General features: G+C 41.7%; 1 protein-coding gene across 1 annotated transcript; it reads right to left on the reverse strand.

Annotated features, from left to right (window-relative positions):
• Positions 1 to 10,012: 10,012 nt before the first annotated feature.
• Positions 10,013 to 21,461, reverse strand: LOC109753520 (uncharacterized). Its single transcript, XM_020312419.4, has 6 exons — positions 21,122 to 21,461; positions 16,675 to 17,016; positions 14,578 to 14,733; positions 11,697 to 12,001; positions 11,059 to 11,605; positions 10,013 to 10,732 (listed from the first exon to the last, which is right to left on the reverse strand). The coding sequence occupies exons 2-6, from the start codon at positions 16,931 to 16,933 to the stop codon at positions 10,221 to 10,223; spliced, it is 1,779 nt and encodes a 592-aa protein (XP_020168008.1). The 5' UTR covers positions 16,934 to 17,016; positions 21,122 to 21,461; the 3' UTR covers positions 10,013 to 10,220.
• Positions 21,462 to 72,089: the final 50,628 nt, after the last annotated feature.

Consider the following 72,089-nt stretch of genomic DNA (forward strand, 5'->3'; position numbering starts at 1 on the left):
CGTAAGCAAGCAATAGTAACCACACATAAGCAATCACTCAAAAGATCGAGAAGAACGAAGAAGACGATTCGGGAAACATCAAAACCAAGCAAATAACTCTTGCAACATAAAACAATTTCTAACAGTACCAAAATTATATGAATTTGGCCTTATCAGAAAGTTTAGGTCAAGAGCTTCGATTTGCAAAAAGAATCAACTAAATCGGAGCTACGAAACTTAAGTTATGAACAAAAGAAGTTTGAATATGAATTTGAACAAATTTCGAAATTTGAAAATTTTAAAAAGTTGACGTGACAGGTTAACTGGATAGGTGACAACAAGACGAAACTATAGGCACTGGTTTCATCTAATTTGGATGAACGAGTAAAAAGTTATGGCTATTTGAAAAATCAGGGCCAAGCTATTTTGCAGAAGAAAAATAGCTACGGCTAAAAAAATAGGTCTAACGCATAATTACAGAGAACGAATAAATATACCTAAAAAACGACTTCAGAGTGAGGAGACAACTTCCAAAGTCCCGCCGGAGAGGAGAAATATATTTTTAGCTAGTCAAACCAAAATATTGATTTAACCCGCAATGGATAATTTCTGGAGGCTCTATGAGTCTATATTTATAGGTGGAAAAGAGGTTTAGGGTTAAAGGCTAGGCAATGTGGGACTAAACATAGACGAAAAGACAAAAAGGGAGCGCCTCGCATGGGCCTAAAGGCCTTAGCGGTTCGGCCGGCCGCGCGGCAGTTTTTTTTTTAGCAATTGAAAAGAAAGAAAAAAACTATAGAAAAGAAATATGGGGAGGAATATGACCGGCTGGGCCTGGCCTATTTAACAGAAAAAAACAATAGGGCGCCAAAAGCTACTATACTGCGCATGAGGACGACATATAGTCACAGAGTACGCGCATGTAGTTTTTTTTATAAATAGAGACAGGAAAGGAAAAACTGAATAAATAAAATAAAGATAAAACTTTATATAGGAATATTATATATCAAAATTTTCAGAAAAAGATTTCCTACAGCGTGAACATTTTTGTGAAGTCAAATAAAATCCACACAAATTTTAATAAATCAAACAGTGCTACTGCCTTAATAAAATCCAATAAAAATCATTTTAAAAATACCAAAATGATTTCAAATTCATTTTTCTCCAATTTTCTGATGTAGGGAATCATGTTACCCTATTTTCTGTATATTTTTATTTTGGAGGAAAATAATTTGAATAAAACTCAAATAAGTCCAATATTGGAAAATAATTTCAATGGGACTTTGAATTTAATCCTTTGAAACTCACAACTCCTATTTCATATGTTTTGAAGAAGTCATTTTATCTTCGCTCGTGAAAATCATTGAGTTGCATAAAGTTTCAAAATTGGAAATATTCTCAAATGAAATTCAAATATTTTCAACACCCCTTTTCATTTAAATAAATGGAAGAAGTCATGTCATCTTCTCTCCAGGGTTTTGTGTTGAAAAGAATTTGAATTCATGGAGATCATAAAAGTAAAATGAAAGTTTGGGAAAGTCCTTTTATTCCCTCTCATTTAACTTTCAAAAGATTTCGAAATCCACTCACTTTCAGTCAATCAATCAAACAATCAATCAAATCTATCTGTTTATTATAACATTTCAAAATTTAGAATTTCGGGATGTTACAAACCTACCACCCTTAAAATGAATCTCGTCCTCGAGATTCGGAGAGGCTAGAAAGAAATAGGTTAGGGTTTGGGGGTCTCCTCAAAATCCATCGATCATCTCAGGGGTCTGGGGTGCTACCACTCTTAGAAACATTGTTACGGTTCCACCAAAACTCGTATACTCCATCCTTGTTGTTGACAGTGTCAGTCTTCTCAGATTCTCGGAAAAATTCCTTCTCTGGCTCTTTGGGTAGCGGCATAAGCTTTTCCTCAATTCTTCTGTCTTTCATCTTGGTAAGGTTATTCCGAGACTAGGTCTTCTTAGCTGACGGGTCAGGCGCCAATACTAAACAACTATCGATATCTCATGGTGGTCAACGATTTATGGTTTCTCCTGCAGGAAATGGGTCTGGGTTGATCCTCACCGTATAACCTACGATTGGCAACAACTGCCGTGTACAAGGGAAACATTCTTATACCATTCTAAGGTTCAAACAAGGTTTTGATCGTCGTCTCTCTACTATAGGTAAGTCACTCAGATTTACCATCCCATATAGCAAAGCGAACAATAAGAGTAAGTCGGTATGGTGATCAATCCATCCCGCACCCACAACTTGTATATGGTTTAGCGAATCTCGCATTCTAACACTCGGTCAACCTCGCAAGCATTGCAGAATTTCTCTTGTCAACGAACTAGGTTCGGATAAATCCATGGATTCTGCAAGCCAAACAAACATCTATCGTTCCTTCACAACTCTCAGGTTTTTGCGTTACTCCTATAAAATCGTCTGTCGATAAAATCGTAACTTCTTCCAGGGTTTTCATTCAACAAGAGTGTACTTGTTTCTTGGCAGGTCCTGGGGCCTGTGGGTTATGGCCCATCTCATCACTTGTAGTTCTTGAACTTATCATCGGGCAACTGATCCTTAATCCAACATCCAACTTCCTGGTATTCTTAAATCCATCCAATTGTATTGTCTTTCTTCCTTCTATTGGCACCAAACTAGGACATGATTACTTAGACTCATCATGGAATTTCCATTGACCCATATTTCCAACATCATACCTCCTTTATATCCAATAGTAATTTATCTCTTCATCCTCGGGGGATATCCCACATACCGAGATAAAAAAAACTTATACTATGAAGTCCATACTCCACTTCGTGGAACATCATTATCCCTTCCAGGGTCAAGCGTCCTTACAGGGGAATATTGGCCATCTCTGCATGGCACTTCTTCAACTGGGAAACATGAAACACATCATGAACTCCTGACAGTCCTTCGGGTGACTCCAGCTTGTTGGCCACTTCTCCCATAAGCTCCAAAACTCGGTATGGCCCTACAAATCTCGGGGCTAACTTTCCCTTAACACCAAATAGTTTAACTCCTCGCAGAGGGAACACACGAGGACATGCTCTGTCTCCAATTTCATAGACTACCTCCTTTACATCCAATAATGCTCCATACCCTCATATTCTTGGGGTATACGACATATCGAGATAAAACTCATACTTATCTTGTTCGAAATCCACTTCGTGGAATATCATTACCTTTTTCCAAGGGTCAAGTTTTCCTCACAAGGTACTACCACCTTTAAAATGCACAATCTTACATAGACCGTATTTCTCATATCCTCGAAAATGGTCAAAATCTTTCTTCATAGAGTAACAACTCATAGAATCCAAATCAATACCAATGATGCTAACTTTATTGATTCTCAAATTATTACAATCTCCTGCATTCCATTACATGCCTCAATCCGACACCTCACTAATAAAATAAATGTCCACACTACTACTACTATTTTTCTCGTTGCACTCAACTATTTATCACAAGTCTCCGTCTCCTTGGGGCATTCTCTGGCAAAGTGCCCTGCTTCATCACAACGGAAACATATTACTTCTGACATATCTCGGGGTTTCCTTGTGATTATATAGCCTCCTGGGGTCCTCACCTTCCCTTTTGGGCAATCATTGAAGTAGTGTCCTGAATTTTTGCACCTGAAACATGTGATATGACTCAGGTCTCTCTTTGTAGAAATTGGGTTGTTCCTGGGATCCAATCTACTTTTCTTCCTGGACTTTTCCGTTCCAATCAGGGCTTCTATTTCCTGTGGGTCATACTCTACTTCCTCTGTCGGAAATTCTACTAAATCCCCATTCAGACAATTTTGGGAGATGTGTCCTTCTTCTCCACATGAATAGCATGACTTGGTGCAGGGTTTATTTGGTTCTTCTTTGGGTGTGTCCTCCACCTCTTCCTTCATCACAGATTCCTCTAAACTTTCCATGAGGGCTCTTTTCGTTGCTTCTTTCTTCTGCTGGACGGTCCTTTGTACCATGGGGTAGATGTGACACTGAGCAGGGTAGTGGGTAGTCCCTTCACACAAGAAACAAGTGATCTGCCTAGTTGGGAATTCTTTAACTGGGTGACTTCCTTCACAATTTGGGCATTCATCCTTGTGTTCCTTATGGTTGTGTCCTATTTCTCCACAAGGCTTGTATGCACAAGGTTTCTTCATATCCTTTCCATAAGGCTTCAATTTCTGGGACACAAGACGAGATCTTTGTAGAGTCCACTTAAATTATTTCCAAGTGGTTACTCCTTGCCATCCATTGGTGGTTTGGTACATCCTCCACCAAGTGGCAGCACCTCTTTCAAAACATTGAAGAGCATGCCGGGTCATATCCTTTCCGACTATAGGGTTATTCTTCATGTGATCCTCCATGTTCTGAATCCATCGGTCCGTCTCCAATTGACTCATCGGTCCAGAAAATACAAGCTCATCTCCATTCATCCTCTATTGGTCCATGGGTTTGGGGTGAGATAAGAGAGGTCGAGAGGGATGCACACAATACAAACAATAGTTTTGAAGAGACAGGTTTTTATTGTGGCTGTCGAAAAAACAATAAACAAATGACAGCTCACAAACGTCGCATCTAACGTAGGTATAACAGGGGTTTGGTCTTCTAAAGGTCAATAAGTCTTCAACGTCGCCAAACTCTTCAAGTCTTGTTAATGTCTCCGATGGCTTCTTCCAATCATGCTTGTCCTTCTCAAGTTCTTTTGCCAGATCATCTCGGTTGACGCGAAGTCTCTCATGACATCCTTTAATATTTCTGGAGTTGCGCTCCAACTTCTGGGTCTCAACATCCTTGACATGAACCATGATCCTACTGTCCTTCAGTTCCTAACGAGTCTCTGTTATCTCGAGGTTTTGCTTTCCCAGCTTGGCTACTTTCAGTTTCTGGGTTCTGAGTCCTTCACGAAATGCTTCTTTGTCAAAAACTGCTTCCTGAAGGTTCATCTTTAAACTTCCTGATGTAATGTTCCAGATCCTGGTGATACATCGGTCTAAAGTTAAAACTTCATCTTGCTGATAGGCGCTCCATCAGCCTTCTACCATCCAATCCTTCCATGCATATGCATGCTTAACTCGGCACGGTGACAATAGCATAAGCGGACGATAACATCATGGATAGCCGTGTTTATGCCCATGTTACTGCCATGAGCTTTCATTCCATAACTGATATCTCCTGCCTTAGGGTTTTCTTTGACAAAAATTTTGAGTTTCTAACTCTCCATGTTTCGGTCTTTCTCCGATACACCTTGCTCTCGAGTATTGACAGCTTCCATAGTCTGCCAAGTTCCATAAGGGTAACCTTCCTAGGTCATACACATCTGGCAATTCTTCAGAGCCTTCAAATTCTCCCAGTCTTCGGAATCTTCAACCGTTGTAGTTTCCATTATCATAATGCACGGTAAAATCCTCTTCATTCCGAATGGTCTTAGTTGTCCGATATCCTGTACTTCTTGGAGTGGTCTCATCAGTCGAATCTTCGAGTGGTCAAAAGGGGAAAGGGGTATGGTCTCACTAAAAGGGAATATTTGAATAAGACTCAGAAAAAGAGAGAGGTAAAAGATCTTTTTGAAAAGGAAAGTTGTAGAGAAAAAAAATTCCTATGGGCTTGCCAGTTTCTAGGGTCACGTCCTACAGTCAACATCTGCTCTGATACCATCTTGTAGTGACCCGACCCGAATGGATCAAGTCTCTGTGCTTAAGTGTCATCCCTGGATCGGTATGCTGACACACACAGTACTCGAGGATTTATAACAGAGGTAAATCACATATATAAAGTAACGTAAATACTATTACCTCAATCCAAATAGCGGAAGTAACAAGGTTGTGGATTCCCATCAACACCAACGGCAAAGTTGAGTGTAGAAATCGTAACCCTAACGTAACACTTACTCGTCGTAAGAATCCTGCAACATGAAACGTTGCAGCCCGAAAACGGGTCAGCACATGGAATATGCTGGCAATGTAACACATAGAAAATAATGAACAATAATAATGCTATACTACATGCATATATGGCTGGTGGAAAGCTCTACGGTTAAGTTTTTGCGAAAAGCCAATTTTTCCTTACTTCAAAGGAATAAATTTTATTTAACTATCATGGTGGTTGTGAAACATCGAGATGGTTGACAGCATCTCAATCCCAATTAAGAACGTGATTAAACCCAAATCAAATTTAAATTAAGTAACATGATGAGATCAACGGGATAATCCAAGAACTAGATACTCAAGATGTCCATAACCGGGGACACGGCTAATCATGATTAGTTTGTACACTCTGCAGAGGTTTGCGCACTTTTCCCCACAAGACTCGATCGCCTCCGCTTGATTCTCGCACTGCATGATGTTTGAGAAACGGATGACCGAGACACAGTCTTTCAGGAACAATCACTCTTTACTCCGGGTGGACCGGTACACCTACTTTCCCCTACATCTGCTAGCCCACCTCTTCAAGAGATCATGTAACCTACTCAACTATGCTAGAGCCCATAATAGCTTGTGGCTGCACACGAAAGTTTCTAGCATGAATGATCTTATGATCCCTTTGAGCCTGGGTGGCGGTCCTTATACAAACAGACAACACTGGATTCTCCAGGTGCCTCAATCCACCCAGATGTGAGTTTTAGTTGCCACCTTAGATAAACCATTATTAACAATCTCACATCTGTCATGAATATCTCTCAAACCCAATCCACGTCTACGAGCATAGCATGGCAATATAATAGCAACGTAGAAGTAACTCCCAAGGGTTTGATTGTAAACAGGGCAATAGGTACTACCTCATCAACTACTTCCCAATACCCACATGTTAATCAGATCCTAATCATGCAATTGTTCGAGGGTTGAATCTAATGCATAAAAAAAACTGGGTATGAAAGGGGTATGATCAAAGTGTGAACTTGCCTGCAATGTTGATGAAGATGATTCACACTCAAAACTCTTGATAGATCTACTCGTCACACTCCGGTCAATCTATCGTAAGCAAGCAATAGTAACCACACATAAGCAAACACTCAAAAGATCGAGAAGAACGAAGAAGACGATTCGGGAAACATCAAAACCAAGCAAATAACTCTTGCAACATAAAACAATTTCTAACAGTACCAAAATTATATGAATTTGGCCTTATCAGAAAGTTTAGGTCAAGAGCTTCGATTTGCAAAAAGAATCAACTAAATCGGAGCTACGAAACTTAAGTTATGAACAAAAGAAGTTTGAATATGAATTTGAACAAATTTCGAAATTTGAAAATTTTAAAAAGTTGACGTGACAGGTTAACTGGATAGGTGACAACAAGACGAAACTATAGGCACTGGTTTCATCTAATTTGGATGAACGAGTAAAAAGTTATGGCTATTTGAAAAATCAGGGCCAAGCTATTTTGCAGAAGAAAAATAGTTACGGCTAAAAAAATAGGTCTAACGCATAATTACAGAGAACGAATAAATATACCTAAAAAACGACTTCGGAGTGAGGAGACAATTTCCAAAGTCCCGCCGGAGAGGAGAAATATATTTTTAGCTAGTCAAACTAAAATATTGATTTAACCCGCAATGGATAATTTCTGGAGGCTCTATGAGTCTATATTTATAGGTGGAAAAGAGGTTTAGGGTTAAAGGCTAGGCAATGTGGGACTAAACGTAGACGAAAAGACAAAAAGGGAGCGCCTCGCATGGGCCTAAAGGCCTTAGCGGTTCGGCCGGCCGCGCGGCAGTTTTTTTTTTCTGTTAGCAATTGAAAAGAAAGAAAAGAAAGAAAAAAAACTATAGAAAAGAAATATTGGGAGGAATATGGCCGGCTGGGCCTGGCCTATTTAACAGAATAAAACAATGGGGCGCCAAAAGCTACTATACTGCGCATGAGGGCGACATATAGTCACAGAGTACGCGCATGTAGTTTTTTTTTATAAATAGAGACAGGAAAGGAAAAACTGAATAAAGAAAATAAAAATAAAACTTTATATAGGCATATTATATATCAAAACTTTCAGAAAAAGATTTCCTACAGCGTGAACATTTTTGTGAAGTCAAATAAAATCCGCACAAATTTTAATAAATCAAACAGTGCTACTGCCTTAATAAAATCCAATAAAAATCATTTTAAAAATACCAAAATGATTTCAAATTCATTTTCTCCAATTTTCTGATGTAGGGAATCATGTTACCCTATTTTCTGTATATTTTTATTTTGGAGAAAAATAATTTGAATAAAACTCAAATAAGTCCAATATTGGAAAATAATTTCAATGGGACTTTGAATTTAATCCTTTGAAACTCCCAACTCCTATTTCATATGTTTTGAAGAAGTCATTTTATCTTCGCTCGTGAAAATCATTGAGTTGCATAAAGTTTCAAAATTGGAAATATTCTCAAATGAAATTCAAATATTTTCAACACCCCTTTTCATTTAAATAAATGGAAGAAGTCATGTCATCTTCTCTCCAGGGTTTTGTGGTGAAAAGAATTTGAATTCATGGAGATCATAAAAGTAAAATGAAAGTTTGGGAAAGTCCTTTTATTCCCTCTCATTTAACTTTCAAAAGATTTCGAAATCCACTCACTTTCAGTCAATCAATCAAACAATCAATCCAATCTATCTGTTTATTATAACATTCCAAAATTTAGAATTTTGGGATGTTACAGATGAGTACTTGGTGCATGACGCATTCCGGGGATCTTCATGATGGGAAGGTACCGACTCATCATCAGTATGTGTCCGCTTCGAAGATGGGGGGTCTCTCTCGCCATCTTATAACTAAAAGATAATTGATTGTATAAGTAATTGACCATGTAATTGATTAAACAAACAATAAAGTTCATAAAACAATTTGGAAGACCTTTCTAAAAATGGGATATATTGAGCGCTAGAAATTCAACGAAACGGAAATAAATAAACATTTTGTTAAAATGTTGACACTCATTTGTATCCATGAAAAAGAAGGCGATAAAGCGCGAGCAACCAAATATTGCATCGGCTCGATGGCCGGCACCATCGCGAGCAATCAATTTGTATCAATGCTAATAATTTGTATCAATGCTGCTACTTTTTCCTATAAAGTTGGTCAAAGTTTTAAAACTTTGACTTAAGACAAAAATTAGATGTAAACTTATTCGCGGACGGAGGGAGTATGCAGGAGGAGTTCACCGAGATGGTTTGTAGGCAAGGACCCGTCCTCGGGAAGGGGAGCCAACGGCCAAGGATGCTCAAGGTCAGTGGAGCTCGGGGCGTCTGTGCCCGGTGAGGTCGGGCTCGATGGAGGCAGGGGTCGAGCATGCTCGGGGTCAGTGGAGCTCGGGATGGCCGCGGCCAATGAAGGGTTGGACTCCAACCACTGACCTCGAGCATCCTCGGCCAATGAGGTGGAGCTCGATGAAGGCCAGGGGGCGAGCATGCTCGGGGTGGCCGCGGCCGATGATGGGTTGGACTGCAACCACCAGAGCTCAAGCGTGCGGCCGCCGCCAACGAAGGGAAACGACGCCATGGGTAGGGGAGTGGAACGTGGCCAAAGCAGCCAAAGGCGGGGAGGTCATCGGAGCAGAGCAAGGCTAGTTCAGCTTGAAGTGCCGACAGGTAGGAGCAAAGCAAGGCTAGTCCAGCTTCACAAGTGCAAAATGACCGGTGGGTTGAGCGACTTCGCCGGCATCTGTTTCCAGCGAGGGGTCACGAAACCAGTTCTGGTGAGCCAGCCCGTATAAATGCATAGGGGTGGGAAGAATCTTGCGCACAGATCACATAGTACTCCCTCCGATTTTTTTACTCTGCATATAAGATTTGTCTGAAGTCACACTTCATAAAGTTTTACCATATTTATATGAAAAACTTGATATCATATTGTGAATGTTAATTCGTTTTCTATGTAGTTGTTTAAATTTTACGAAGTTTGACTTCAGACAAATCTTATATGCGGAATAAAAAGGATTGGAGGGAGAGAAGCGGGAGCACATGCGCAGGCCACCGCTCCCGCTGTAACTAAATCTAAATTACCAGCAAACAACAGAAGATACCAAGACAGTGAGAGAGATGCGATAAGATGGCAAATAGTAAAAAGAAGACAGGCTACACTTGTTACACCAATTCCACCAACAAATGCCCAATAAATACATCCGCCACCTGAATGAACGCATCTCCCAATGTTCTGTTGTTACCTCTTATGAAACAGTTGCCTGGTTTACGCCAATCCCCAGACAAATATATCGCCTCTATGATGTCAACATGAATAATGTACAATTCACAATCTCCTGTTCCTCTCCTTATTCCAGTCTCCCGATCCTAGAGACGAGGCCAATGTTGCTTTCCTCAGCTTCTGCTGGTTTTCGTATTCCTTCTCAAGCCGTGCCTGGGACGATACATGAATCGGATGCCTTGCGGCATTGCTGTGGTTTTGTCTCATATCAAGCATAAGGCCCTTCTCGGGTTTGACAGGAGATACAGCATCTTCAATAGGAACAGGCCACCTAATAAGCCCTTTCCCTGGGTTGCTCATGCACGCAGCAGAATCGTTCTTCCTATCGACCACTTTCTTGGTAGAATGGTTTCCGCTGCGAGCTGGATCACTATTCCGAGAGCCCGAGGAGCTCTCAGCTGTACCAAACGGTGATGACGGCTTACGGGCTTTCAGCTTATCAGGAGGTGACTTTGGCAAATTTATTGTCCCATTGCTATATACTTGGGGACTCCACCCTTCCGTGCTTCTTCTCATATCACATAGGGTCTCAGCTGCGCACAATATCTTCCGTGATGCTGATCATGGAGCTCATATCAGCAAATCAGCAAATTTTAAGAATTGAAAATGGATAATACAAAATATGCAACCCAAATGAAACAGTAATCACGGTTCACTAAAAACCCGCAGATAGCTAGATCTAATGACACAGAATGCAAAGGGGCTTTATACTACATATCATTCATTGCATTGTCTTAGGTTATAGCATGGAGGCGGACCAAGAAGTGATATAGCATGAAAAATAGTTTTGTAATCACTATAATATTTTTTTGGTCAACAAAGCTTTTTTACGTCCATAATACAATTAAAGCAACTTTGAGTTCCCTAATAAACTGTGTCATACCTTGACGTGCTTTCAGAAGAGAACGTTCACTGTCATTCCTCTGGAAGCTATCTGAGGAGCCCACATGGTCTAGTGGATGCAGTTGCTGCGGACCATGCTCGCTTTCAGTTTTTCTTGAGTAAATAGTTTGTCCGAGGGATCCGGAAGTTGATTCCGTGCAGCATAAATTAGATTGTCTGCTACATGAATCAATGATAGACGACTTTGCCATATCCATTTCCTGAAGAAGATCATCAATTTGATGGACAGGTAAATCTTCATAATCCTGAGCGGTTGGATATGATCCAACTCTCAACCACTGCCAATGGGAGTTACTCCTACTTGACCCATGTTTACCAGAGTCAACGCTCGGTCGGTAAACCCCAGCTTGTGAGTGTGACCAAGTAAATGGTGGCAAACTAGGTCCATGAGTTGTCATGGAAGGCCCTGTAGCTGAGCTCTCGCTTCCAGCTGATAAAAGAGAATCGAGATCATGTCCTTGGGGAAGTGTTAAACGGCTTAGGATGTCCTTTGGGCAAACACTGCAGACCTCAGTTTGTAAAGGATCCTGGGTAGCGGTAGTATTACAGTAAGCATAAATGGTATTGTGAGGTGCTTCAAGACATGTTAATGATTTAAACACAATTGATTCCACTTACCTTAATCAAAGAGGACGGTTTGTCACTACACTGATCTTTGATATCAGAGCTTGAGGTGGTTGCTGAATGCAGCCTAGGACTAGGAGTCAAATTACCATCTTTTCCAGGACTACTGTCCATGTCAGATAGCATAAAAAAAGCTTTTCTGACAGAGACTAGGAGTTCATCTTTTGTGTGCAATACCTTCTTTCCTTTTTCTCTTCCTAAGCTGGAATATTTGTAAGTGCCATCGAGAAGTTCACTCAATGTCAGGTTCTCAATGTGATTCGTGATGTCACGGATATCAGATTTAAGGCCATGTGCCCCTGAATGAACAGATAAACACTGTAAGGTGACATGCAAGAATACGTGATCAATGATAAGAGGCCTAAAAATTAATCAATAGCATGTTTTCTCCATTACAATACCATATTAGTCATCCTAGGGTATTCATAAATATATGTTGAAATTGAACAACGAGATCTCTTGTGGATGCATATGGCATACTTTCTAAGTAAAAAGATGTACACTGAAGAACCACCCACATAGTAAAATACCATACTAGTCATGCTGTAGGTTATGCATATCAGATGAATTGAAAAGGCCTAATGATGCAAAAGTCACTGGCGGCCATGAATTATAATAAACGATGATGCAGATTGCAGAATCCTACATACTTTAGTAAGAAAATCATGTACCACTGAAGAACGAACAAAAAAAGGTCAGCTGTGCCATTAGTATTGTTTTTCATATTAGTATTACAATTAGAGAGATGCAAAGCAACAAAAATGGAACAACTGGCACTAAAATGAAACTGGAAACAGAAAGGCAAGTTGGAACATGTTTAATAAATAACGGTCACCAAATAGACAAATACGGTATAAAAACCAAGAAATTCAAGAAAGGAAAAAAAGAAATTAAAACACCAATATGTAAAAGATTCTAGCATTCATCCCATTAGTGTTTATATTTGTGTGAGCAAACACTAATTTGCATCGTGAATGAGTTGTGTACAGCCATAACGAAACTCGGCACTACATCTGTTCTAAAATAGATGATGCATTCTACAAAGCATACAGTCAAACTTCTATATCTTTGTAAATTCCGCCTATGTTGTCTCAACATAGCCGGTCACAAGCCCGGGTAAAGGAGGAGGGTTGTGATAGGCTTGGCGAGCCAACGTAAAAACTCAGCCACTCTTATGGAGATGAAACCCAAAAGATGGATGAGGTCACAAGGGATATACAAGGAGATATCCCATGATGTATGCTCTTTGCGGATGATGTGGTGCTAGTTGACGATAGTCGGACGGGGGTAAATAGTAAGTTAGAGTTATGGAGACAAACCTTGGAATCGAAAGGGTTTAGGCTTAGTAGAACTAAAACCGAGTACATGATGTGCGGTTTCAGTACTACTAGGTGCGAGGAGGAGGTTAACCTTGATGGCCAGGTGGTACCTCAGAAGGACACCTTTCGGTATTTGGGGTCAATGCTGCAGGAGGATGGGGGTATTGATGAAGATGTGAACCATCGAACCAAAGCCGGATGGATGAAGTGGCGCCAAGCTTCTGGCATTCTCTGTGACAAGAGAGTGCCACAAAAGCTAAAAGGCAAGTTCTACAGGACGGCGGTTCGACCCGCAATGTTGTATGGCGCTGAGTGTTGGCCGACTAAAAGGCGACATGTTCAACAGTTAGGTGTGGCGGAGATGCGTATGTTGAGATGGATGTGTGGCCACACGAGGAAGGATCGAGTCCGGAATGATGATATACGAGATAGAGTTGGGGTAGCACCAATTGAAGAGAAGCTTGTCCAACATCGTCTAAGATGGTTTGTGCATATTCAGCGCAGGCCTCCAGAAGCTCCAGTGCATAGCGGACGGCTAAAGCGTGCGGAGAATGTTAAGAGAGGGCGGGGTAGACCGAATTTGACATGGGAGGAGTCCGTTAAGAGAGATCTGAAGGATTGGAGTATCACCAAAGAGCTAGCTATGGACAGGGGTGTGTGGAAGCTTGCTATCCATGTGCCAGAGCCATGAGTTGATTGCGAGATCTTATGGGTTTCACCTCTAGCCTACCCCAACTAGTTTGGGACTAAAGGCTTTGTTATTGTTGTTGTTGTTGTTGTTTTGGTTAAGTGGAAATAAAAATAACGCCATAGGTTTGTCATAAAAAAACATTCCACGATATAATTTTGTATAATCTCATACTTAGATATTCATAATACCGTGATGGCCAAAGATGCATTTAGACACCATTGCAAAGTCGAATATCATCTCTATTAGAACTGAGGGGGTATCATTTTAACAAGTAATAGAGGGAAGATGAAACCAAAACAAAAGTGGGTGCTTAAAAGGAAAAGCAATTCCATGTCAAATGAGATTTTATTTTATTGAGATCATATGATTAAAATGTGAGAAGACCAAGAATTGCCCTTTGCAGGTTAAAAATGAAGTTAATAAAACAATCAACAATGAAACAAAACAGAAATCTTAGAACTAAACAAGTAACAAAATTAAAAGGATCTATACAACTAGATTTCATTGCCCACATCATCTAGGACCAATTTACTGAGAAAATCAGTTATGGATGTGAACGCCATAGAATAATAACTATCTTATAAATCTACATCCATGATCTGGCATATCATGTTCTTTATCCAGGGACAGCTCATGAAAGGTCAAATGAACTAACAGATCTACATTTCTCAAGCATACCAAACATAGCGAGTGCATCATGTACAGGCCATATGCTGACAAATCAAGAGCTAACATGCATACCTAGTATGTCTAAATGTGGAACTTTGTGAGAAAGTTTGCACTATGATAAGAAGACATGAGAAGGATAATAACTAGTATAACACATCGATAAACAAAATCATAGTTGCAACCAGTTAATACATACCAAGCATGCCATTTCCCATGAAACTGGAATCATGATTTCCTAAACCAGACTTTAATGTGAAACAATCATATTTAGATCTGACACCAGACCTAGCATTCTTCTTGTCAATTCTCTTCGCATCAGAAATGCGCCTCTGCTTTAGCAACCCAGATTTTTCTGCATAACATTAAGGTAAGGGCAAAAGCAATTGCTGTTAGAATATCAAACTAGATAGAAGCATTGACGCTAACTAGAGCAAACAAACGACTGCGCGCACAAGGTAGAGCTATATCAGATGTTGTATGAAAGCAGAGAATGGCACATTGTACAGCAACTTGTTATCCATAATGAATCATCAGACAGAGAAAAACCATTAATCGCATGTATATGTATACGGCAGCGCTAAAGCGAGCATGAGCGTAAAATGCTAATCCTGCACTCCAGCCAGGTCGCAAGTGCTGCTCAGCTAAAAAATCAACTTTCCTCCCCCCTACTAGTACTAGTAAAACATACTCCAGAAATGGTAACAGAATTAAAAGCATTACACACTGCACGCACTGATCCCCGCGCTACCTAGTAAAACAGTGGCAAAAAACTAACATAAATAAAATGGTTACGCTGGACGCACCGGTCCCTGCCCCACCAAATCAGGCCACCCTTTGGAGGACACCGACATGGTAATCAACCATTGTAAGAGAACAAAAGGGTTATCAATCCATGGACTAGTTTTTTTACAGTGGGCCTGTGGACTAGTCAGGCTAATTAAACATAGGCGTAACTAGATAACCAACAGGGGTCGCGCGCTCGTGGTACCGCATCTCCACAATCACTGTCCTACGGCTGCCCCTCCTCCCAGTCTCCAGCATCATAACTTTTAAATTTCAAAATACGGTCATGGCTCCGCACTTCAAATCTTGCATTGGTGCACACATGCCCAGTTACGGAGGTGCAGTATTGCCTGTTTACTTAAGTTTTCTCTCTGCAGTGCTGCGAGTGCAGTTGTTGTTGTATACTATATGCTAATCCAATACAACTGCAATCATTTTTTTGGTTCCATGGCAGATTAAAAGGTATTATTACCTGAATCAGGAACTGTAAAAGGCTGAGAAATAACCACCGCTGAGTCGCTGACAATATTTATCATGGGGAAAGACTAAACCAAGAAAATAAACAACTCCCAAAAATTAGCAGAAGAATGAAAACATCCATTACAGCACAAGTATCATTCCAGAAGTAATTTGTGCAACACGTTCCTTTTTATTCTTTATTTTTTTGCTCAGTCAAAAACTGAAATTTAAGGGTCGGCCTTCAGGTTTATATATACCTGCTAATATAACGTGAATAGGAAGACCACTAAAATTACTACTTTGCGGTCAGTTGGTCGTTATGGGGCTATCCCTGACTTTGCAGTCAGCTGGTCGTTAGGGCGAGGGTCCTTATTCCCGCTACTCTGTACCTTTCCTTCAACAATAACAACAGCAACAAAGCCTTTCAGTCCCAAAGAGGTTGGGGTAGGCTAGAGTTGAAACCCAAAAGATCTCGAAACCAAGTTCCACACACCTCTGCGGCTAGTTATTTGTGATATTCCAGTCCTTCAGGTCTCTCTTTACGGACTCCTTCCAGTGTCAAGTTTGGTCTACTCCGACCTCTCGACATTATCACGCTTTAACCGTCCGCTATGCACTGCCGCTTCTGGAGGCCTGTGTTGTATATGCCCGAACAATCCCAGGCGATGTTGGACAAGCTTCTCTTCAATCAGCACTACCCCAACTCTTATCACGTATATCATCTTAACGAAATGATACACAGCTCTCCTCTGTACCTTTCCTTCATCTTAGTGAAATGATATGCAGCTCTCCTGCGTGTTCTACGAAAACTACTTTGCGGTCATGTACAGAGGTCCGAAGAACATAAAAACTGTAATAGAGAAATAAGTGCAATGGAAGCATGGTATTGATTCAAATGATGGTAACAAACATTTAGCCAAAAGATAAGATATGAAGCTCTGACAGGAAGGTCCATAATGAATCCATTAACATATGCAGAGTCATTTGGTGAGTAGTTCTGTTATGTAAAATTAGACACCCATAGATGAAGAAATGAGACTTCATAACTTACCAGATGTTGTGCATCGTACCATTTCAGGAACAATCTTATGTGGCAGCGATTCATGGCCCTTAGCTTCAGCACCTCTAGTGGTTTGAGTTGGCTCTAGCTTTGGCCTTTTTGGACAAGGTGGTGCATCCAACAACTTTATGGTCTTTTTGGTCAGTATCTTGCTATCTTGCTTATGCAAGGATGGAACAGTACCAGTTCCAGTGTAATCCCGCTTGCCATTGTTCTCAGACTTAATGCCAACAGCGAGAGATCTCTGCATAGAAACCTCCAAAGAAGTCCTTTTACGTTTTATAAGATGAACTGCTTTCTGTGTTCTGGTGGTGCTGCTTCACATCTGCTGATCTGCCCATACACAAGTTCGATGGATTAGTAAATTAGTCATCAAAAGTGAAACACATTAAAGACAAAACCTTTTGGCAGATGAAACGCATGGCAAAAATAATTTGCATATAATAGCGGAACAACTGGGAAAAAACAAATTCCATGACACTAGAAAGGAAGGATATCAATAAATACTAAGGTTACAAGGCACCATTTATTTCGCCGTGAAAGAGGGAAACTTCAATGCAACATTCAGGCCCCAAAGAGACAAGGAGAGTCACACATCTATGGAAACTAACAAGTATGTATATGTTTTGCAAGCTTTGGTTTCATGGACGCATGGGCACATGCTGATGGTGCTTTTGCATCTACTCCCTCCGTCCCATAATATAAGAGCGTTTTTAACACTACACTAGTGTCAAAAACGCTCTTATATTATGGGACAGAGGGAGTAGTATCTTAAAGCCCTTCCAACGAGATTCAGCGTATTTGTCTCACGGGTATAAGCACTGAACAAGTGAGAGCATCTTATCATCACTAATACAAAGCTTCACATAAATAAAAATATGCACAATAAAACCCATGGTAGATCGGCAGGATTGTTACATCTGCCATTGGGCAGAAGCGAGAAAGTTCAAATCAGAAAAGGGGAAACAAAATCAAAAAGTTAAAACAAAAGTAAACACCAGATTTTTAAGTTCATGTGTCACTTTCTTCAACCAACTGATCAACACTCACAAGAAATAAAACAGCCCAATTTGAGTAATTTCCACATCCCATAAGGAAAATAGTAGTATCAAGTTTCACAGTCATGAAACCTGAAACGGTCTACAGGGTAAAAAGGAATAAAAATTAATTGCCAGAGACAAGGCAAAAACTGGTGTGATTGCTGCATTCCAGTACACGGCCAAGTAAAATATGCTCTACTCAATCAAATGAAACTTTTACATGTTTAGATTATACGGATCACAAACCTGTAAGTACTTAACAACTCCCTAAAATCAGCAGAAGAACGAAAACATCCATTGCAGCACAAGTAAATAAGCACAGTTGCATTTAAAAGAACTCGATTTTCAAGAAGAGGTTACCCGGACAAGGGCGCCTCCCTCTATCAATAAGCATCTACAGGCACTTAGTTGCAGCACCTCCTGCTCTAAGGACGGGGTTGCACCCTGTCAGGCTGCTGTACCTAGTGTATTTTGAAGGGTTGGCCCGGGGCATTGCCTAGCCCTGGCTACGCAACTGTCAGAAACCCCTGTGTGCAGCTCCTCAATCAAAATCAAACAAGGTGGACCGCCTCCGCGTGCAATCAAGTCCTCACAGTTCCAAAGGTCAGTTTCTACTCGCTTTGGGGACATCGAGCACCCAAAAGTGGTGTTGATGGTCTTCTTGCTCCACAGGCACCCATGCCACATGAACATCAACACATTGTCATCCTTGGATGATATCCTCCGATGCCTCTGTTTTTGCTGTTTGTGAGCAACAAGTTGCCATCACGAAGAGGGAAAAGGCAGTTTCTTACACGAGTGATTCTGCCACAACTTGGGCAGAGCATTACAGCACCCTTCAGAGTCTCAAACTCCCATGTTTCTCCACACTACCTCTTGCGCATGGTGTCCTAGGCAACCTGTCCGTGCTCATGGAACAGAGGGGCCTAGAGTGGGGTTAGCACGTGGCATGCAACCTTGACCAAGCATAAGACAATGCCCGAATTACTGATGGTGCAAAAAGCATCGTCATTGTCATGTGATGAAATGTCTCTTTAAAAACATAGTGATATAGACATCTCATATCTATTCTCTTTATGCAACAATAATGTACAAATAAAACCAAGTAGAGAGTAACATAACAACTAGTTCTGTATATGTATTCTTTGTCAGGGGCCTTCACATATATACAACACTTCCCAAATGGCAAGGGAAAGCTTATCTTTGACAAAGTGGCACCCTCAAATTAACAGATCATATCCTCGTTGTGATGCCACAGTCAATCATGAGGTGTGACTTCAATCCCCTCATCATCGAAATCCAAATATCATTTCCATAAAACAATAGAAGTTGCTGGCATCAAGTGTCTGTACTAAGTTCTGAAGGCATCTACAAAGCCAACAGACCTCACAGCACAAGGTGTCGCCATTTTTCAAGTCAACCGTCTGATATCCAATTTTGAAGGATTAAAAAACAGTACTATTATAAAACAAAAACCAAAAAAGGCTTCCTTTAAAGCTAGATTGTTGCCGACAGCCCAACACGAGAATACCAAAGAACACAATCATCAAGAAATAGCAGTAAGCTGATCGGCTATCATAACATAAAGCAGTTGATGCTATCACCAAATAAAGCAGTTGATTCTACCTCCCCTTTCCCTTCCCTTCCTCACCCAGACCTACCTTCCCAAGCCCTAGACGTCCCCCTCCCCTACCGCCCGTGCGGCCGCCTCTTCACCCTGCGAGCACCGCTCCAGCGAATGTGTGCCCCAGGCGCCTACCGCGCTCCAATTGGGCACTGGTGTGGCCAGAATCGGCGTCAATTTGGGGTAGTTTTTGTGGTAAGTTGTTTGTTTCTAGAGGTGTTTAAAGGGCGCATTTCGGGGTGGTGGATGGATGATGTGGAGATTCTACTGCCAGCAAAGGTGGATTTTGGAAAGATTCTGATTTCGTCGGCGACTAAGGTAGTGGGCAGAGGAGGTGCTGGTGGTGGTGGAGGTGGGGAGGTTTTAAGGCGCTGTGCAAATGCGTATCGCCGGAACGGCGGTAATAATCTCTTCATTGTGCCCTTTTTTGTCTAGGTCGTGCAGTGTGCTGGTTGGATTTTGTTAATATGATGGGAAATTTGGTATTTTTTAAGTTACTAGAACTGGAGTTTTGGGAATCATTTTGAGTTCTCCTTGATCTGTTTTTGGCACATTTTTGTGTGAATATTCATTGCTGTTGTGATGTTGGAGTGGCGTTGTTGTAGTGGTTTGTTGGGTTAGTAGGTAATAATTTTCATCTTTCTTAGCCTTCCAGAGCAGATAATGATTAGCACTCATGATTTTGCCGCTAGAATGGTTGACTTGTTATGGAATACTTTTCCTATACCTTTCTTTTGGTTCAGATGATCTTAATTGGCTTGAGTGTGAGCTTTCTCCTCAAAGAAACCTTATGCTTGAGATTTTTTGTTGCTAGATCTTAATTGGCTTGTGTGTGCTAGTATTAAAAATTCATATGCCTCAAAGATCAGAGCAAATCACCAACTTCTGCGTATATAATTTTTTGATATTAAAAAATGTAAGCAATTTTTATTCTTTAGATTGTGAATTGTGGCAGCAGTTATATTGTATGCTTCGTAAAGTAATGGTTTTTTTTACCTCTGCTATCATACTTCGCATTATAGGTTGATTGATTTAGTTTCGTGGACTTCCTTGTTGGGCAGTGAACTGAATCAACTGTTTTGGTGATAGCATCAACTGCTTTATGTTATGATCTACAAAAATTTGTTGCAACAACCCTATTCCAATGGTTATGCCCAATAGTATGCAAAAAAAAAAAACGTCAACTGTTACTCCCCTCTGAGATGTGGACTGTTTTCTAGCAACTTGTGATCCCGCAATATGTCACACAACCGAAATAACACATTTCTTTCGAACCTTAACATGTTTTACCACATCACATCGCATTGCCATATTTTTTGGTTTAGATAATCAAATCTGATCCGCGATCTCTTTCATTCATTGGTCCATAGGTAATACATGGTCCCCTCTTCCTTATTGTAGCCCGGACAATGACTGCCATTGCAGCAAGTGCAACAAAAACAGCTGCTCCCCTAATCATCATTTTTCTTTTGTTCATCTTCTTGACCATCTACGATTCATGTATGCTATCAAAAATATTTCTACCAATGACTTGGGACAGCAGAATATATTGCAAAGATATATTGGAAAACAGCACTTTGAGTATAAAATAGGAAAATCGCCCACTAGTTTGAACAGCATAGAGCAAGGAACTCGAATCAAACAAACGCCATGAGTGTCGTCTCAATATCCTCTCCATCTCCCTCTCGGCTGGGTAAGGCAGATGAGACAAGTTCCAAGATCTAGAGAGGCGCAAGCCCGCAAGATACAAGGGGGGAGGAGGGGACGTTCTTACCTTCAGGGCCGCCGCCGGAGTAGCCCCTCGCTCGCCGCCCAGCTTCAAGACCGCCGCCGCGCAGCCGATTGAGGAGGAGAGGAGGGAGAGGAGCATCCGGCGGCGTGGATGGGAGGAGAGGAGCAGCCGGCGGCGAGGATGAAGGGGAGGAGCAGCCGGCGGCGATGATGAAGGAGAGGAGCAGCCGGGGGCGCGGATCCAGGGAGAGGAGCAGCCGCCACCGATAGGGTTTGTGCGAGGGAGGGAGACGCGAGAGGGTTCGTGCGAGAGGGAGGGGGTGAGCGCCAGGCAGCGTTCCCCGTCGTTCACCGATTTGGAGGAAGAGAGAATAGCACTAGTCAAAACCGGGGAGTGCCAAAATACCGCTAGTAGAAACCGAAAAGCCAAAATGGCACTACAATCTCGATTTTGTTGTCAGAACAATACCACTCCCGTCGAATGTCAGATGTAGTTCAAAATTATGTGACTCCGATATTTTTGATTTGGCAGCGTTGGGGAACGTGTTTAGAGAAATCAAGTCCAAGCTTCATACTCAGTTTATACATGTAGAAGTTCTTTATGTCTTCCGGATGTGTAAAACAAGTCGGCACATGAGTTGGCGGCTTTGGGTACAGGGTTAGATCATGATGGTCATTGTGTTTGGTATGCTGACTACCCTGTTGATGTAACACGTGCTGTAACCGGTGATATTGTTGTGTCTTAAATGGAATATATGTGTTCCATATAAAAAAAATTATGTGATGTTTTCCAGATTCTTGTGAACTCATAAATTACCTTTTTTTCAGTTTTAAATCTTATCCCTATTACTTCTACTGTACTAGCTTTATCCCCTTCACCTAAAAGCGCTACCATAGCGACGCATCAAACCAGCCCCCGCCGGTGCCTGATCCTCTCAGTCGCTCCCTCTGTATCTAAATGTTTCTTCGTCGCTTGCCGGTTGCTCTGCGCTCACCCACCTCTCATAGCCCCCCGTCATGGCCGCCCTCCCCTACATCTCCCGTCACGGTAGCCTCCAGTGTTCGGGCCGGCGACGCCCTAGCTCTGCCGCTCGCCGCACTTCCCTAGTCCCCTCGCGATGGTAACCTGCCCTAGCTCCCCGCCACTGGCTCCGTTGCTCGCCATCCTCCCCTGTCTCCACTGCTCGTGTGCGTTCCTGACTAGGATGCCCTTTGTGTTTGGATTTGGACCTCGGCCTTTAATCCCGTGCAACCCTAGCTAGCACTGCCTCTGCATGTGTGTTGATTGTGTTGCCTACTTGTGTTGAAAATGATTTCTTTTTTGTTGGTAAAATGATGTTAATTTGCTGTTGAATGAGCAACGTGACGTGTGGAGGTAAGGGCACATATGTCTTTTTTCAACTATGCTATTCTCAGTTTAGCCACTAGTGGTATTTTCACATGAACATATTGAAATGAGCTATTGCAGCTCTTTGGTTTTTACTAGTGTATTTTGGCATTTTGGTTTTGACTAGTGGTATTTTGGCTATTGCCTCTTGACGGAACGACTACATTACGGATCTCGGTGGAATACTCCCAAAGGTGTAACGAGTGGGTTCGGGTTTTAGTTGTACCAAACACGAGAAGGGCGAATTACGGGTCGGACACATGCCATTCCACTTGGTGACTCATACCAAACACACCCTTAATGCGACTGAGATAGTCAATTTTTAGGATGGTTGCCACTTGTTTATTTCCAGAATAAGTGGATGAATAAATCAACCATTTTTTGGAATATTCCTTGAAACAGGCGAGCTGACAAGATCTGTGGAATAAACCAAGAAATGTTTTCCCCTAATATTTGTACACAAGCATGTTATTGCGTGTGTAACACCTCAGCCACAGCCACTGATTCCCGTGTGTTACGCTTGGCAGGATCTAGACTGGCCCTACAAACCAACAATAGTCTTTCCTGCGTACTTTGTGACGGAGCTAAATCTGGCTCGGGTTAAGGGGTCCCAAGCTAAGATTCTAAGTAAGATGGTAACAAGGACATGAGTTTTTACCCAGGTTCGGGCTCTTCAAGGAGATAACACCCTATATCATGCTTTTGCATATTGCGTTAGATTGAGTACAAAGTACATATATTCTATCATGAGATTGTAAATGTGTATAATGCAAGATGTCTCTATCACCTAGCCAGCCTTGATTTATATAAGATACTGGAGGCCAAGAGTCCTAGTCGGCTACGTCAGTGGAGAGGAGTCCTCCTAGGATACAGAGTCCTTGTCTTGAACGGTAGGATTTCTTGATTTTCCTTGTAGATCGCCATGGGCCGCCCAAAAGTGGTCCAAGACGGACTGTCAAGGGCAGTGGCGGAGGGCAGTGGCGGAGCTTGATCAAAATTATATGAGAGGTTAACCCATGTAGGGGGGCCATTCAGTCAAACATTGGGCAAAAACTCCACCAGTTTTGTCTAATTAAGTGCTAATGATATAACAAAACAACACTAGTTGGGGTCCATGGTCCAGGTTGGCCCTAAGAAAGCACTACAAAAAACACACATCTCTGTCATTATGGTCCGAATGAAAACTTTTTCGGTGATAGAAGTGACACTTACATAACGATAATTGTGACAAAAGCACGTATCATCATAGATATGTTGGACTCCTACTTCTATGATAAAAAATTATGACATAAAATAAGTTTTTCGTCCTGGGCGGATTGGAGGCGCACCTGCATGACATTCTTTGGGTCATCCATGACGTGAAAATCGTGGTAGAAGTGAGGGCGAGACTTTTTTGGGAATTTCCCGGTATACGGTGGGTGGTCGGGCCCAAGCGATGTAGTGTGGTTTGCGCGTTTCTCTCGTACACTCGCGTGTGCGAGCCCTTCGCTAACTGACCCCGAGTGAGCCCTTCGGTTAGTGAACCCGGTCAATCAATCCCTCGCCTTACTGAACACGAGCGATCGATCCCTCGCACTACTGAACCCGAGCCATCGATCCCTCGCACTACGTACTGAACCCGAGCGATCACTTCGTTGCTTACTGAACTCAAGTGATGGATGCAAGACTCGTGTTGGCCTGATCGGTAAATTTGATGCATCGAGCCCCGGGCAAGACGTGAGTTGACCTAGCTAGCAGCCGTTGGTTGCCTCTCAATGACAGTCCCCGTTGCCGCCGCGCGCGATACGTGTGGGATCAACAAAAGCTGCATAAATTGGCTTGTATATATCTTCCTTGTATGTTGACCTATTTAAACAATAACAAGAACATAGACATTTAGCTACAACAGATACACATATTTCATGGAGAGATCCACGAGGTTTTGATATTTGTATCAATTTGAGTGCATATAACAGATATAGTACTAGATGCACATGAATTCTACATCACAAATTGCCAAATATATGTAATTATGTATGTAAAATTGTCCTATTCACTGCTTGGACCTCTATTTTTTCTCTCGGTTAATGTTTATTTATTACCCGCTCTAACAACAATATTATGTTGAAAATTTTGCTAGCTGCAAAACCGCAAATAACTATATATGGAAGGGTAATATGGCGGAAGGACTAATAATTCAACAAAGATACAAACCTCACGGGATTAACACACATAAGGACGACATGCTTGGTAGCATTGTGGGTTTTGAACATAGCAAAGAATACGGATGCCGTCTCCCTCAGATCACCAGAGGCCAACGCCCATAACCCAAATGGGCCGACCCCCCCCCCCTCAACATCAGTGTCGTGTTTTGCCACTGTTGGTCTAAATGTCCTGCTTTTCCCAGGTCCTTGATAGCAGTGGCAGAGCTTGATGAGACTTCCTGGGGGTGAAATACAAAATTTGCATGTTTGAGGGAGCAAAACACTAGATTTTTTCAATCTAAGGCCCCTATCATTTTTTCCTTCACAATTTTGGCTAAAGCGGAGGGGGCAACGCCCCCCCCCCCCCCAACTCAACTCAGCTCTGCATGGATTCATGTGTTTTCATGATTAATTATTACATAAGTCCTCATACATTTTAACTATGAACCAACCTGCACTTGCTTCTATTGTAGTGTCTCCAACTCATTTATCGTCTACAACAACAATTACTTTCCGCTCTGGGATAGCCGTATTTTTCGGGGACAACATGTGAAGATTATAATACAAGCAGCATTCAAAGGTGCATTTGTGGATGGCACATACTCTATATATTGTACGATTTAAATTCAACAGACCTAAATGCCAGCCCATCCCTTCTTAACGTCATCGATGCTAGTGTCGACGTCATTGGCCCAGGCTCAGAGGACATTGTGGCCCTTTGCTGGGTCAAAGAAAGACTTAGATGCATAGAAACTACGAGAGAAATCAGTTAGGGGGGAATACAACATTTGGATGTTTGAGGGAGCAAAACACTATATTTTTCAATCTAAGGCCCCTATTATTTTTCCTTCACAATTTTGCCTAAGGCGAAGGGGGGCAGTGCCCCCCTAACTCAACTCAGTTCTGCATGGATTCATGTGTTTTCAAGATTAATAACTCGTACATTTTAACTTTGGACCAACCTATACCTGCTTCTGTCGTAGTGTCTCCAACTCCTTTACTGGCCACAACAACAATTGCTTTCCACTCCAGGAGGGCCGGGATTTTCTTGGGACAGTCTGTGAAGATTACAATACAAGCAGCATTCAACGGTGCATTCGTGGATGACATATACTCTATATAGTGTATGATTTAAATTTTATATACTATTTAAAGTTAACAGACCTGAATACCAGCCTATACCTACTTTTGTCGTGGTGTCTCCACTCCTTTACTGGCCACAGCCACAATTGCTTTCACCACGATTCGTCGACTTACATTCATTGCCTTGATAAGTTGTTATGTGGATAGACCAAAGCTAAGATGGTGTTCTTACTTGAACAAACAACCTACTTATGATTACACCCTTCATGCAAGCATCCACGAATACAAGAGAAGTAATTAAGATAATCTAACCATGGCATGAAACATACGGATCCAAAACACCCCTTACGGGACAATTCATAAACTAGGGTTTAGGCTTTAGTCACCCCCGCAATGCATCATCTACAAACTAAATCCACAATGCCTTCCCGCTAGGCCCAAAAATGGTGAAGTGTCATGTAGTCGACGTTCACACGACACCACCAGAGGAAGAACAACATAACATATCATCGAAACATTGAACGGTAATCAAGTTCACATGATTACTCACAAATCATAATTGTGTTCATGATCACAGGATATAAATATGTGTTTAACAATCTGAACATATAATCTTCCACCAAGTAAACCAATTAGTATCAACTATAGTATGTAATCAACACTGTTATCACCCCCAGGTACCAATCTGAGGTGGATACAAAGATTGAGCACAAGAGATGAACTAAGGTTTGGAGATTAGATGGTGCTGGTGAGGATGTTAATGGAGATGAGGCCTCCCACGATAGAGGAGTTTTGGTGATGACGATGGCTTCAATTTCCCCCTCCCGGAGGGAAGTATCCCTGGCGGAAAAGCCCCGCCGGAGAGCAAAAGTGCTCATGCCCTGGTTCCGCCTCAAGACGGCGGTGACTCGTCATGAAAGTATTCTCTTGATTTTTTTCTAGGCAAAAGGCTTTATATAGGAGAAGATCATCGTCAATGAACCTCCATGGGCCCCACAAGCCCCGGTGGCGTGCCCTAGGGGCGCCCTGGGCTTGTGGGCCCACTATGGCTCTTCTCTGGTACTTTTCTTTTCAGTATTTTTTATATATCCCAAAATAAATCTCCAAAAAATTTCACATCATTTTGAGCTCCGAAGAATTGATATCTCTGCAGTAGCTCCAGCTGTCGTTAATCTCTCTTCTTTTGATATCGCATTTTAAGAGATAAAAGGCTTCAAAATTGCATCATAATATGGAACAGAACTTTAAAACAGCATAAATAACATTAGGAAAACATGATGCAAAATGGATGTATCAACTCCTTCAAGCTTAGACTCCGCTTACCCTCAAGCAAATGCCGAACTCAATAAACATGAGCACAAGTTTAGATAGAGAGGTGTCGATAAAGGAAAAGACGAAAATGGCGGCATCATGCTTATAAGCATCATTATAATAGCAATTAAAATTCATAAAACTTCTCATGACCAAGTAATGATCTATCCACATGTAAAAATATAAACAATAAACTCTCTTGAAAAATAACAAACTATGTTCCTAGTCATTCAAGCAATTACAATTCATTATACTTTCCGGAGGAGTCTATGTAAGAGCTTTAATTTAGCAAACTCACATGCTCAACTATCATATAATCATCTTCTAATGACTGTTGGTACTCAAAACATATTTTAAGAGCAAGTTGTTTCCATTGAACACAAACGAAGATGGGGGTTTAATATGTCACCACCCAACTTACTACAAGGATATTTCATAATTGTAAACAATAATAACTCATGATTATATATATTCAACTGGATATATGTGGTTGGATCTTTCCCCGCCGCATGTTGCCTACCAAGTGGAGAATAATCAAGGTTGGAATAGAACAAGATATTTTGACTCTTTCATAAAAGTAAAACTTAATGAATATAAGGTAGGCCCTTCGTAGAGGGAAGCAAAGGTTGTCATGCACCTTTTTTCTATTGTTAGATGTGCAAACTCTTAATGCAAAGGAACATCACTTTATATTGCCCCTTATGATAGTGACCTTTATTGAGCAGTTTCTCGCTTTTATTACTTCACCATCATAAGATCGTACAAAGCTTATTTCCCTTCCAGTAAAATATCATACATATTTAAGAGCAATTTTTATTGCTTGCATCGATGACAACTTACTTGAAGGATATTATTCAATATGTAAGCAGATATAGTGGACTCTCATGGCAAGAAACTAGGTTTAAGGGTGCTTGGATGCACAAGTAGTATCTCTACTTAGTACAGAAATTTTGGCTAGCAAAAGATTATAAACAAGCACATGTTGGAGGATCCATGACAATATAACTTCTATGCAACTATGCATAAACATAACTCATTATCTTGTCTTCCTTGTCCAATATAAATTGTTTGGTCAAGTTTGGAAATAATTAATCAGGGTTCACAATCATAAAAGGTCTCCAAGATAGTGTATTTGCATGTGAAATCTCTCTTCCTTATTTATTGTTTCATGAGTTGTTTGAATGGCCAATGCTATGTTTGTTAACTTTCAATAAATTTTATTCTCTATACCCCTCATCTGAAGTCATTACTTCCCATGGGATAAGCATATGAAATTTATTTTTCAAAGATGAGATGCAAAGCAATGAAAAGCAAAATGTACTCATACTCATACTAATCTTTATTATAGGAACTCTCATGCACGGCTGCATTAATAGCTTGGGGACGAAACGAACACTCAAAAACTACTTCATACTAATACTTTTCCTAGATCAAGGAATACTAAAGATCAAACTACGATAGATAATAATGGTAAAAGGTGACGGTGATACGATGCCGGGGCACCTCCCCCAAGCTTGGAACCAGACAAGGGTGGTACCCATATCTGAGTACTCAAGTTTCCTTCTTCGGTGATGGTGGTGGTGAAGTGGTGGGCTTGTCCTCCTTCTTCCAGGGCATAGGTTCTCCATCAAAGAAACAAGAAACAGTCTTTGTTATCCTGAAATCCGTAGCTAAACTCATCCTTTTAAACATGGTTTCATACTCACAGTTTTGGTTTTGCATGCCATAAACTTGTGCTTGGAGATCTTCAATCCTGACGTGAAGACTATCAATAGCCTACCAGATCTTGTTGTTGTCCCACTTCTTCTCACGAATGAAATCCTTGATCATAGAGAGGTTGGCATCAAGTCCACGCTCATCCTCTGTCACTTGAAGAGTTCCTGCTTCACATCTTCAAGCCTGGCCTTCCCATCTCCTTCCTTCATGGGTCCTTGAAGATCCCCGATACGAAGCACCCCATCCCAGAAACTCCATGGTTTGGGGATGCTTCATTACTCCAGGGAGGTAGGGGTTGATGACCTTCTCAAATAACTGATACTTGTAGGAGCTTGACAATGACATAGCGATCTAGAACCTGGCGGAAAACAACTCGAAACAAAAAATAGGAGGAAAACTTGTGATACGGAGTTCAAAACATCGAGGAGTATATATAATGAATTTTTATCTTGTAGGACAAGTATTCGGGAAGAAAACGGAGTCGGGAAAGTGCACATGGGCCCACAAGCCTGGGTGGCGCGCTCTAGGGGGTGAACAAGTATGAAACTATTTTGTAGGTGTAAGGATAAGTTTGCAAGAATAAAACTAGATGTACTTAGGAAGAATAAAACTACGAGTAATTTGCAAGATAATATAAGTTAGTTGTTTAGTAGAAAGCTTTTTGTAACACAAGAGAAGGGTTTGTCCATAGGCAATCGATAACTAGACCGGTAATCATTATTGCAATTTTATATGAGGGAGAGGCATGAGCTGACATACTTTCCGTACTTGGATCATATGCACTTATGATTGGAACTCTAGCAAACATCCGCAACTACCAAAGATCACTAAGGTAAAACCCAACCATAGCATTAAGTATCAAGTCCTCTATACTCCAATACGCAACAACCCCCTTACTCGGGTATAAGCTTCTGTCACTCTCGCCACCCACTATAAGCGAATTATGGACGTATTGCAACACCCTACAACAGGAATCCCACACGCTTACGCGACACGGAGGGCACCATAGGACAACACCAAAATAAAACATACAACTTAAACTGATCACGGTCACCAATCAACCCATATGACAAAATGAATCTACTCGACATCATAGGATGGCCATCATTGGATAATAATATATAGCATTAAGCGTCACGTTTAAGTAGATATTACAGCGGAGAGAAGAGGTGTTACACCGCTGCATAGAGGGGGACAGAGTTGGTGTTGACAGCGGTGAAGTTGTTGGTGTAGATCGCCGTCATGATGATTGCCCCGGCAGCGTTTCGATGTGACCGGGAGAGGGGTAGAGAGCCCCCCTCCTTCTTCTTCTTCCTTGGCCTCCCCCCTAGATGGGAGGAGGGTTTCCCCTCTGTTCCATGGTCTCCATGTCTTCCGGAGGGCAGGAGCCCCTCCGAGATTGGATCTCTCTCTGTATTCTCTTCTGTTTCGTGTTCCTGTTTTCTGACCGAAAACCCGTTTCTTAAATTCCCAGAGATCGTAACTCCGGATGGGCTGAAATTTTAAATGATTTTTTCCGGATATTATCTTTCTTGCGGCTAAAGAAGGGGGTTAACCGACTTACGAGGTGCTCACCAGCCACCAGGGCGCGGCCACCCCCTGGGCGCGCCCTGGTGCCTCGTGGCCACCTCGGGCACCATCTTGTGTTGATTCTTCTTCCCAAAAATTACATATATTCCAAAATAAATCTCCGTAAATTTTTATCTCGTTTGGACTTTGTCTGATTTGGATATTCTATGAAACAAAAACATGCAACAAATAGGAACTGACACTAGGCACTGGATCAATATGTTAGTCCCAAAAATAATATAAAATGTTGCCAAAAGTATATGCAAGTTGTAGAATATTGGCATGAAACAATAAAAAAATTATAGATACGATGGAGACATATCAGCATCCCCAAGCTTAATTCCTGCTCGTGCTCCAGTAGGTAATTGATAAAAAATATAATATTTGATGTGGAATACTAACTAACACAATCTTGATCATATAATCTAATCATGGCATGAATATTAAGACACGGGTGATTCAAAGCAATAGTCTATAATTTGATATAAAGACATCAATACTCAGGCATCCCAACAAATAATCACACCTGTCGGAATAAAAATGCTAAAGAACGCTATACCTACAATATCATATAGTCTTATCATGCTCCATCTTCTTAACACAAAGTATTTATCATGCACAACCCCGATGACAAGCTGAGCAATTGGTTCATACTTTTTAACGTGCTTCAGCTTTTCCAACCCCCATGCAATACATGAGCGCAAGCCATGGACATATCACTATGGGTGGAATAGAATACAGTGGTATAGATTAATATGGAGAAGACAAAAAGGAAGAAAGTCTCACATCGATGCAGCTAATCAACGGGCTATGGATATGCCCATCAATTGATGTCAATGCGAGGAGTATGGATTGCCATGGAACGGATGCACCAAGAGCTATAAGTGTATGAAAGCTCAAACTGAAAACTAAGTGGGTGTGCATCCAACTTGCTTGCTCATGAAGACCTCAAACATTTGAGGAAGCCCATCATCGGAATATACAAGCCAAGTTCTATAATGAAAAATTCCCACTAGTATATGAAAGTGACAACATAGGAGACTCTCTATATGAAAAACATGGTGCTACTCTAAAGCACAAGTGTGGAAGAGGATAGTAACATTGCCCCTTCTCTCTTTTTCTCTCATTTAATTTTTTATATTATTTTTTTCCTTTTTTCGTTTCTTTTCTTTTATTTTAGGGCTCTTTTTGGCCTCTCTTTTTTTAAATTTCGTTCGTAGTTTCATCTCGACTTGTGGGGGAATCATAGTCTTCATCATCCTTTCCTCACAGGGACAATGCTCTAATAATGAATAGTGATGATCATCACACTTCTATTTACTTACAACTCAAAAAATTAAAACTCGATACTAGAACAAAGTATGACTCTATATGAATGCCTCTCGCGGTGTACCAGGATGTACAATGATCTAGCGTAGTAAAGATATCAAAAAACGGACAAGCCATGGAAATATCATGCTAGCTATCCTAGATCATGCAAAGCAATATGACAATGAGTGCTCAAGTCGTGTATATGATGAAGATGGGAGTTGCATGGTAATATATCTCGGAATGGCTATGGGAATGCCATAATAGGTAGGTATGGTGGTTGTTTTGAGGAAGATATAAGTGAAAGCACAAGTGCTCCCTGGGTGATTTTGGTAATTAATGTCAACATATCTCTTCTTGAACTAATACCTTTACCTAGTGTATTTTAGACCAGTTCAACAATGGCATGGCAAGGACAAGAGGATGTGGAACCCCTTGAAAATGCTAAGGACAAAGATTGGCAAAATCTCAAGACTCTTCATTATATATTTTAGTGATCCAAGATCACATTGAGTCCATAGGAAAGCCAATACTATTAAATGGGGAGGAGGTGTTGCTTAATGGTCTACTTGCTCAAAGTGCTTAGTGATATTGCTCCAAAACCCTCAACCACATTCCCACTCCAAATATGTCCAAAATCCAAAGTCAAACTCGGCCCACAGATCTACTCTATCTAGCGCCACCGAGTTCAGTTGACATAGCCACTACCAGAAACCCTAACAATTTGGTCACACCGATATGGATCTCGGTCTAACCGAGATGTCCTTGCAAACTCTTTGTTTCCCTTCGTAACATTTCGGTCTCACCGAAATGAGCGACCGGTCCCACTGAGTTTGCTTGACCAACTCTTTGTTTGCTCTTTGCTGAAATCGGTCTCACCTAGTTCAAGCAATCGGTCTCACCGAGATGAGGTTTTGCCCTAGCCCTAGCACATCGGTCACACCGAGTTGATCATGTCGGTCCCACCGAGATTTCTACCGTTCACATTTTGAACTAAATCGGTCTCATTGAGTTCTTCTATTCGGTTTGACCGAGTTGGGTCAAATGTGTGTAACGGTTGGATTTTGTGTGGAGGCTATATATACCCCTCCACCCCCATCTCCATTTGTGAGAGGGCCATCAGAACGTGCCTACACTTCCACTACTCATTTTATGAGAGAGAACCACCTACTCATGTGTTGAGACCAAGACATTCCAATCCAACCACAAGAATCTTGATCTCTAGCCTTCCCCAAGTTGCTTTCCACTCAAATCATCTTTCCACCATAGCCAAATCTGTGACAGAGAGTTGAGTGTCGGGGAGACTATCATTTGAAGCACAAGAGCAATGAGTTCATCATCAACACACCATCTATTACCTTTTGGAGAGCGGTGTCTCCTAGATTGGTTAGGTGTCACTTGGGAGCCTCCGACAAGATTGTGGAGTTGAACCAAGGAGTTTGTAAGGGCAAGGAGATCACCTACTTCATGAAGATCTACCCGAGTGAGGCAAGTCCTTCATGGGCGATGGCCATGGTGGGATAGACAAGGTTGCTTCTTTGTGGACCCTTCGTGGGTGGAGCCCTCCGTGGACTCGCGCAACCGTTACCCTTCGTGGGTTGAAGTCTCCATCAACGCGGATGTACGATAGCACCACCTATCGGAACCACGCCAAAAATCTCTGGGTCTACATTGCGTTTGCACACTCCAATCCCATCCCTTTACTTTCTTGCAACTAGCATGCTTTACCCTTTCCGCTGCTTATATATTTGCCATGCTTGCTTGAAATGTATTGTGAATGCTTAAACTTGTGCTAAAACTCCACCTCAACTTGAAGAACTTAAAAACTGCCACTTTTGCTTGTTGAGGGTCTAATCACCCCCTCTAGAACCCTCTTCTTGATCCTTTCAATTGGTATCAGAGCATTGGTCTCCATTGCTTTGGTTTAATCACCATTGGAGGAAGATGGATGAGTCTACGATTGGGAGTATTAGACATAGAGTGCCTATGCTTGACGGAGAGTTCTATAGTGATTGGAAAAATGAGATGCTTGAGATTTTCAATGAATATAATTTGAACAAGTACACTACTAGCCCTTGTGTACCTCCTATTGATCCCTTGCACCCTACCCCCGATGAGTATCTTGACATGACCCGCAATCTTAGAACTATTGATCTTATCATGAGAGGATTGCCTAGAAATTTGCTTGCATGCATGCCTACATTTGAATGTGCTTATACTATATGGAGATATCTCGAGGAGGGCTTTCCAAACTATTCCTTAAAAATCTAGATGATATTCTTCAAAAGTCCATTGCTTTTCATAAGATGAAACCTAGTGATCCTAAATTTGATGATTGTCTATTTGAGCTTCATGACCTTATGCGTGCCAAAGGAGACGTTGGAGTCATTAGTAGCATCGTATCACAAGTCATTAGAATTCATAAAGATGCACATTGTCATGATCATAAATCTAATGAATCACTCTCTATAGGTGATGATCATTCGCAAGATGATGTTGAACATGGATACTATGATGAGGATGGTGATAGTGATTTTGATCTTGATGAGTCGATGAGACACTTTGGTCTTATGGCTAACCTTCGTGGATACATGCCAGGAGGAAAGGAATGGCTTCTTGATAGTGGATGTACTGATCATATGACCGGAGATAAAGATATGTTCCGTGAGCTTGCTGAAAACGACGGTCCCCGAAAGTATGTCACTTTTGGTGACAACTCAAAGGGTAAAGTAGTTAGCCTTGGTTAGGTGGCCATCTCTCATGACAGCTCTATCCAAAATGTTATGCTCGTTGAATCTCTTGGCTACAATTTACTTTCTGTATCTAGACTAGCCGATTTCGGTTTCAATGTTCTATTCACTGAAGTAGATTGCCAAGTGTTTCGAAGAGATAATCATAATATGGTCTTTACCGGTATACGAAGAGGTGATCTATACATTGTTGATTTCACTAAGAGAGCTCAACCTCGAACTTGCTTAATTGCTAAATCTTCTAAAGGTTGGTTGTGGCATAGAAGGTTAGGTCATGTGGGCATGCGAAATCTTGATAAGCTTATTAAAGGTGATCACATCCTTGGTGTTAAAGATGTTATATTTGACAAGGATAGACTTTGTAGTGCTTGTTAAGCAGGAAAACAAGTTGTAGGAAGTCATCCTGTGAAAAACATCATGACCACAAGAAGACCACTTGACCTACTCCATATGGATCTTTTTGGTCCAACGCCAACAAGAGCCTCGGTGGTAACTCGTTCGGATTGGTCATTGTTGATGATTTTTAAAGATTTACGTGGGTGTTCTTTCTTGATGATAAATCGCAGGTCCAAAAGATCTTCAAGAACTTCGCTAGGAAGGCCCACAACCAATTTGAAGTGAAGATCAAGAAGGTTTGGAGCGACAATGGAACGCAGTTCAAGAACGCCAATGTGGACACCTTTCTTGACAAAGAAGGGATTTCACATGAGTTCTCGGCTACGTACACACCTCGACAAAATGGAGTTGCTGAGAGGAAGAACCAAACACTTATCAATATGGCGAGAACGATGCTTGATGAATACAAGACGCCAAGACACTTTTGGGCGGAAGCGGTTGAGACAGCTTGTCATGCAACAAATCGACTATATCTTCACAAGCTTCTCGACAAGACGGCATATGAGCTTCTCACCGGTAACAAACCCCAAGTTAGATACTTTCGAGTATTTGGCTCAAAGTGTTACATTCTTGATAAGCATCGTCGTTTGAAATTTGCCCCTAAATCTCATGAAGGTTTCCTACTTGGTTATGGCTCAAACTCTCACACTTACCGTGTCTACAACAATTTCACCCGAAAGGTTGAAGAGATAGTAGATGTGAAGTTTGATGAATCTAACAGATCACAAGTAGAGCAATTGCCAATTGATGTAGGAGACAAAGATCCTTCGGAAGCAATTCAAGATTTGTCTATTGGCAAGATTCGCCCAACGGAGGTGAAGGAGAGTACCTCGTCCATTCAGGTGGAAGCCTGAACTTCACGACAAGGTGAACCACGAGTTGACTTGGAGGCATCCACAAGTGGAACACGTCAAGATGAAGGAAACGAGGAAGTACAACAAGATGAACCTCATCGATCTCCTTCTCCACCTTCACAAGAGAACAACAACACCAACAACAATGAAGAAGGACAAGAGGAAGAAGAAGACATTCAAGAGGATGTTCCTGAATGAAATATGCCCTAGAGGCAATAATAAAGTTGTTATTTATATTTCCTTATATCATGATAAATGTTTATTATTCATGCTAGAATTGTAGTAACCGGAAACTTAGTACATGTGTGAATACATAGACAAACAGAGTGTCACTAGTTTGCCTCTACTTTACTAGCTCGTTGAATCAAAGATGGTTATGTTTCCTAGCCATAGACATGAGTTGTCATTTGATTAACGGGATCACATCATTAGAGAATGATGTGATTGACTTGACCCATTCCGTTAGCTTAGCACTTGCTCATTTAGTATGTTGCTATTGCTTTCTTCATGACTTATACATGTTCCTATGACTACGAGGTTATGCAACTCCCGAATACCGGAGGAACACTTTGTGTGCTACCAAACGTCACAACGTAAATGGTTGATTATAAAGGTGCTCTACAGGTGTCTCCAGTGGTACTTGTTGAGTTGGCATAGATCGAGATTAGGATTTGTCACTCCGATTGTCGAAGAGGTATCTCTAGGCCCTCTCGGTAATGCACATCACTATAAGCCTTGCAAGCAATGTGACTAATGAGTTAGTTGCGGGATGATGCATTACGGAACGAGTAAAGATACTTGCCGGTAACGAGATTGAACTAGGTATTGAGATACCAACGATCGAATCTCGGGCAAGTAACATACCGATGACAAAGGGAACAACGTATATTGTTATGCGGTTTAACCGATAAAGATCTTCGTAGAATATGTAGGAACCAATAGGAGCATCCAGGTTCTGCTATTGGTTATTGACCGGATATGAGTCTCGGTCATGTCTACATAGTTCTCGAACCCGTAGGGTCCGCACGCTTAACGTTAGGTGACGATCGGTACTATGAGTTTATGTGTTTTGATGTACCAAAGGTAGTTCGGAGTCCCGGATATGATCACGGACATGACGAGGAGTCTCAAAATGGTCGAGACATAAAGATCGATATATTGGACGACTATATTTAGACATCGGAATGGTTCCGGGTGAGATCGGGCATATACCGGAGTATCGGGAGGTAACCCCCCGGGAGGTATATGGGCCTTATTGGGCCATAGTGGGAGAGAGGAGAAGGGAGCAAAGGAGGGGGCGCCCCCCCCAAGCCCAATCCGAATTGGGAAGGGGGCCAGCCCCCCTTTCCTTCCTCCTTCCTCCTCCTTCCTTCTCTCCTAATCCAACTAGGCAAGGGGGGATCCTACTCCCGGTGGGAGTAGGACTCCCCTTGGGGCGCTCCTAGGAGGCCGGCCTCCTCCCCCTCCTCCACTCCTTTATATACGGGGGAGGGGGGCACCCCATAGACACACAAGTTGATCATTAATCTCTTAGCCGTGTGTGGTGCCCCCCTCCACCATAATCCACCTCGGTCATATCGTCGTAGTGCTTAGGCAAAGCCCTGCGCCGGTGGCTTCATCATCACTGTCATCACGCCGTCGTGCTGACGAAGCTCTTCCCCGACACTCTACTGGATCGTGAGTTCGTGGGACGTCACCGAGCCGAACATGTGCAGATCGCGGAGGTGTCGTACTTTCGGTTCTAGGATCGGTCGATCGTGAAGACGTACGACTACATCAACCGCATTGTCATAACGCTTCTGCTTACGGTCTACGAGGGTACGTAGACAACACTCTCCCCTCTCGTTGCTATGCATCACCATGATCTTGCGTGTGCGTAGGATTTTTTTTGAAATTACTATGTTCCCCAACAGTTCCACCCCGACTCAAACAAAAGCTCTCACGAGTTAGAGCAAGAGTCTCAAGAGATCATCCCGTCGAACAAATCTTTGATGACATCCAAACCGGGAGAATTACTCGCTCTAAAACTCGTTTAGCTAACTTTTGTGAACATTACTCATTTATTTCTAGTATTGAACCTATGAAGGTTGAAGAAGCTCTTGATGATCCAGATTGGGTGAACGCTATGCATGAAGAACTACATAACTTCAAGAGGAATCAAGTATGGACATTGGTTGAGAAGCCCGACAACAAGCACAATGTCATTGGTACCAAATGGGTGTTTCGAAATAAGCAAGATGAGGATGGACAAGTTGTATGCAACAAGGCCCGTCTCGTCGCCCAAGGCTACACTCAAGTTGAAGGTATGTATTATGGTGAGACATACTCCCCCGTTGCTAGACTTGAGTCCATACGCATCTTACTTGCTTATGCCAATCATCATGATATTACTTTATACCAAATGGACATCAAAAGTGCGTTTCTAAATGGTGAAATTGAGGAGGAATTCTATGTTAAACAACCTCCCGGATTTGTTAATCCCAAGAAACCCGATCATGTTTACAAACTTCACAAAGCTCTTTATGGTCTTAAACAAGCTCCTAGAGCATGGCATAAATGCTTAACCAAGTTTCTTATTGAAAAAGGCTTTGAAATTGGGAAGATTGATTCTACACTTTTTACTAAAAGGGTTAATGGTGAATTATTTGTGTGCCAAATTTATGTGGATGATATCATATTTGGTTCGACTAACCCTCATTTTAGTAAAAAGTTTGGAAGGCTAATGTCGGAGAAGTTTGAGATGTCTATGATGAGTGAACTCAAATTCTTTCTTGGTTTGCAAATCAAGCAAACTAAGGAGGGTACCTTTGTTTCTCAAACAAAGTATACCAAGGACCTATTCAAGAAGTTCAACATGCAAGAAAGCAAAGGTATGAACACACCCATGCCTACTAGTACTTGACTAAGGATGGCAAACCGGTTGACCAAAAGGTTTACCGCTCTATGATTGGTTCATTGTTATATCTATGTGCCTCCCGTCCCGATATTATGCTAAGTGTGTGCATGTGTGCACGATATCAAGCGGCCCCTAAAGAATGCCATCTCAAGGCTATGAAAAGGATAGTGAGATACCTAATTCATACACCAAACTTTGGCATTTGGTATCCTAAGAGGTCTTCTTTTGATCTTGTCGGCTACTCCGATTCGGACTATGCCGGTGACAAGGTTGATAGGTAGTCCACTTTGGGTACTTGTCAATTTCTTGATAGATCTCTTGTGTCTTGGTCCTCCAAGAAACAAAACTCGGTATCCTTATCTACCGCCGAAGCGGAATACATTGCCACCGGATCATGTTGTGCTCAACTACTTTGGATGACCCAAACTCTTAAACATTATGGGATACATGTGAAACATGTTCCATTGCTTTGTGACAATGAAAGTGCTATTAAGATTGCTCATAATCCCGTGCAACACTCTCGAACTTAGCATATTGAAGTTCGTCATCATTTCATTCGAGATCATGTTGCTAAAGGAGACATCAATCTTAAGCATGTTCGTACCGATAAGCAATTGGCGGATTTATTCACCAAACCGCTTGATGAGAAAGTATTTTTCCGTTTGAGAGGTGAATTGAACATCATTGATGCTTCAAACTTGGAGTAGAAACTTCATTTGGATACATGCAAGGCATGAGCCTTTAATGACTAATCCTTGATATTTCTCTTATGATGATCATCATATGTCTTGGATCTATACTTGTACCCTTGCATGTTATCTAATTCTTGTAGGTACTTGGATGAACTCAAATCTATGATATTGTAAGCCACTCACATATTGAGCGATCTCTACATCACCAAGTTCCTATGATATGGTTGTTGATTACAAGGAAGCATGAATCCACTCAACATATCCTTTAACAATTTCTATATATCAAATTTCATTTGGTATCAAGTCTCATGATTGTCATTTTAGATACACAAGTGCTTTTCCTTGCAAGACTAACCCATGTAGGAAGAATTCAAACTACAAGTGGTGCTCCAAACTCTTGATGGACTACATCAACATTGAGCATCCAACACAAGTTCAACTACATGATCAAGATCAACATCACAACCAAGGTATGATATTCCATCTTAGAGAAGCTTTGCTCCGAGTCATGAGTCAAAGCAACTCAACAAGATGAGAATACATCAAAATGCTTAAACGAAAAATGGTAACCCCATTTTGAGCTTAAACGATGAGTATGACCTATGATCAAGTGAACTCACTTGACTCCTAAGTCAATATACTCTTAACATAGGTGACTTTGTCGCCGACCCCTTCTAGATGAAGTTCTCTAGTGTTTCTCTGTTCACTTACTTTGTGTTCTTTGCATATATTTCTTGCTATTTAAAAAAATTCATCTAGATCTTTTTTTCTTTTGTCTGCTTTTCTCCGTAACTTCTGTGTCTAATTCATTGCGAATCTTTTAGATAATTCATTACAAATCCTCTATGAAATTTCATTTGCCAAGTGAGCTGAGTTGACAAAACTTTTCCTCTTCACTAAACTTGGACACACCGATTCTAACCTATCGGCTAGACTGAAGCACAAGGACTCATTGTATATAGTTCATCGGTTCGACTGAAAAGGACTAGCTCGGTCTGACCGATGCGCACTCTCGCTGCTCTGATCACTCGGAGCTACCGATGAAAACCACTTGGTGTCACCGATTTCACTGCTAAGAAACAATTTTTGCCATTGCATTTTGCCTATTTCTTCTCCAGCTCCACTCAATGATTCTTATCCTCTACCCGCATCTCAAGCTACACGCTACTTTGTAGTATCTCTTAAGGACCAAACCTACTTGACTCAAATTCCTAAAGAAACCCTTCTTGGAAATTGATGTCAAAGGGGGGGAGAGAGAGAACATCAAAGCTTATCAGAAAGAGAGAGCATCAACGCCTCTTCTAAAAAGATGCACACATACAAAGAGGAGAGAAGTCACATGTCTTTTCGAGGGGAAAGACATGTCAATATTTGGTTAATCTTAGCCATTGCAAACATTCGTGTTGCTTAGCACCATTTCCTGCTTTGAGTTTTCTTGCTCTGATTTTCTCTTACCCTACATTCTCCCATTATCCGGTATCAGATTCAGCGGGAGAAAGAGTCCATTTCTAGGGAAGAAAAATCTTTGGAATTCATTGCATATATTTTAACCTTTGGGGACATGTTTATACCTAAATGAAGTACTCAGTACTCACTCATTACATGTCATCCCAGTCTTGGTACTCTTGTGGTTTCCTGAAATTGCTTTATCTAGAATGTTCTTGTGTTATCTAACCCTATTTTCTCAAGTTCATCTCTTCCAAAGCCAGCTCAAGATCACAAGGTAAGTATATGCATCATACTCATATGCATGATGATCTCTTACTGATGTACATATTGTTTGCAAGAAGGATTCATGAACATGAAGGTACACTTCCTTTTATCTACATCATTTGCTCTGATGCATATAGCCGAGATACATGTAACTCATTGCTTGCTCTCATTTATTTATTTTATATTATTTTTTTCCTTTTTTCTTTTCTTTTATTTTATTTTTAGGGCTCTTTTTGGCCTCTCTTTTTTTAAATTGCGTCCGTAGTCTCATCTCGACTTGTGGGGGAATCATAGTCTTCATCATCCTTTCCTCACTGGGACAATGCTCTAATAATGAATAGTGATGATCATCACACTTCTATTTACTTACAACTCAAAAAAATAAAACTCGATACTAGAACAAAGTATGACTCTATATGAATGCCTCTCACGGTGTACCAGGATGTACAATGATCTAGCATAGTAAAGATATCAAAAAACGGACAAGCCATGGAAATATCATGCTAGCTATCCTACGATCATGCAAAGCAATATGATAATGAGTGCTCAAGTCATGTATATGATGATGATGGGAGTTGCATGGTAATATATCTCGGAATGGCTATGGGAATGCCATAATAGGTAGGTATGGTGGCTGTTTTGAGGAAGATATAAGTGAAAGCACAAGTGCTCCCTGGGTGATTTTGGTAATTAATGTCAACATATCTCTTGTTGAACTAATACCTTTACCTAGTGTATTTCAGACCAGTTCAACAATGGCATGGCAAGGACAAGAGGATGTGGAACCCCTTCAAAATGCTAAGGACAAAGATTGGCAAAAGCTCAAGACTCTTCATTATATATTTTAGTGATCCAAGATCACATTGAGTCCATAGGAAAGCCAATACTATTAAAAGGGGATGAGGTGTTGCTTAATGGTCTACTTGCTCAAAGTGCTTAGTGATATAGCTCCAAAACCCTCAACCACATTCCCACAACAAATATGTCCAATATCCAAAGTCAAACTCGGCCCACAGATCTACTCTATCCAACGCCACCGAGTTCAGTTGACATAGCCACTGCCAGAAACCCTAACAATTTGGTCACAACGATATGGATCTCGGTCTAACCGAGATGTCCCTGCAAACTCTTTGTTTCCCTTCGTAACATTTCGGTCTCACCAAAATGAGCGATCGGTCCCACTGAGTTTGCTTGACCAACTCTTTGTTTGCTCTTTGCTGAAATCAGTCTCACCGAGTTCAAGCAATCGGTCTCACCGAGATGAGGTTTTGCCCTAGCCCTAGCACATCGGTCACACCGAGTTGATCATGTCGGTCCCACCGAGATTCCTAACGTTCACATTTTGAACTAAATCGCTCTCAGTGAGTTCTTCTATTCGGTCTGACCGAGTTGGGTCAAATGCGTGTAACGGTTGAATTTTGTGTGGAGGCTACATATACCCGTCCATGCCCATCTCCATTTGTGAGAGAGCCATCAGAACGTGCCTACACTTCCACTACTCATTTTCTGAGAGAGAACCACCTACTCATGTGTTGAGACCAAGACATTCCAATCCAAACACAAGAATCTTGATCTCTAGCCTTCCCCAAGTTGCTTTCCACTCAAATCATCTTTCCACCATAGCCAAATCTATGACAGAGAGTTGAGTGTCGGGGAGACTATCATTTGAAGCACAAGAGCAATGAGTTCATCATCAACACACCATCTATTACCTTTTGGAGAGCGGTGTCTCCTAGATTGGTTAGGTGTCACTTGGGAGCCTCCGACAAGATTGTGGAGTTGAACCAAGGAGTTTGTAAGGGCAAGGATATCACCTACTTCGTGAAGATATACCCGAGTGAGGCAAGTCCTTCATGGGCGATGGCCATGGTGGGATAGACAAGGTTGCTTCTGCGTGGACCCTTCGTGGGTGGAGCCCTCCGTGGACTCGCGCAACCGTTACCCTTCGTGGGTTGAAGTCTCCATCAACGTGGATGTACGATAGCACCACCTATCGGAACCATGCCAAAAATCTCCGTGTCTACATTGCGTTTGCACACTCCAATCCCATCCCCTTACTTTCTTGCAACTAGCATGCTTTACTCTTTCCGCTTCTTATACTCTTGCCATGCTTGCTTGAAATGTATTGTGAATGCTTAGACTTGTGCTAAAACTCCACCTCAACTTGTAGAACTTAAAAACTGCCACTTTTGCTTGTTGAGGGTCTAATCACCCCCTCTAGACCCCTCTTCTCGATCCTTTCAATAAGAAGGCTTATTTGTGATAGAGCGTATCATGTCACGGGGTTTGGATGCACTGGTGAAGTTTGCACCAACTCTCGAGGTGAGAAAGGGCAATGCACCGTACCGAAGAGGCTAGCAAATTGCGGGAAGGTTAGAGTGCGTATAATCCATGGACTCACATTAGTCATAAAGAACTCACATACTTATTGCAAAAGTTTATTAGCCTTCAAAGCAAAGTACTACTACGCATGCCCCTAGGGGGATAGATTGGTAGGAAAAGACCATCGCTCATCCCTGACGGCCACTCATAAGGAAGACAATCAATAATAAATCATGCTCCAATTTATTAGCATAACGAGAGACTATACGTGCATGCTTCGGGAATCACAAACCTTAACACCAATATTCTTACTAAACCACAATCATTCACTAGTACCTCCCACATATGATCATCTCTATATCACAAAACTATTGCAATGAAGCAAACATATCACATTCAATGATCTACACGTTTTATGTAGGATTTTATGACTAACCATGTGAATGACCAATTCCTATTGACTCTCTAAATAGATATAAGTGAAGCAAGAGAGTTTAACTCTTTCTACAAAAGAACATGCTCTAATAAATATAAGTGAAGCTAAAGAGCATTATACAAATAACGGTTTTCTATATGTAGAGAAACAGTCGTCCAAACTTCAAATGATATAAGTGAAGCACATGAAGCATTCTATAAAGCCATACTCAAAAGATATAAGTGAACTGCAAAGAGCATTATATAAATCAAACAAGGATTATCTCATAAGATCATGGTGCATAAAAGAAAAGTGAAAAATAAACACAAAAGACGCTCCAAGAATTTACGCATATCATGTGAAGAAAACAAAAACCGAAACATGTCGATAATTGTTGAAGAAAGATGGGATGCCTTCTAGGGCATCCCCAGGCTTAGACGCTTGAGTATCCTTGAATATTTACTTGGGGTGCCTTGGGCATCCCCAAGCTTGAACCCTCGCCTCTCCTTATTCTCCTCATATCGACACCTCCTCGATCTTCGAACACTTCATCCACACAAAACTTAACCGAACTTTTTATTAGCGGGGTTAGTACATATAACATCAAATCCCATCATGTCCTGCTATAACATTATAGTATAATTATAATAAATCATTACCCACTATATGCTATCACAGTTCTACGGCTCCCAAGTCGGGCTCAACAAGATTTCAAACATAAGCAAATAACGGAACTATAACAGCAATCTGTGAAAACAGGACAGTCTGTAAAGATGCAGATGGTACATATACTTCTGTAACTCAAAACTTCTGAAAAATTAGGACAAAATAAAAAATTTGCATAGCAGTATTGTGTAAAAATTTCAGAATTTTTCCATGTTCCAGTAAAAATGTAAATTCACGCACTACAACAAAAGTTTATGTTTTTGCACCGCACACACCAAACAAGCAATTCAAACATCCTAAAGGTAAATCTTGGCACATTATTTTTATAATACAATGGATTTGTACAAAGGGGATAATTATTTTTGTTTAAAAGTTTCTGTAATTAAGATTCACAAAGTTTCCATGGGCATGAACAAAGTTCAAGGCATGCTCCCGCCTCCACGATGCTTGTCTTTCTCACTTTCACTTTCCTTTTTGTAAAGTTTTAGGTTCCCCTCTATATATTTTTGTTTTTAAACTTTTTAAAGCATACAACAGAATATAATGACTCTCTAAAACTTTCGGGTTGTCTCCCTGACAATGCTTTCTTTAAAGCCATTTAGCTAGGCATAAAGTGCTCAAGTAATTGATCCACCCGGATCCCAAGGTATATCAAAGCCATTTTTAATTAACAATGATTTGTAATTTAGTAGTGAGAACCAAGCAACATACATCACATAACAACGGAGTCTAACTCTCTTCCTATGCATCGGCATGTCATAAAAGAACAATCCATGCACACATAATAAAGGCCGATACATAGCATACGCAGTTTCTTGCAATTTTATTGTGTTGGAAACATAGAGAGGTGAAGATGTGGTTCCTCTCTCATAGTAGTTGCAAGTAGGAGCAGCAAGCACATGCTTATTATATTCATCAAAATCATCATTTGCAATAGTCAAATGCAACCCATCAATATAATCCTTAATAAGAGTAAACTTCTCCGATATAGTGTGGTTGGGAGAATTCGAAAAGACAATAAGACTATCATGTGTGGGTGCAATAGCAACAATTTCATGTTTAACATAAGGAACTATAGCAAGTTCATCTCCATAAGAATAATTCAAATTGGCATCATGGCCACAAGCATAGCAAGCATCAATCTCATCGAAAAGGGATATTTCAAATGAATCCAAGGGATCGTAGCAATCATCATAGCATTCATCCTTGGTAAGCACGGAGGGAAATTAAATAATGCATGAGTTGAAGATTTACTCTCATTAGAAGGTGGGCACGGGTAGCTAAGCCACTCTTCCTCCTTTTGTTCTTCGCTCTCCTCATCATCTTTTTCATCCAATGAGCTCACAGTTTCATCAATTTATTCTTCCATAGATACCTGCAAAATATTATTCTCTTATTGGACAAGCGGAGACTTTCTCAATAAATTATTTAACATGAGCATTAGAAGCATAGTTTTCATAGCAATATTTAAGTATGGCAAAAATTTCAGATTTGTAAAGAGTAATATCATACTTTTCAATCAAAGAAGCAGTTTCATAGGCACCCTTAAAAGAAACAAATTCTTCAATTTGTTCAATATCATAGTAATTATAAGCACCTTTGGCATAATATAAGATTCCATTATCCTTAAACTCACATTGGAAGGGAAGGTGGCTTTTAGGGTCTTCAGAACAACAAGTAAGATCATGTATTTCGCATAAATTCCAAGCATATCAATGCAAATTATTAATATGATGCCATAATAGTTTCCCTTTTTGAGATAAGTGGTGTCGCACAAAATAAGCATGCTCATCTAATGATTTTCCCTCAACTAAGCTAGTTGGGTTTTCAGCACGAGCACATAGGGATCGAAGATGATCAAGTACAAAGCTTCAGCAGTATGATAGATTTTGGGTGGTTCTTCAACCATTGGTTTAGCAGGTACAACTAATTTTTTTGGTATTTTATGTTTCCTACCCATAACTAAAGATAGAAAACAAGAGCACAAAATAAAATCTACTCAGTGATAAAGCAAACAAGCACACACGAGAATATTCACCCCACGCTATTGTTCCCCGGCAACGGCGCCAGAAAAAGGTCTTGATAACCCACAAGTATAGGGGATCAATTATAGCTTTTTCGATAAATAAGAGTGTCGAACCCAACGAGGAGCTAAAGGTAGGATATATATTCCCTTCAAGTTCTATCGACCACCGATACAACTCTACACACACTTAACGTTCGCTTTACCTAGAACAAGTATGGAACTATTTTGTAGGTGCATGTAAGGATAAGTTTGCAAGAATAAAACTAGATGTACTTAGCGATAATAAAACTATGAGTAATTTACAAGATAATATAAGTTAGTTGTTTAGTAGAAATCTTTTTGTAACACAAGAGAAGGATTTGTCCATATGCAATCAATAACTAGACCTGTAATCATTATTGCAATTTTATATGAGGGAGAGGCATGAGCTAACATACTTTCTCTACTTGGATCACATGCACTTATGATTGGAACTCTAGCAAGCATCCACAACTACCAGAGATCATTAAGGTAAAACCCAACCATAACATTAAGTATCAAGTCCTCCCATACGCAACAGCCTCCTTGCTCGGGTCTAAGCTTCACTCACTCTCGCCACCCACTATAAGCGAATTATGAACGTATTGCAACACCCTACAACGGGAGTCCCACACGCTTGCGCGACACGGAGGGCACCATAGGACAACACCAAAACAAAACATACAACTCAAACCGATCATAATCATCAATCAACCCATAGGACAAAACAAATCTACTCAAACATCATAGGATGGCCATACATCATTGGATAATAATATAGAGCATTAAGAACCATGTTTAAGTAGAGATTACAGCGGGGAGAAGAGGTGTTACACCGCTACATAGAGGGGGAGAGAGTTGGTGTTGACTGCGGTGAAGTTGTTGGTGTAGATTGCCATCACGATGATTGCCTCGGTGGCGTTTCGGTGCCACCGGGAGAGAGGGGAAGAGAGCCCCCTCCTTCTTCTTCTTCCTTGCCCCCCTAGATGGGAGGAGGGTTTCCCCTCTGCTCCATGGTCTCCATGGCTCCCGGAGGGCAGGAGCCCCTCCAAGATTGGATCTCTCTCTCTCTCTCTCTCTCTCTCTCTCTCTGTGTGTGTGTGTGTGTGTGTGTGTGTGTGTTCTCTTCTCTTTCGCATTCCTGTTTTCTGGCCGAAAACCGTTTCTTAAATTCCCGGAGATCGGTAACTCCGATTGGACTGAAATTTTATCATGATTTTCCCAGATATTCTCTTTCTTGTGGCGAAAGAAGGGGGCAACCGACTTACGAGGTGCTCACCAACCACCAGGGCGGCCCTGGTGCCTCATGGCCACCTCAGGCACCGTCTTGCGTTGATTCTTCTTGCCAAAAATCACACATATTCCAAAATAAATCTCCGTAAAATTTTATCACGTTTGGACTTTTTTGATATGGATATTCTGTGAAACAAAAAACATGCAACAAACAAGAACTGACACTAGGCACTGGATCAATATGTTAGTCCCAAAAATAATATAAAATGTTGCCAAAAGTATATGAAAGTTGTAGAATATTGGCATGAGACAATAAAAAATGATACATAGGACGGAGACATGTCACTTCATCATCACCATCATCACCGAAGAAATAAACTTGAGTACACGGGTATGGGCACCACCCTAGGCTTGTGCCAAGCTTGGGGGAGGTGCCGCGGTATCGTATCACCATCACTTTGATTATCTGTACCTATCTTAGTTCAATCCTCAGTTATTTCGTGATTTAGAAGAATAAAAGTTTAGTATGATCTATTTTCGTGTGCTTGTTGTTTCATGATCTATCTATCTATGCAATCGAGTTGAGAGTTATATAATAAAGTTTATTTTGAGTTTTGCTTCTTTACTTTTATATTTCAATCTTAACAATGAAAATAATAAAAAGATCATATGCTAATCCCATGGAAAATAATGACCTTACATAAAGAAAAGTATAATTGATAAAAAAATTTGGAAGGTAACAAACATAGTATTGGTCAATGATGCAATTCATGAAAGATTAATAAGGGAAGAGAATATTGACATATAAATATACTATATTGGAAATATTTTATGATTCCGAGCCCCCATAAATATTTTATGTCAATTAGTTGACGTTGGACAAGGAAGACAACGTAATGAGTTATGTTTGCTTATATTCACATGGAAGTTATATTGTCATGGATCCTCCAACATGTGGTGCTTGCTCAATATCTTTGCTAGCCAAAAGTTTGCACCAAGTAGAGAAACTACTTGTGCACCCAAAACCCTTAAATCTAGTTTCATGTCATGAGAGTCCACTATATCTACCTATGGATTGAATAAGATCCTTCAAGTAAGTTGTCATCGGTGCATAAAGCAATAAAAATTGTTCCTCAATATGTATGATCTTTTATTGTAAGGGAAAATGAGCTTTGTACGATCTTGTGATGGTAAAGAAATAAAAGCGACAGGCTGCATAATAAAGGTTGCCATCACAAGGGGCAATATAAAGTGACGTTCCTTTACATTAGGAGCTTGCACATCCAAAAATAAAAAGCGCATGACAACCTTTGCTTCCCTCAGCGAAGGGCCCAACTTTTACTTTTATGTATTTATTTTCCATGCAAGAGTTAATAGTGTTCTTCTCTATTCTTTTTTCATTTTTCTCTTCGCAAGCATCATGTGTGGGGGAAAGATCTAGGCACATATATCCAGTTGGATATGAGTAATCCTGAGTTATTATTGTTGAAATTACCCTTGAGGTAAATAAGTTGGCAGGCGAAACTCTAAGCCCCTATCTTTCTATGTGTCTGACTAAATTTTTTGCTCCATATATATGTCGCGAGTGTCAGCAATCATAGAAGATGAAATGGTAGTTGACTATGTGAAATTGCTAAACAAAAGCTCTTACATGAGACCCTCCCTGAGAGTATGATGAATTGTAATTGTTTTGTTGACTAAGAACATAGTTTTTTAGTTTTCAAGAAAGTTTATGCTTTATACTTTGTTATTGTGATGAATTGTTACTTGATCATGAGAAGTTTTATGATAATATGTTGCTGCTATGATAATGATCATGATGCTACTATGTCCATATTTGGCGGTATTCTACTTCGTCAGGGACATCAACTCCGCCAATGAGGCGCTCGAGCCTGGCCACCACATCGCTGGGATCGAGGATGACACGGCCGCCGGCGGTAATGATAAGGCGGCGGACATGTTGTCTCATAACTAAATCGTGGAGGACCTCTGACCATTCCTGGTGGGGCATCAGGCTCTCGATGAGCACTAGTGATGGTGGCTCTTCGGGTGGGTCATCAATCATGCCGCCTAGCAGCTATGGATCTTTTGCGCGAGGGATGGCAAACTACACTTCCCACTTCCTCTACATTATGTTCCTTATGCACCCAAGGAATGGCACGGTGATATCTCTGCTAATGGGCCATGGTACCTGCACCGGCTGATGAAGCTCTTGCTTTCCGACTACTCTGGCTTGTTCTCCTCGTCGAAGATGTAATCCATAAAGGGACCGACACCAAAGCTTTGGTTGCCTGGCATGCTTGGAATAATTAATGGTAGATGGGTGTCGACTAGATCTGCACACAGTGTCGCTACGGTGCGTTGCCGCCTAGGTCATATAGGGCTAGCCACTCGCTGGTGGTGGGAAACCGATGGGGGAAGACCCGTGAAGCATTGGCGTGGATTGCGGGACACATGTATAACGCCATTAATTTCTGCACTGGGCGTCTGTGTTGGTAGGTACGAGTTAGTACATGCATCCGCCGGCTTGTGGGCGGCCATTCCCTGTGTGTTCAACTACTATATGCATGTGGTTGCTCGCTATTGAGGCGGCCGCAATGCGCTCTGCTCACCATTGAGGTGGTTGCATCGCGCTCTGCTTTCGCATCCCTCTGCGCGCTCTGCTTTCGCATCCCTCTGCGCGCTCTGCTCTCGCGTCCCTCCGTGCGCTCTGCTCTCGTGTCCCTCTGCGCGCTATGCTCTCACATCCCTTCGCGCGTGCTCTCCTAGTGGTGGGGGCCGGTGCACGCTCACGTTGGGGGGCCCATATGCATGCAGTTGCACCGTGCACGTCGCCATGATGCATTTACATGCGGCATGATGGAGTTACATGCTGCACAAACTGCCATCTGGACATGCTGATATTCCAGGCCGTCTGGCCTCCCCATTAATTCCCGCTGCCATTATAACCTTACTCTCTTCAACCTTTCGATTGCGCCCCACAACACAACAAGCACTCCCATGATGACACATACAGAGAGGATATCTAGCGGTGCTCCAATGGAGTTCGGCGTGCATCATGTGGACACCCTTGAGGGAGAAGGGCCTCTCGGTGGTGTACACCAATGACCCGGCCATGGTGGAGGACTCCACAACACCATGGAGCAGTTGCTTGCTCAGGATGGCAAGTACAAAGTGGTCGATTGATACGTCTCCAACGTATCTATAATTTTTGATTGTTCCATGATGTTTTATTATCAATCTTGGATGTTTTATAATCATTTTATATCATTTTTTGGTACTAAACTATTGACATAGTGCCAAGTGCCAGTTGCTATTTTTTCCATGTTTTTTACATCGCAGGAAATCAATATCAAACAAAGTCCAAATGCCACGAAACTCCACAACGATTTTTTATGGGCCAGAAGGAAGGCAATGGGCCTTGGTTGCACCTGGGGGGTGCCCCGAGGGGGCACAACCCACCAGGGCGCGCCAGGAGGCCCAGGCGCGCCCTGGTGGGTTGTGCCCACCTCGGGTGCCTCCCGGACCGCCTCTTTGCTCTATAAATACCCCAAAAATCGACAAACCCTAGGGGAGTCGACGAAATATTCATCCAGTCGCCGCAGATTCCAGAACCACCAGATCCAATCTAGACACCATCACGGAGGGGTTCACCACTTCCATTGGTGCCTCTCCGATGATGCGTGAGTAGTTCTTTGTAGACCTTCGGGTCCGTAGTTAGTAGCTAGATGGCTTCCTCTCTCTCTCTCTCTTTTGATTCTCAATACAATGGTCTCTTGGAGATCCATATGATGTAAGTCTTTTGCGGTGTGTTTGTTGGGATCTGATGAACTTCGAGTTTATGATCAGTCATATCTTTTTATATCCATGAAAGTTATTTGAGTTTCTTTGATCTCTTATATGCATGATCTCTTATAGCCTCGTATTTCTTCTCCGATATTTGGGTTTTGTTTAGCCAACTTGATCTATTTATCTTGCAATGGGAAGAGGTGCCCGGTAGTGGGTTCGATCTTACGGTGCTTGGTCCCAGCACTACTGCAGGATGTTGCTAACGCGACACTACAATCAGAGACCCTTCGAGAAACTGTGTGCGATGCCATAATCGCAAACGGTGCTGTATGAAAACCGTCAGAAATGTATAAAACATTTGCGATGACGGATGCATCAAACACGGTTCAGGTTTTAGTTGCGTGTGCGATGAAGGGCATACGGTTCAGTTCAATTAACTATTTGCGATGAGGAGGAACAAAAGAAACGGACAGCCAGATGAAGGCGTGTGCGATACACAGCATACGGTTCACTCGGATGAACTGTTTGTGATTAGGCAACACAAAAGAAACGGGCAGCCAGATGAAGGTGTGTGCGATATAGAACATACAGTTCACTCGGATGAACTGTTTGTGATTAGGCAACACAAAAGAAACGGTCAGCCAGATCAAGGTGTGTGGGATATACGGCATGCGGTTCACTCGGATGAACTGTTTGCGTTGACACAAGAGAACAGAAACGGTTCAACTTAACAAGACGTGTGTGTTGTGCGATGGGATTGCATGCAGTTCACTTGGCCCTTGTCGTCAGTGTGTGACCTCTGTGGCAACCGTTCGCTCCCCAGGCGCCTCTTCGTGTACCGTGGCAACCGTCCATCGACTCTTCGCCTTTCCTTCTCGATTTGGAACTGCTATCGCACGCTAGCTCTTCCTCCCTCCTCCATTTGCCTTCACCCTTCCTTCTGCCATTGTTTGATCGTCTTCTCCATGGAGGGAACAAGCCGGAAACAACCCCGTTATTCTTGCCCCGATCTGAATGATGACGCGGTGGAGGAACTCATTGATCGGTGCGACGTCATCACCTCGGCTAGCATGGCAGGTTCGTTCAAGACCATTCTCGACTCAACTAATAACATCATTACAAGGAACCCAAGGGTTCAAGAGCGGTTTGATCTCCCCTATCTTCTTCGTCATGACCCTGCTGACTGGCGCGGGGACGAGGGAAACCTCGCCTTGTGTAAGTTGACGCCGCTTGATAATGATACGTATGATGTTAAGATGCCATCGCTTGAGGGCAAGGCTTGGGCAGGCGCAAATGGAGATTAGGTTGTTTATATTGGGTACAACTGCGAGTGGGAACTTGTGAATGTGTACACTCGTCATGGGGTTCCACTTCGAAAAATCTCAGACGACTGTCCAGAGGTTGAGTACACCGGTATTCTACGTGAGTTCAAATACGATCATGCTGACTGTCGTCTATGGAAGATAGCAATTTGTCGAGTTCCCAACCGCTCTTGGGGTTATAGGAATGCTTATGTTGTCTCTATCTTCGACAAGCTTGTTGCCGTCCTTCATGGTTCGACTCGATGGATATTGCTCAAAAATCAGTTTCTATACATGGATGAGTACTGTGATGCAATTCAATATGAGGGTCTTGTGTTTGCTGCCACCACTCGTGGCACTGTTTTTGCATGGAATCCTCATGATTTCGGTACATTTGTCTTCCACCGTAATTATAATTGTTTCATCCACATGCATGCGGGTTAGCTAGTTTCCCTTTACTAATTAACCTTCTTGTGTTTCCAAGATCCTGTGAACATTCCACCACTTATACTTGAAAATTTTATTCACGAGCATGAGGACGAGCAGGACCCATATACTCAGTGGCGCCTGGCAACTTATTCCGATGGATCACCTCTTCTTGTCTGTATACGGGGCACTACTGATGTTACTAAGGAAGTAGGTGTTGTCTCGTATGGTCGCACTCTCCAGACCTATTCCAACATCCGTTGCAGGGTATTCGGGATGGATACTGGTGTACTAGCGCCAACACCTTGTCCCTGGTTCAGTATTGAAAGTCTTGGAGGAAACTCGCTCTTCCTTGGACAAAACTATCCAATGATGGTGGAAGGCGATCCAGCTGCTGTTGACACAACGTTACTACCATTTATGAGAAGCAACTGTATCTATACCTCGGACATTACTATGCTTCCCTACCGTCCCAATATGGGTATTGAAATAGGCCGCTTCAGCCTGGATGATCAGTCCTGCGTTGGTCTCGAGATTGACAGTAGCTGGCCCTTCCCAGAGAATCACTTCTGGTTCAAAGCAAGCGTTTCCAACGCGGACGAGTGGTTGAGTTGAAGTTCATTTCATCGCTTTGTTATTTGTTGTGTGAGAAAAACTTTACTAGAATGTTTTGTTGGAAATGATCTATAATCCAACGTGTATCCTCGTTGTCGTTGTGGGTTGATGACTTGTTGTATGTAATCAATGGTAAATTTGCATATGCGTCCATGAACTCACGACTGCTAGTGGTGTCCATATGAACAGTGCTAGTGATTTTAGTTGCAAAAATTAGATAGTGCTAGTGATTTGTAGCTGCATATTTTGACAAATCGCAGTGTTACAAGGTTGACAAATGGCAATGTTACTAGATAAACAAATGTCAATCTTTCCTGTTTGAGAAATGGCAACATACCCAAAATGACAAATATGCAAATCTTACCCAATTGTTTGTACGTGGTTGCACACGGGTCATGCAAAACAACCATTTGCGTTGAAGGGATGCAGAAATCCTGCTCGGCACATTTTCCCTTGGCTTCCTGGGGAAGCTGTCGGTTTGCATACGGGTGTTCTAACTAAAACGTTTGCGATGAGTGTTTTATATTTAAAAACCGTTGACATTTTTTTCAAAGGAAAATCGTTTGATAAGTCTGTACATTAAGAGAGAAAAATGAAAGTTCGTTCAAACCATATCTTTCATTCAGTCACACTGCGAATTTATATTCAGATGATCGAGAATTCGAGATACAATATTAAACCCCAAAATAACTATTTCTGGCGGCAGCGGAGGCGGCTTGCCGCGCCGTCGTTGTCGTTGTCGTCCTCCGGGACGCCGTTGTTGAAGTCTTCAAGGCAGCACAAAATGTTCTTCACTTGTAAATCAAACATCATGTCGTTGCGCGATCGATGGGCGGGGCGCGGGAGGACGACAATTGGCACCACTGAGAGGTAGCGGTCGACGGCAGCGTCCCATGCTGCTGAGGGGGGGGGGGCACGGGCACGGGCGCGGCGGGTGCAGCCAAACGCATGGGGACTGACACCGCGGTGGGTGGAGGGGCACGCACGGGCGCGGCGGGTGCAGCCAAACGCACGGGGGCCGGCGGCACCGTGGGTGGAGGGGCGCGCACGGGTGCTAGCGCTGGCATGTACACGAGCTCGCGTGGGTCCGGGGAGACCTCGCTGACGCCCGCGGCTTCCAGCTCTGCGATAGTGCTTGGCGACCAGCCCGTCAATGCTACGGGGATGGTCGCTGGCGCGGGCGCGGTGATGGGAGCTGGGACGGGAGTGGGTGCAGCAACCGCTGCGGCCATCTCGTTCTGGGCCATGTCCATGAGGCCCCATTCCTCCTTATTTTCTATCTCCTCCGGCTCGGAGTCGACTTCACCAAACTTGAAGACTAGTGGCAGATGATCATTCTGCGCCATGGCGGTGGAGGTCTGCGGGGGGGGGGGGGGGGATGTGAGGTGAACAGTAAGGCCGCCCGTATTAAACAGTGGCTTGGGCGCCATTAATGGAGAGGAAGGCGGGCGGCCATGGAAGTCAAAGGGCTCGCTTCCCAGTGAGCCTGCGCAGCGTAAAGCTCGCCTGCGCATTGGAGGACAGCTTGCACGCCTCTTGGTCAGCCTGCGCACCGGACTGCGCTCGCACGCCTCCCGTTCAGTCAAGGTCAAGCAGCTATCCGCACGGCACCTCCTACAGCCATTAAAACCAAGACACGTGGCGTCACGTGAATGGTTAAGAGAACGCACATGTTTTGAATTACACAAACGTTTGAGATATTAGGTGGCAGCTATTTTTTCAAAATGCCTTTGTTGGCTGTCATTATTCGAGTGCGCCTTCTCTCAAAATGGACACAAAAATACCACATCATGTCGGGTGCCATTCCATGATAGCATGCCAAGTTTCATGAATTTCAGACGAGTTTTGGATTTACTAGAATTTAAAAACCAGGCATCTCAATGTTTCGTCGGCAATCAACGGTGCCCTGGTGTTTGAAATTCATTCCCATTTATTTCATGGGACCTAAGCATGCACCCAAGGACACAGATTTGATTTTTCAACCTATTTATATGCACTTGAGCATGTGCATGTAGTTCAAATTTGAATTATGCACATAAATCCATTGAAAACTTAGTTAATGCATAAAAATGTCCAAAAGAACCCCGAAAAATCACAAAAATTGACACAACACTCCTGTTGTTCTATGTTGACACGAGAAATTTTTTGGAAGCAATAAGAGGAAGTGGATATCGTTTTGTCCCCAAAGGTGGGACGTTCCCTACCGAAACCATGATGCTTGTTGTGAGAAGCTCTAGTTTGTGACAAGCATATACCCAAACCTGCCCCAAATGGGACAAAAAATTTACCACGGCATGTTGATGCCGCTCCATGAAAGCATGCCAAGTTTCATGAATTTCAGATGAGTTTTGGATTTACTAGAATTTAAAAATGAGGCGTCTCAATGTTTTGTCGGCAATCAACGGTGCCCTGGTGTTTGAAATTCATTCCCATTTATTGCATGGGACCTAAGCATGCACCCAAGGATGCATATTTGATTTTTCAACCAATTTATATGCACTAGAGCATGTGCATGTAGTTCAAATTTGAATTATGCACATAAATGCATTGAAAACTCAGTTAATGCATTAAAATGTCCAAACAAACCCCAAAAATCCCAAAAATTGACACAACACTCCTATTGTTCTATGTTGACACGAGAAATTTTTTGAAAGCAATAAGAGGTGATGGATATCGTTTCGTCTCCAAAGGTGGGACGTTCCCTATCGAAACCATCATGCTTGTTGTGAGAAGCTCTGGTTTGTGAGAAGCATATACCCGAACCTGCCCCAAATAGGACAATTTTTTTAACACGGCATGTTGATGCCGCTCCATGATAGCATGCCAAGTTTCATGAATTTCAGACGAGTTTTGGATTTACTAGAATTTAGAAACCAGGCATCTCAATGTTTTGTCGGCAATCAACAATGCCCTGGTGTTTGAATTTCATTCCCATCTCTTGCATGGGACCTAGAAATTCACCCAAGGACACATATTAGATTTTTCAACCAACCTTAGTGCGTTGGAGCATGTGCTTGTAGTTCAAATTTGAATCATGCACATAAAATGCCTAGAAAACCCAGTTAATGCATAAAAATGTCCAAATGAATCCCGAAAAATCACAAAAATTGACACAACACTCCTGTTGTTCTATGTTGACACTAGAAATTTTTTGAAAGCAATAAGAGGCAACGGATATCGTCCCATCACCAAAGGTGGTACGTTCCCTATCGAAACCATCATGCTTGTTGTGAGAAGCTCTGGTTTGTGAGAAGCTTATACCCGGACCTGCCCCAAATGGGACAAAATTTTCACCATGGCGTGTTGATGCCGCTCCATGATAGCATGCCAAGTTTCATGAATTTCAGACGAGTTTTGGATTTACTAGAATTTAAAAACCAGGCATCTCAACGTTTTGCCCGCAATCAACAGTGCCATGGTGTTTGAATTTCATTCCCATCTCTTGCATGGGACCTAGAAATTCACCCAAGGACACACATGTGATTTTTCAACCAACTTTGGTGCATTGGAGCATGTGCTTGTAGTTAAAATTTGAATTATGCACATAAAATGCCTAGAAAACCCAGTTAATGTATAAAAAAGGCCAAACGAACCCCGAAAAATTCCAAGATTGAACACAACACTCCTGTTGTTCTATGTTGACACTAGAAATTTTTTGAAAGCAATAAGAGGCAACGGATATCGTCTCGTCCCCAAAGGTGGTATGTTCCCTATCGAAACCATCATGCTTGTTGTGAGAAGCTCTGGTTTGTGAGAAGCTTATACCCGGACCTGCCCCAAATGGGACAAAATTTTCACCATGGCGTGTTGATGCCGCTCCATGATAGCATGCCAAGTTTCATGAATTTCAGACGAGTTTTGGATTTACTAGAATTTAAAAACCAGGCATCTCAACGTTTTGCCCGCAATCAACAGTGCCATGGTGTTTGAATTTCATTCCCATCTCTTGCATGGGACCTAGAAATTCACCCAAGGACACACATGTGATTTTTCAACCAACTTTGGTGCATTGGAGCATGTGCTTGTAGTTAAAATTTGAATTATGCACATAAAATGCCTAGAAAACCCAGTTAATGTATAAAAAAGGCCAAACGAACCCCGAAAAATTCCAAGATTGAACACAACACTCCTGTTGTTCTATGTTGACACTAGAAATTTTTTGAAAGCAATAAGAGGCAACGGATATCGTCTCGTCCCCAAAGGTGGTATGTTCCCTATCGAAACCATCATGCTTGTTGTGAGAAGCTCTGGTTTGTGAGAAGCTTATACCCAAACCTGCCCCAAATGGGACCAAATTTTCACCACGACATGTTGATGCCGCTCCATGATAGCATGCCAAGTTTCATGAATTTCAGACGAGTTTTGGATTTACTAGAATTTAAAAACCAGGTATCTCAATGTTTTGCCGGCAATCAACAGTGCCCTGGTGTTTGAAATTCATTCCCATCTCTTGCATGGGACCTAGAAATTCACCCAAAGACACACATGTGATTTTTCAACCAACTTTAGTGCATTGGAGCACGTGCTTGTAGTTCAAATTTGAATTATGCACATAAAATGCCTAGAAAACCCAGTTAGTGTATAAAAAAGGCCAAACGAATCCCGAAAAATTCATTCCCATTTCTTCCATGGGACCTAAGCATGCACTGAAGGACACATATTTGATTTTTCAACCAATTTGTATGCACCAGAGCATGTGCATGTAGTTTAATTTTGAATTGTGCACCTGAAATGGCTAGAAAACCAGTTTAATGTATGAAATGTCCAAACAAACCCTGAATAATTCCAATTCTTTTACGACACACATACAGTTGCATGTTCACTGCAAATAAAAGGTCTAGCAATTCAAACACCGTCCATTGCCACTGTGACCCCATTTTGTAATTCAAATCAAGTAGATCCCACATAGTTTATTCTCACCAACCGTGTGAGATGTAGTACAAAATATCTTGGAGCATGGTCAGTGTATAGTACGCCTATGGCTTACGCGAGAAGGTGCGTCGGCTATAGTCCACAGCCAGCGTGTCAAGCACACTAGCTCGCTCCCCCAAAACTCCCGCCTCTGCATCCCTCTCTGCTTCAGTCCCTTGATTCAAATTTTCAGTAGCCCCAGCATTTTACTCCCGCCTCTGCATCCCTCGCAATCTCAAAAATATTTGCTCGCCCTTGATCCAAATTTTCAGTAGCCCCGCTTGTTACTCCTGCCTAGTAAATTTTTCAGTTGCCGCAGTATTTCCTCAAACACAACCTTGCTACCTCTTGAGCATGCGTTGGTTTTCCCTTGAAGAGGAAAGGGTGATGCAGCAAAGTAGCGTAAGTATTTCCCTTAGTTTTCGAGAACCAAGGTATCAATCCAGTAGGAGGATACATGCAAATCCCTAGTACCTGCACAAACAATTAAGAACCTTGCAACCAACGCGATAAAGGGGTTGTCAATCCCTTCACGGCCACTTGCAAAAGTGAGATCTGATAGAGATAATAAGATAAATATTTTTGGTATTTTTATGGTATAGATTGGAAAGTAAAGATTGCAAAATAAAATAGATCGGAAACTTATAAGATGGAAAATAGACCCGGGGGCCATAGGTTTCACTAGTGGCTTCTCTCAAGATAGCATATTCTACGGTGGGTGAACAAATTACTGTCGAGCAATTGATAGAGAAGTGCATAGTTATGAGAATATCTAGGCATGATCATGTATATAGGCATCACGTCCGTGACAAGTAGACCGAAATGATTCTGCATCTACTACATTTACTCCACACATCGACCGCTATCCAGCATGCACCTAGAGTATTAAGTTCATAAGAACAGAGTAACGCATTAAGCAAGATGACATGATGTAGAGGGATAAACTCAAGCAATATGATATAAACCCCATCTTTTTATCCTCGATGGCAACAATACAATACGTGCCTTGCTGCCCCTGCCATCACTGGGAAAGGACACCGCAAGATTGAACCCAAAGCTAAGCACTTCTCCTGTTGCAAGAAAGATCAATCTAGTAGGCCAACCCAAACTGATAATTCGAAGAGACTTGCAAAGATATCAAATCATACATATAAGAATTCAGAGAAGAATCAAATATTGTTCATAGATAATCTTGATCATAAACCCACAATTCATCGGATCTCGACAAACACATCGCAAAAAGAATTACATCGAATAGATCTCCAAGAGAATCGAGGAGAACTTTTTATTGAGATCCAAAGAGAGAGAAGAAGCCATCTAGCTAATAACTATGGACCCGAAGGTCTGTGGTAAAATACTCACACATCATCGGAGAGGCTATGGTGTTGATGTAGAAGCCCTCCGTGATCGATTCCCACCCGACGGAGCACCGAAAAAGGCCCCAAGATGGGATCTCACGGGTACAGAAGGTTGCGACGGTGGAAAAAGTGTTTCGTGGTGCTCCTCAATGTTTTCAGGGTATAAGAGTATATATAGGCGAAGGAAGTAGGTCGGTGGAGCCACGAGGGGCCCACGAGGGTGGGGGGCGCGCCTACCACCTGGGCGCGCCTCCCTATCTCGTGGACGCCTCGTTGCTTCCTTGACGTCCACTCTAAGTCTCCTGGATTGCGTTTGTACCAAAAATGATCCTCACGAAGGTTTCATTCCGTTTGGACTCCGTTTGATATTCCTTTTCTGTGAAACACTGAAATAGGCAAAAAAAACTGCAATTTGCACTGGGCCTCCGGTTAGTAGGTTAGTCCCAAAAATAATATAAAATTGCATAATAAAGCGCATTAAACATCCAAAACAGAAAATATAATAGCATGGAACAATAAAAAAATTATAGATACGTTGGAGACGTATCAAGCATCCCCAAGCTTAATTCCTGCTCGTCCTCGAGTAGGTAAATGATAAAAACAGAATTTTTGATGTGGAATGCTACCTAACATAATTTTCATTGTAATTTTCTTTATTGTGGCATGAATGTTCAGATCCGAAAGATTCAAGACAAAAGTTTAATATTGACATAAAAATAATAATACTTCAAGCATACTAACAAAGCAATCATGTCTTCTCAGAATAACATGGCCAAAGAAAGTTATCCCTACAAAATCGTATAGTCTGGCTATGCTCTATCTTCCTCACACAAAATATTTAAATCATGCACAACCTTGATGACAAGCCAAGCAATTGTTTCATACTTTTGATGTTCTCAAACTTTTTCAATCTTCACGCAATACATGAGCGTGAGCCATGGACATAGCACTATATGTGGAATAGAATGGTGGTTGTGGAGAAGATAGTCTCACATCAACTAGGCGTATCAACGAGCTATGGAGATGCCCATCAATAGATATCAATGTGAGTGAGTAGGGATTGCCATGCAACGGATGCACTAGAGCTATAAGTGTATGAAAGCTCAACAAAAGGAACTAAGTGGGTGTGCATCCAACTCACTTGCTCACGAAGACCTAGGGCATTTTGAGGAAGCCCATCATTGGAATATACAATCCAAGTTCTATAATGTAAAATTCCCACTAGTATATGAAAGTGATAACATAGGAGACTCTCTATCATGAAGATCACGGTGCTACTTTGAAGCACAAGTGTGGTAAAAGGATAGTAACATTGTCCATTCTCTCTTTTTCTCTCATTTTTTTTGTTTTTTTTTGTTTGGGCCTTTCTCTTTTTTTATGGCCTCTTTTTTTCCAGTCCGGAGTCTCATCCCGACATGTGGGGGAATCATAGTCTCCATCATCCTTTCCTTACTTGGGACAATGCTCTAATAATGATGATCATCACACTTTTATTTACTTACAACTCAAAAATTACAACAATACTTAGAACAAAATATGACTCTATGTGAATGCCTCCGGCGGTGTACCGGGATATGCAATGAATCAAGAGTGACATGTATGAAAATCATGAACGGTGGCTTTGCCACAAATACGATGTCAACTACATGATCATGCAAAGCAATATGACAATGATGGAGCGTGTCATGATAAACGGAACGGTGGAAAGTTGCATGGCAATATATCTCGGAATGGCTATGGAAATGCCATAATAGGTAGGTATGGTGGCTGTTTTGAGGAAGGTGTATGGTGGGTGTATGATACCGGCGAAAAGGTGTGCAGTATTAGAGAGGCTAGCAATGGTGGAATGGTGAGAGTGTGTATAATCCATGAACTCAACATTAGTCATAAAGAACTCACATACTTATTGCGAAAATCTATTAGTTATCGAAACGAAATATTACGCGCATGCTCCTAGGGGGATAGATTGGTAGGAAAAGACCATCGCTCGTCCCCGACCGCCACTCATAAGTAAGACAATCAATAAATAAATCATGCTCCGACTTCATCACATAACGGTTCACCATACGTGCATGCTACGGGAATCACAAACTTTAACACAAGTATTTCTCAAATTCACAACTACTCAACTAGCATGACTCTAATATCACCATCTTCATATCTCAAAACAATCATAAAGAATCAAACTTCTCATAGTATTCAATGCACTTTATATGATAGTTTTTATTATACCTATCTTGGATGCTCATCACTTTTAGGACTAAAATTTTAACCAAAGCAAATTACCATGCTGTTCTAAAAGACTCTCAAAATAATATAAGTGAAGCATGAGAGATCAATAATTTCTATAAAATAAACCACCACCGTGCTCTAAAAAGATATAAGCGAAGCACTAGAGCAAGATTATCTAGCTCAAAAGATATAAGTGAAGCACATAGAGTATTCTAATAAATTCCGATTCATGTGTGTCTCTCCAAAAGGTGTGTACAACAAGGATGATTGTGGTAAACTAAAAAGCAAAGACTCAAATCATACAAGACGCTCCAAGCAAAACACATATCATGTGGTGAATAAAAATATAGCATCAAGTAAAGTTACCAATAGATGAAGACGAAAGAGGAGGTGCCTTCCGGGGCATCCCCAAGCTTAGACTTTTGCCACTCCTTATTCCAAAATCCATCAAATCTTTACCCAAAAACTTGAAAACTTCACAACACAAAACTCAATAGAAAATCTCATGAGCTCCGTTAGCGAAATAAAACAAACCACCACTTTAAGTTACTGTAATGAACTCATTATTTATTTATATTGGTGTTATACATACTTTATTCCAACTTCTCTATGGTTCATACCCCCCGATACTAGCCATAGATTCATCAAAATAAGCAAACAACACACGAAAAACAGAATCTGTCAAAAACAGAACAGTCTGTAGTAATTTGTATCAAACACAAACTTATGTTACTCAGAAAAATCTACCAAAATAGGAAGACCTAGATAATTTCATTATGGATCTACTGCAATTGGAATCAGTATTTTATCACTTTCTGGTGATTTTTAAGAATTGTTTTCGTGAGCAGAAAGTTTCTGACTTTTTCAGCAAGATCAAATAATTATCACCCAAGAAGATCCTATAGGTTTTACTTGGCACAAACACTAATTAAAACATAAAACCACATCTAAACATAGTCTAGACGAAATATTTATTACTAAACAGGAAGAAAAATCAAGGAACAAAAATAAAATTGGGTTGCCTCCCAACAAGCGCTATCGTTTAACGCCCCTAGCTAGGCATAAAAAAAAGAATAGATCTAGGTATTATCATCTTTGGTATGCAATTCATAAGTGGCCCTCATAATAGATTCATAAGGTAATTTAATTTTCTTCCTAGAAAAGTGTTCCATGCCTTTCCTTAACGGAAATTGGAATCTAATATTTCCTTCTTTCATATCAATAATTGCACCAATCGTTCTAAGGAAAGGTCTACCAAGAATAATATGACATGTAGGATTGCAATCTATATCAAGAACAATGAAATCTACGGGCACATAATTCCTATTTGCAACAATAAGAACATCATTAATCCTTCCCATAGGTTTCTTAATGGTGGAATCCGCAAGATGCAAATTTAAAGAACAATCATCAAGTTCATGGAAACCTAGCACATCACACAAAGTTTTAGGAATCATGGAAACACTAGCACCCAAATCACACAAAGCATAGCATTCATGATCTTTAATCTTAATTTTAATAGTAGGTTCCCACTCATCATAAAGTTTTCTACGGATAGAAACTTCTAATTCAAGTTTTTCTTCATAGGATTGCATTAAGGCATCAACGATATGTTTGGTAAAGGCTTTATTTTGACTATAAGCATGAGGAGAATTTAGCACGGATTGCAACAAGGAAATACAATCTATCAAAGAGCAATTATCATAATTAAATTCCTTGAAATCCAAAATAGTAGGTTCATTGCTATGTAAAGTTTTGACGTCTTCGATCCCACTTTTACCAATTTTTGCATCAAGATCTAAAAACTACGAATCATTGGGACGCCTTCTAACTAAAGTTGACTCATCTCCAGTCCCATATTTATGAAGATTCATATTGGAAAACAAAGATTTAATAGGGGACACATCAATCACTTTTAGATCTTCATCATTATTATTACCCTCTAGCTCTTCCGGCTTGGCGGCCATCTTATTAACTAAGGTGGCTTGCTTATCCGAAATTTGGCCTACTAAATTTTCAAGATGGGCAAACTAAGATTTCAAACCATAAAATTCCTTAGACATATCATCAAGCTCTTTATTCGTGTACTCCATAAAACCTTTTTTTTCCTTAAGCTCGTTTCTGAAGAAATTATTATGCTCAAATTGCAAAGTCATAAAGCTTCTAACATTGTTTTCAATTTCTTCCAACCTTCTAAGGTGAGGATCAACATTTTTAGGTAAAGCCATCGGGGCAAATAATCCAACACACAAGCACACAAGAAGCAAGCGAAAAGAGATGAACGGAAAAGGGCGAATAAAACGGCAAGGGTGAAGTGGGGGAGAGGAAAACAAGAGGCAAATGGCAAATAATGTAATGCAAGGGATAAGAGTTTGTGATGGGTACTTGGTATGTCTTGACTTGTGCGTAGATCTCCCTGGCAACGGCGCCAGTAATCGCACGTTGGTGGGAGATCAAATCTTGACTTGACTTGGCGTAAGCCTCCCCGGCAACGGCGCCAGAAATCCTTCTTGCTACCTCTTGAGCATGCGTTGGTTTTCCCTTGAAGAGGAAAGGGTGATGCAGCAAAGTAGCGTAAGTATTTCCCTCAGTTTTTGAGAACCAAGGTATCAATCCAGTAGGAGGATACACGCAAATCCCTAGTACTTGCACAAACAATTAAGAACCTTGCAACCAACGCGATAAAGGGGTTGTCAATCCCTTCACGGCCACTTGCAAAAGTGAGATCTGATAGAGATAATAAGATAAATATTTTTGGTATTTTTATGGTATAGATTGGAAAGTAAAGATTGCAAAATAAAATAGATCGGAAACTTATATGATGGAAAATAGACCCGGGGGCCATAGGTTTCACTAGTGGCTTCTCTCAAGATAGCATATTCCACGGTGGGTGAACAAATTACTGTCGAGCAATTGATAGAGAAGTGCATAGTTATGAGAATATCTAGGCATGATCATGTATATAGGCATCACGTCCGTGACAAGTAGACCAAAATGATTCTGCATCTACTACTATTACTCCACACATCGACCGCTATCCAGCATGCATCTAGAGTATTAAGTTCATAAGAACAGAGTAACGCATTAAGCAAGATGACATGATGTAGAGGGATAAACTCAAGCAATATGATATAAACCCCATCTTTTTATCCTCGATGGCAACAATACAATACGTGCCTTGCTGCCCCTGCCGTCACTGGGAAAGGACACCGCAAGATTGAACCCAAAGCTAAGCACTTCTCCCGTTGCAAGAAAGATCAATCTAGTAGGCCAAACAAAACTGATAATTCGAAGAGACTTGCAAAGATATCAAATCATACATATAAGAATTCAGAGAAGAATCAAATATTGTTCATAGATAATCTTGATCATAAACCCACAATTCATCGGATCTCGACAAACACACCGCAAAAATAATTACATCGAATAGATCTCCAAGAGAATCGAGGAGAACTTTGTATTGAGATCCAAAGAGATATAAGAAGCCATCTAGCTAATAACTATGGACCCGAAGGTCTGTGGTAAACTACTCACACATCATCGGCGAGGCTATGGTGTTGATGTAGAAGCCCTCCGCGATCGACTCCCCCCGGTGGAGCACCGGAAAAGGCCCCAAGATGGGATCTCACGGGTACGGAAGGTTGCGGCGGTGGAAAAAGTGTTTCGTGCTGCTGCTCGATGTTTTCAGGGTATAAGAGTATATATAGGCGAAGGAAGTAGGTCGGTGGATCCATGAGGGGCCCACAAGGGTGGGGGCGCGCCTACCCCCTAGGCGCGCCTCCCTATCTCGTGGACGCCTCGTTGCTTCCTTGAAGTCCACTCCAAGTCTCCTGGATTGCGTTTGTTCCAAAAACAATCCTCGCAAAGGTTTCATTCCGTTTGGACTCCGTTTGATATTCCTTTTCTGCGAAACACTGAAATAGGCAAAAAAACAGCAATTTGCACTGGGCCTCAGGTTAGTAGGTTAGTCCCAAAAAAATATAAAAGTGCATAATAAAGCCCATTAAACATCCAAAACAGATAATATAATAACATGGAACAATAAAAAATTATAGATACGTTGGAGACATATCAAACCTCCGCTCACACAGACCCACACAACCATCGAAACCATTGGTAGGTCGCCGCCATCGCCGGCGCCTCCATCCTCAACCTCTCCGTGTGTGCCGGGGAGCTCAAGTAGCCAATGGCCAAAAAGAGGTTTATCGCGGCCTTTTCGCCCGACGCCGGCGAGGTGGCCGCCGAGGTGTCCCCGTCGTCCTCCGCGGGCCTGATCCGCCGTCGCCGGTCCCCCGATCCGCCCGCCGCCGTGCCCCTATGTCGGTTCGAGGACTTCCCCGTCCTCCCTCGGAACCGGCAGCCGACGAAGTCCTACCTCGGGGTCCGGCAGCGGCGGTGGGGGATGTGGGTCGTCGAGATTACAGATCGAGAGACCCACACCCGCCGGTGGCTCGGTAGCTTCCACACGGCCGAGCTCGCGGCCATGGAGTACGACCGCTGGCAGGTCCGCTACCACGGTGCGGCGGCTAGGCTCAATTTCCCCTTCGGCACACGTCCGGTCCACCTCGTTCCGCCGGAGCCAGGGTGGTGAGCTCGGCAATGGTGCGGGAGGACCGCGAGGCGTGGGAGTGTCTCGAGGCCGAGGCCGCCGCCGAGGCCTACATACAAGAGCTCCGCCGGCAGCACCCGGAGCTCGTGGAGGCGGAGCGGGCGATCTTTGCCGGTGCGGAGGGCGGCGAGGTTATCGCGCTCTCCTCCGATGACGAGGTTGAAGGCGGAGAGGAGGGTGGCACGGAGGGCGGTGAGGTTATCGCGCTCTCCTCTGATGATGAGGTCGAAGGCGACGGCGGCGCGGAGGGCATCGAGGTGGGCCCCGAGGACGAGGAGATCGACATTGACGACTGGAGGAGTGCCTTCCCCAACGACCCCGACGACGGTACTGGCCAGGACCCGGCTCGCGGCACACCGTACATGACGAGGAAGGATTGGCTCGACCTCTACTTCGACCGAAAGTAGTTTAGCTTAGTTTAAATTTATGTTTTATGTCCGGTTATGCAAAACTATCTATGTTTATGTTTGAATGCATGCTACTTTCGGTTGAACCTGCTTTGAACTTGATTAAATTGAAATTTACAACTTTAAGTTTAGGGGATCGACTAGAAAAGGCCAAAAATTGCTGGAGTATATATATATATCCACTAAGGGTTTTAGTCCTTTAACTTTTTAAGGATCGCCTAGAGATATCCTTATGACTTGTTTATTTCAGTTCTTCACAATGTGATGCTCTATATGTGCAACTATTTGCTGTGCAGTTCTGGTTGCTGTTAAGGATATTGCAATTAACATGCCTTTTCATTTTTCAATTGTTGTTTAGCAACATGCATTGTACTGAATGACTAAATATGCAATCCCAGGTTACATAGCAACAAGGAAGAGTGTGACCTTAATGTTCTGATGATGTCTAGATATACATGTAATAAAATCTTATATAATGGGATGGATGGAATGTTGTACTACATCATTTTTCAATTGTTGTTTAGTTTCTAATATTAACTTGGTGCTTTTAGGTACATATATCATTGCCAAAGATCCACACTTCGACCCTTTTTGCGCATGGGGCAATGAGATATTCATGAACCAGCATCAAGTGAGGAAACTGATAAAGGTTGTTACTAAAATGGGTCAAAAGATGTCAATCGAACTATTTGTTTACACTTTACGCAAGACAACAGTGAACTGCAGGATGGTAAGTAAGAGCGTTGTAGCCTTCTTTTTACTGCCCGTAATAAGTTGTGTTAGATGACAATATCTGAATCTTTTTTCTTTTGCAATGGATCCTAAAGCAGTTTACTCAAGATTACCTCTCAAACTACATGATTGGCGGCCGGCCATCACAAGGGGTTGGACTAGAGTCCTGCATGCCTTCTGCATCCAGGAGAGCACAATAGGGCCATTCCACTTCACCTTGTTCAGCAACTGGAATGTCTGTCGCCTCTTTCTTTACCATCTGTAATAGTACAAGTATAGAACCCTGGTACATCATTCTTTATTTGGTGCTTCTGTAATTCTTAAACATATGTACCTGTGAATCGAATAATGCATTGGTTGTTTGAACCTGATGGATATGAATAAAGCTATAGCCTACTTTCAAGTTTAAATTAGGTACAATTTTAAATAGCAGCAATTAAGTTAGGGCGAAATTACGTTGTGCAGGTCATTACGGCACACACGGTTGGTAAAACACAAACGTTTGCGATATACACCATAATCCGAGATGGTTCACAAAGAGGAAACGTGTGCAAGCATGCACACAGTTGCCGTTCGCAAAGCGTGTGTGATGTCATACGGTGCGGTAAAACTAAATGTGTGTGATTGTCTACCTATGGTACACGGTTTATAATCATGAACTGTTTGTGATGTGGCAAGCATCGTAAATCTCCCGTGCCTGGAATCTGCCTAGAATCTGCCTGGAAAGCTCCCGTGCCTAGAATCTGCCTGGTTTTAGGCTGAACCACAAAACTTTGATTGCGATGGCAATGCGAGCACAAACGAGTAGCAAGGATGAAGCGTTTAGGATATTCAAGATATCGGAAACGGTTATATAGGGACAACTGTATGCATCAAGGCTCCCTATCCCCGACGGTTTCTAGGTCGTGTGGGAAGGACCCTCCTATCGCCAACACTCACTTGGCGACGGTTCCAAATGCCGTCGCGGAAAGGGGTAAAAACCATTTGTTGAGGACCGACGCGCACCAGTGCAGTGACAGAAGGGGAACCGACACGTATGTATCGTTGCTACTAAGGATAAAAAGACGAGATCTATATCTACCGCCATATAGATAAACAGATCTTGTCTACATCATGTCATCATTCTTATTGCATTACTCCGTTTTTCCATGAACTTAATACACTAGATGCATGCTGGATAGCGGCCGATGTGTGGAGTAATAGTAGTAGATGCAGGCAGGAGTCGGTCTACTAATCTTGGACGCGATGCCTATGTAATGATCATTGCCTGGATATCGTCATAATTATTTGAAGTTCTATCAATTGCCCAACAGTAATTTGTTTACCCACCGTTTGCTATTTTTCTCGAGAGAAGCCACTAGTGAAACCTACGGCCCCTGGGTCTTATTTCTCATATATTTGCCTTGCGATATATTTTTCCTTTGCGTTTTTATTTAGATCTATTAAACCAAAAATACAAAAATATCTTGCTGCACTTTATTTTATTTGCGATCTATTATTTCAATCTATTTTCTCCCGTCATCGTGCCTTCTGGCGCCGTACCCGAAAGGGATTGACAACCCCTTTAACACGTGGGGTTGCGAGTGGCTGTATTTTTTTGTGCAGGGGCTGTTTATGTTGTGTTGCTTGGTTCTCCTACTGGTTCAATACATTGGTTTCATAACTGAGGGAAATACCTACCGTTGCTGTGCTACATCATCCTCTCCTCTTGGGGGAAACACCGACGTAGTCTTGGCAAACATCATCAAGGGAATTTTCTGGTGCCGTTGCCGGGGAGGATCTTCAACATAACCAGGTTCCTAATCACAAATCTCATCTCCTCGCAATTTACATTATTTGCCATTTGCCTCTCGTTTTCCTCTCCCCCACTTCACAAAAATTTGCCGTTTTATTCGCCTCTCTTTTTCCATTTCGCCGTTTTCTTGCCGGATCTGTTTTTGAGTGCAATCTTGTTGTGTGGTCATCATGACTCAAGAGAACACTAAATTATGTGATTTCTCAAATACCAACAACAATGATTCTATTGGCACTCCGCTTGCTCCTCCCGCTACTAGTGCGGAGACTTGTGATATTAATACTGCTTTGCTGAATCTTGTTATGAAAGACCAATTTTCCGGTACTCCTAATGAGGATGCCGCGTCCCGTATTAATACCTTTGTGGAATTATGCGATATGCAAAACAAAAAAGATGTGGTCAAGATGAAATTATTTCCGTTCTCTTTGCGTGATTCTGCAAAAATTTGGTTCTCTTCTTTGCCTCACAATAGTATCGATTCTTGGAACAAGTGCAAAGATGCTTTTATCACCAAGTATTTTCCGCCCGCAAAAATTATTTCCCAACCCAGATCATGAATTTCAAGCAACTTGAACATGAGCATGTTGCACAATCTTGGGAAAGGATGAAAATGATGCTAAGGAATTGCCCAACTCATGGGTTAAATCTTTGGATGATCATACAAATTTTTTATGCTGGGTTGAATTTTGTTTCTCGAAATCTTTTAGATTCCGCCGCGGGTGGAACTTTTATGGAAATTACTTTGGGTGAAGCCACCAAATTGCTTGATAATATCATGGCAAATTATTCACAATGGCATACCGAAAGAGCTCCTGCTAGTAAAAAAGTTAATTCGGTTGAAGAAATTTCGTCTTTGACTGATAAAGTTGATGCTCTTATGAAATTGGTTGCTAGTAAAAGTGCTCCTACTGATTTTAATGATATGCCTTTGTCTACTTTGATTGAGAAAAATAGTGATGCCATTGATGTGAATTTTATCTCTAGAAATAATTTCAACAACAATGCTTATAGAGGTAATTTTAATCCTAGGCCTTTTCCTAGCAATTCCTCTAATAATTATGGTAATTCCTATGGAAATCAACCTTACAATAATAATAGGAACACCTCTGATCTTGAGAATAATATTAAATAATTTATCAACACACAAAAGGTTTTCAACACTTCCATAGAAGAAAAGTTGAATAAGATTGATGATTTGTCTAGAAGTGTTGATAGAATTGCTCATGATGTGGAAAATCTCAAGATAAAAATTTTTGTGCCTAAAGTTGATGAATCAATTAAAGCTCTTTATGTTTCTATGGATGAAAGTAAGAAAAGAACTGCTATGCTTAGAGCTAAAAGAGAATTTTTAGAAAGTGCTTTTTCTAGTGATTATTCTTGCAAAAGTGATGAAGATCTTAAAATGATTGGTGTTTCTTCTATTGATTCCTTGTTTAGTAAAGTTAAGAATAATGAAAAAGGGACTGGAGAAGAGTCAACTTTAGGTAGAAGGCGTCCCAATATTTCGAAGGGTGAAAATCTTGTTGAGAAAATTGATAAAAGTGGGTTTGGAGAGGTCAAAACTTTAGCTAGTGATGCACCCACTATTTTGGATTACAAAGACTTTAATTATGATAGTTGCTCTTTGACTGATTGTATTTCTTTGTTGCAATCCACGCTACATTCACCCCATGCTTATGAACAGAATAAAGCTTTTACTAAGCATATTGTTGATGCTATGATGAAAGCTTTGGAACAAAAGTTGGAATTAGAAGTTTCAATTCCTAGAAAATTGCATGATGAATGGGAACCTACTATCAAAGTCAAGATTAAAAATTATGAATGTTTTGCTTTGTGTGACTTGGGTGCTAGTGTTTCTACCATTCTGAAATCTTTATGTGATGTGCTTGGTCTTACCAATCTTGAAGAATGTTCTTTGAATTTGCACTTGGCGGATTCTACTATAAAAAGCCTATGGGAAGAATTAATGATGTTCTTATTCTTACAAATAGGAACTATGTGCCCATAGATTCTATTGTTCTTGATATTGATTGCAATCCGTCTTGCCCAATTATTCTTGGTAGACCATTTTTACGCACTATTGGTGCCGTTATTGATATGAAAGAAGGCAATATCAAGTTCCATTTTCCTTTGAGGAAGGGTATGGAACATTTTCCTAGAAAAAAAATCAAGCCACCTTTATGAATCAATCATGAGGGCATCTTATGGATCTCGAACCAAAGATGACAAAATTTAGATCCTTGTTTTATGCCTAGCTAAGGGCGTAAAACTATAGCGCTTGTTGGGAGGCAACCCAAT

The sequence above is a fragment of the Aegilops tauschii genome, chromosome 3 (genome assembly GCF_002575655.3).
Source record: "Aegilops tauschii subsp. strangulata cultivar AL8/78 chromosome 3, Aet v6.0, whole genome shotgun sequence".
Taxonomy (NCBI): Eukaryota; Viridiplantae; Streptophyta; class Magnoliopsida; order Poales; family Poaceae; genus Aegilops; species Aegilops tauschii.

Excerpts from the sequence above, each read along its gene's own strand:
- LOC109753520 (XM_020312419.4), bottom strand. The coding sequence starts at position 16,933 with ATGCAGAGATCTCTCGCTGTTGGCATTAAGTCTGAGAACAATGGCAAG. Across the intron at positions 14,734-16,674 it reads GGTACGATGCACAACATCTG|AAAAATCTGGGTTGCTAAAG; the intron begins GTAAGTTATGAA and ends AATGTTATGCAG. Across the intron at positions 10,733-11,058 it reads TCTTCTGAAAGCACGTCAAG|CATCACGGAAGATATTGTGC; the intron begins GTATGACACAGT and ends CTCCATGATCAG.